Source organism: Sparus aurata, chromosome 6, assembly GCF_900880675.1.
Source record: "Sparus aurata chromosome 6, fSpaAur1.1, whole genome shotgun sequence".
Classification (NCBI taxonomy): domain Eukaryota; kingdom Metazoa; phylum Chordata; class Actinopteri; order Spariformes; family Sparidae; genus Sparus; species Sparus aurata.
The window spans coordinates 35805344-35877001 of NC_044192.1; the positions used below are offsets into that span (position 1 = coordinate 35805344).

General features: G+C 42.5%; 3 protein-coding genes across 12 annotated transcripts; 1 reads left to right on the forward strand and 2 right to left on the reverse strand.

The window, feature by feature from the left end:
- Positions 1-11202: 11202 nt before the first annotated feature.
- Positions 11203-14229, reverse strand: LOC115582630 (uncharacterized). Of its 2 annotated transcripts, XM_030418700.1 has the most exons (5): positions 13977-14229; positions 13713-13804; positions 12987-13181; positions 12638-12717; positions 11203-12535 (listed from the first exon to the last, which is right to left on the reverse strand). In XM_030418700.1, exons 1-5 carry the CDS (start codon positions 14008-14010, stop codon positions 12319-12321), a joined length of 618 nt encoding a protein of 205 aa, XP_030274560.1. In that variant the 5' UTR covers positions 14011-14229; the 3' UTR covers positions 11203-12318. The 2 variants fall into 2 exon arrangements, with proteins under 2 accessions (XP_030274560.1, XP_030274561.1); XM_030418701.1 differs by lacking the exon at positions 13713-13804 and having other exon boundaries at positions 13977-14226.
- A 1369-nt stretch (positions 14230-15598) lies between these two features.
- Positions 15599-59219, forward strand: LOC115582628 (uncharacterized). 5 transcript variants are annotated; one of them, XM_030418698.1, is made up of 4 exons: positions 15599-15768; positions 19943-20137; positions 21957-22030; positions 22163-22572. In XM_030418698.1, the coding sequence occupies exons 1-4, from the start codon at positions 15748-15750 to the stop codon at positions 22449-22451; spliced, it is 579 nt and encodes a 192-aa protein (XP_030274558.1). In that variant the 5' UTR covers positions 15599-15747; the 3' UTR covers positions 22452-22572. The 5 variants fall into 5 exon arrangements, 4 of the variants coding, with proteins under 4 accessions (XP_030274558.1, XP_030274559.1, XP_030274556.1 ...); XM_030418699.1 differs by having other exon boundaries at positions 21960-22030; XR_003984195.1 differs by lacking the exons at positions 21957-22030; positions 22163-22572 and adding an exon at positions 56031-57810.
- Positions 27821-36880, reverse strand: LOC115582625 (uncharacterized). 5 transcript variants are annotated; one of them, XM_030418692.1, is made up of 10 exons: positions 36718-36880; positions 35618-35720; positions 34731-35194; positions 34483-34614; positions 33989-34248; positions 33103-33296; positions 32906-33007; positions 30962-32756; positions 30788-30874; positions 27821-30664 (listed from the first exon to the last, which is right to left on the reverse strand). In XM_030418692.1, exons 5-8 carry the CDS (start codon positions 34047-34049, stop codon positions 31875-31877), a joined length of 1239 nt encoding a protein of 412 aa, XP_030274552.1. In that variant the 5' UTR covers positions 34050-34248; positions 34483-34614; positions 34731-35194; positions 35618-35720; positions 36718-36880; the 3' UTR covers positions 27821-30664; positions 30788-30874; positions 30962-31874. The 5 variants fall into 5 exon arrangements, with proteins under 5 accessions (XP_030274552.1, XP_030274553.1, XP_030274550.1 ...); XM_030418693.1 differs by having other exon boundaries at positions 33232-33296; positions 35618-36880; XM_030418690.1 differs by lacking the exons at positions 33989-34248; positions 34483-34614; positions 34731-35194; positions 35618-35720; positions 36718-36880 and having other exon boundaries at positions 30962-31033; positions 31402-32756; positions 33103-33415.
- Positions 59220-71658: the final 12439 nt, after the last annotated feature.

The window sequence follows — 71658 nt, forward strand, 5'->3', positions numbered from 1 at the left end:
GAATAGCACACAGACTCACACACATGAAAACTTTAAAATCTGATTGTAGACCAGTCAGTCTAAGCCATAGCACTACAAATACACCTGATGTGAGCTCAGCTCCCTTGTGCCAACTTTGGAAACGTGGAGGCAGAAAGAGGAAGAGGGAGAGTAAGAGCAGCAGCAGTACGAGGAAGAGGACGAAGAAGGGGAGCAGGCAACAGTGACACTGCATCACCACTCCATCCTTGGTTCCTACAACACAGCCCTCATTATTCTCTTTCTGGACACACTTCATGACACAGTAGTCCAGGACGGGCCAGAGCAGTCCCAGTTTGTTTTCTTCTGGGATAATGTGAGTTTCCATCAGGCTGCTATGGTCCGGGACTGGCTCATCAACCATAATAGATTTATTGCACTCAAGTTGCCACCAGACACCCCATTTTTTTAAAGATTTTTTCGAGGCAAAGACACCTTTATTTGATAGTGGATAGACAGGAAAGGGGAGAGAGGGGGTGTGACATGCAGTAAAGGTCCTCTGGCTGGATTCGAACCAGGGTCCACTGCGAACGTGGCATGCGCTCTAACCACTACCTACCTGCGCAGCCCATACACGCCATTTTTGAATCCAATTGAGGAGTTCTTTTCAGCATGGCGCTGGAAAGTTTCTGACTGTCAACCACATGCCCGCATGCCTCTTCTACAAGCCATGGGAGAGGCATTCAGCAACATTGAGGTGAGGTCCATACAGGGTTGGATACGACATGCAAGGCGATATTTCCCCAATTGCTTGGCAAGGGAGGACATTGCTTGTGATGTGGATGAGGTGATGTGGCCAAATGCCAACAGGAGACAGGATCCATAGCCTAAATGTCCTCCAATCATTCCCTATGTTATGTAGAAAATTCTAGTTGTGCCATGTCTTTGTGTTTGTCCGTTTTTTTTTTTATCTTTGCAAAAAAGTGAAAAAAAATTATAAATTCTGAAGCGTTTCCATTTTTTTTTCATGTGTCTAGATCAACTGTAGTGGATCAATCTTTCACAAAAATTTAATAAATAAATAAAAATTTGTATGAGACTTTTAAAGTCAAAAACCATCCAAAGAACTGAAAACAGAACTGTGTTTTGCATAAAGCATGTCTGTGTGTTGTTGCTACTAGGAGAGCGTCATTCAAAGGTGCATGTGTTCAATGTTTTGATGCTAAAAACTGTTTTGAAATGGGATTGTTAAGTTTTGTTTCAAGAGTTTTATTTTTCCGTATAAGTTAGGAGTTTATCTCCATGTGCTGTGTCTTACTCGGACTGTGTGTGAAGTTATGACACAGTGAGCAAGTCTGCAATATGTGTGTATCAGAATCAGAATCAGAATCAGAAATCCTTTAATGTCCCACAGGCGGGGAAATTTGTTTGGCACAGCATTGACAGAATATTACAAAAACAGAAACATATTATAAAAACAAAAAACAATGGCAAAAATAAGCAATAAAATAAAAAAGGAAGAAATCAAATAGACATATATACACATTTACATGATATAGTGCAAAATGAAAAGCATACATTTTTTTTATACGTAGATTTTAAATACAGATAATAAATATGGGTGTTAAGGAAATTGACCAGATAGTGCAAAAACAGAAGTGACCTTTGTGCAGACATACTGCACAGTGCAGAGATGAGGACAATAGGCTATAGGGAGCAGTGCTGGTTGTACAGTCTGACAGCAGCAGGAAGGAAGGACCTGCGATACCTCTCCTTCACACACTTGGGGTGTATCAGTCTGTTGCTGAAGGAGCTGCCCAGTGCTGAGATAGAGACCTGCAGGGGATGGGACTCCTGCACCAGCAGCGATGACAGCTTGTTCATCATCCTGCTCTCTCCCACCACCTGCACTGCATCCTCTCTTGCAATGCACCGAGGGAAAAATCTTCTTGCATGCCATCCAACCTTGACATTCCTCTGCACCTACTTCTCACTCGTCTGAAGGAGTGTCAAACAGATTCTTCAGTGATTTCATACTGATGTAGGTAGTTTCTAATAGTTAGGAACAAATGGTTTCTGTTTGGTTACCATAGCTAAAACAATGGAGTTTAGATTGCTTGAATGACATCTGTGTTAACTGTTTTCGAAAGGATGGCATTCAAATACCATGTCATGAACGAATATAGAGATTTTACACAGGTTTATACTGACGATGCTAAGAAACCTGAGACAGGAGTGACAGGGTATGGGGTAGCAATACCAGTAAAAAGAATTGGAATCAACAGAAGAACATCAATAAATTAGGCGTTTACACAGTGGAGATGTTGGCAGTATTGGTTGCACTACGGTGGGTGGAAAAAACAAAACAAGATAAGGTGCTGATATGCTCAGATTCAACCTCAACTCTAGCAAGTATAAGGTCATTCCATTCAAACAGCCGTCAAGATGTACTATACGAAGTCCTGCAGTCAGTCACAAGAATAGCAAATCAGGGAGGTCAGGTAAAATTTCTGTGGGTTCCAGCACATGTGAGGGGGAATGAGAGGGTGGATGAGTTGGCAAAGAGGGCTTTAAAGAAAGGAAATATAGAAATGTAAATTAATATCAGTAAAGTAGAGGTTAAATGTATAATCTGGGGGAAAAAAACAACTAAATGTGGCAAGAAAGGTGGGATAGAGAAGAGTAAGGGAGACATCTATATCAGATTCAGAAGAGTGTCAAAGTAAATAGGGTAGGTAGTGGAAACAGGAGAGAGGAAACTGTGTTAACAAGGTTGAGGTTGGGACATTGTGCACTAAACAAACCACTGAAAATGATAGGGAAACATCAAACAGGTCTGTGTGAGGGATGTCAGGAGGAGGAGTCAGTGGAGCATGTACTTCTACAGTGTAGGAAGTATAGGGCACAGAGAGAGATGATGAGGAATAATCTGAGGGAAATAGGGGTGCAAGAATTCACATTAAAAGGATTACTGAGTATGAGTGAGAGAGCACAGGTCCAGATACTGTTCTTAAGGGATACAGGGATTTTTCATAGGATATGATGGGTAAGCAGGTATTGTGTGTGTGTGTGTGTGTGTGTGTGTGTGTGTGTGTGTGTGTGCGTGTGTGTGCGGCTTTGAAGGGAATTAGACTGTACGCCTAAGTCTATTGTTTGATCCACACTCCGGAGCAGAAGGTGGCGGTAATGCGCCATTGGCCCGGTGCACAAGATGGCGTCTCTTAACTTCCGGGTTCTTCGGGGTGGGCATTACTGTTTCCGGTTGTAGTGGAGAAGCAGGAAGTACGATAGCCGATTGCAAAAATGAGTGTGTTTAAGATTAAGGAGAAGAGGGGGGCGTGCCAAGATGGCCGAGTGAGCACACGCTTTCACCGAGTTCTGCTAAATACGTTTTTACAACAGTAGAGTTTCAGCCATTTTTCTCTCTTTTTTTTCCGGGCAAACATCTTTTATTAAGAAAATCCAGCTCAACAGACACAGAAGAGACCACATGCCCTCCAAACGAGACAGAAATCGATCCACGGAACGCTTCAAAACAACATCGATTGAAGCTAATGCTAAAGGAGGTAGGAGAGTTTTGCCACTGGCAATATAGAGGACTTCGATGAGTTTCCTCCTCTCCCCGTGACCCCAAGCAAATCACCGGCTCCAAAAAAGACCATGTATGCACGCGAAAGCACCGAGCACGGTAACTCCAGTGACATCGTTACCTCTCTGTCTGCATTGATAAACGCAAGATCTGACAGCATTGAGAAGATGGTCAGTGATAATGCAATGAAAATAGAAGGTCTAAAAAAAACTATTGACTTTGCTTGTGCGGAAATCAAAGATATGAAAGTCAAAATATCTACCATTGAAAAACAAGCCTCCTGTGAGGAAAAGCGAGTAAATGTCTGTCAACAGAGGATCTCTGAATTGGAAAGATACTCCCGGCGGTGGAACCTGCGGCTGCATGGCGTGGGAGAGACGGAGAAGGAAGATGTGCGGAAAAAAGCCATTCAGATCTGTCAAGAAGTTTTGCCAGAACAAAAAGACAAGCTCGTTGACAACATCGATGTGGTGCACCGTCTCGGCAACAAACGACCAAACGACCCCAAACCAAGAGGAGTAATCATCCAGTTTTCATCGCGAATCCAGAGAGATGCAGTGTGGAAAGCTGCGAAGACATCCCGCTTCCTAAGGGACAACGGCCTCAGATTCGCCGAGGATCTCTCAAAAGAGGACAGAGAACGGAGGAATAAACTGTGGCCAATGATCGAGAAGGCTCGAAAGGAGGGGAAAGCAGCCCACTTTGCTGGAGGTCGTGCCTTCATCAATGGATCCGAAGTGAATCTCCCTCCCTAGGACTATCCTGTCAGTTATGGCTAAGTATTGTGATAGGCTGATCCCTTTGTTCTTCAATTTGAACACCCAAATGTCTGTAGTCTGAGTTTTACTTTTCATTTTAACACAGCTCAGAGGCAGCTCTTTCATTTTCCCTTTTAGCACATACTTTTTTTTTTTTTTTTAGGATGGCAGATCTGCTGTAAGTTAAATATGCTGTGTTTTTACTTTATTTTATTTTATTTATTTTGCTGGTCTTTTAGTAGGCCTTACCTAAACTCTACTCATATATTATGTTAATAATGCAGCACTCGGTTCCCCTTATGAGTGATCTACTCCAACTAAGTGAGTGGTTTTTCTTTGTATAACTTGTTCCTATTCTTTGATTAACTTTGTCTTTGTGTTTAGTTTCCCTTAATGCCAGGGGGTTAAGACAGAATTGCAAGCGTAAAGCCTTATTTTTGTTTACCAAGCAACTTAAAACAGACTTTAGTTTCTTTCAAGAATCCCACTCCACATCTGCTGACATAAATTTTTGGAGATCACAATGGGGCAGTGAGGTCTGGTTTTCACATGGCTCTGAGCGCTCTGCTGGAGTCACTACAGCTAAAAATGCCTTTAATGGAAATGTCCTACATTCAGATTGTGACCCATTGGGTCACTACATTCTTTTGGTAATTAGATCTTTTAATACTACCTTCATCACTGTTAATGTTTATGGTTATAATTCTAAATCTGAGAATGACAACTTACTTGACCTGATAGAAAACAGAATTCTTAATTGGCTTTCCAAATATCCCAACTCTCTTCTTATCCTTGGTGGGGATTTTAATATGACTTTTGATAATACAATTGACAGGTGGCCCCCAACTCAATCCTCTCCTCCTAATACAAGATTAAAAATGCTGATGGAGAAATTTGACATTACAGATGTATGGAGGAAGAAATTCCCAAATGAAAAGTCGTTCACATGGAGTAATAAAATGGGAATTAAACAATCCCGCATAGATTTCTGGCTAATATCTAACTCCATTAGTGAAAATAACATTACAGTTAATATCCTTACCACGCCCTTAACTGACCACAGAGCAATATATATTAATGTACAATTATTTACAACTGATTCTACCCGCAGATCCTCTTATTGGAAATTAAACAACTCTCTGCTTGAGAATAAACTGGTTATAAAAGAAATAAACAAATTCATTTGCCAGTTCTGGGATAAAGCTAACAAAGAGAATACTTATAATTCTAACTGGGAGCTATTTAAGTTTGAAGTATGCAAGTTCCTGAGAAGGTATGGAAGTAATATTGCCAAGTCTAGGAGAATTGAAGAAGAAGAATTAATCTCTAAAATTGCTTTGTATTATCAGAGATCTCCAGAGGATGTTTCACAGGAAGATAGGCTGATTTTGCTAGACCTTCAGGGTAAACTTGATGATATATATCGACGCAGGGCAGAAGGCGCCTTTGTGAGATCGAGAAAGAGATGGCTAGAGGAAGGTGAGCAAAACTCTGCTTATTTTTTTAAACTTGAAAAACATCGCTCCAAAATCAACTCTATCCACCAGTTGAATATTAATGGTGTCGTCTCTGAAAACATGAAACTAATTTCTGACTTCTGCAGTAACTTCTATGGTAATTTATATAGTTCTCAATATGATGAGGCAGTTGCAACTTCATACCTGACTTCTATAAAGGACTTGAAAATGATTGATTCAAATGATAAAGCTTACTGTGATGCCCCCTTTACTCTGAAGGAGGCTCTTGATTCTATTGATTCTCTTAAAAACAATAAATCCCCTGGCACAGACGGCCTAACTGCCGAATTTTACAAGTGCTTTTCAAATCAGTTAGCCCCATTTTTACTACAGGTATTTATAGAAAGTGTTGAAAACAATACACTCCCTCCAAGTCTCACTCAAGGTGTCATTACATTGATCCCTAAACCTAATAAAGATGTGCTCTTTATAGACAATTGGAGGCCTATCTGTCTACTTAATAATGACTATAAGATTTTTGCTATAATACTTGCTAAGAGACTTAAAGTAGTCCTTGATACAATTATTGACGAGACACAGACAGGTTTTATGAGAAATAGACACATCTCAAATAATATCAGACTCGTACTAGACATCCTTGATTACTCTGACCTGGTATCTGATGACAGCTTTATTCTCTTCCTGGACTTCTATAAGGCCTTTGATACAATAGAACATGAATTTATCTTTCACTCATTGGAAAAATTTGGATTTGGAGGCTACTTTTGTGAGGCTATTAAAACCTTGTATGCTCACAGCAATAGTTCAATTAAATTAAAACATGGCACAACCCCACGATTCGACCTCAAGCGAGGTATTCGACAGGGATGCCCAATTTTGCCCTATTTGTTTTTGCTCTGTACACAAATTCTTACAGCACATATTATTAATAGCAACATTAAAGGAATCAATATAGCTGGTAGGGATATTTTCATTAGTCAGCTGGCTGATGATACTACGCTTTTTTTAAAAGATGCCAGCCAGATACCTATTGCTCTCAACATTATTAATGAGTTTTCCAAGGCTTCTGGTTTATGCTTAAATATTAATAAATGTGAACTACTAGCTATTAAAAATTGTGATGTTTGCTCTATCTGCAACATAACAGTTAAAGTCGAAGTCAAATATTTAGGCCTTATAATCACCAAGAACCAAAAGACATGATCCACCCTGAACTTTACTTCAATTATTCAAAATACAAAAAAAAAAACTAAATCAATGGTTACAGAGGGACTTATCCTTAAAGGGTAGAGTCTTGATAACTAAAGCAGAGGGAATTTCTCGATTAACTTATGCCGCTATCGCATTACACTTAGACAATAAAATTAGTAAAGCTATTGACCAGATGCTTTTTAATTTCTTATGGAAAAATCGTACTCATTACATCAGAAAAAGTATCGTCATGAATTCTTATGAGTCTGGAGGGCTTAACTTTCTGGATTTTAAAACTTTAAATAATACTTTTAAAATTAATTGGGCAAAACATTTTTTAAAGAATCCCACCTCAATCTGGAATTTTATTCCCCACCATATTTTCTCTCGTTTTGGAGGCCTTCATTTTATTTTGTCTTGTAACTATAACGTAGAAAAACTCCCAGTTAAGCTATCTGTATTTCATAAACAGGTCCTCCTTGCTTGGACTCTCATCTATAAACACAACTTTTCACCCCACCGATATATTATTTGGAACAATAGAGATATCTTAGTTAAAAATAAATCCCTTTTTTTTTAAACCTGGTTTCAGAACCGAATCTGGCTGGTGAGTCAGCTGCTAAACGAGGAGGGAGTATTGCTGTCTTACAGAGACTTTTCGTCACGACATAACCCCCAAGTTACTCCTGAAGAATTTTCAGTTGTCACTAATGCTATTCCATCAGGAGTTTTAATGCTTTTTAAAAACAGTTGTACATCCTCATCTAGACATGTATCTATCCCATATGCAACTGACTCTCCAGAAGGAAATATATGTTTCTCACTGACTCAAAAGAATAATAATAAAAGGGTGCGCGCGTTGTTTCAAAAAGATATTTTTGCTACCCCTAATATTACTGTTTATTGGAATCGTTTCACAGATAATATTGATTGGAAAAAAACTTGGATGCTTCCTAACACGTTTTTAATCTCAAATAAGGTTAAGGAGGTTTCATATAAAATCATACATAAATATTATCCTGCTAATCATTACATGCAAAAATTTAAAAAGGACATAAATATTAACTGCTCTTTCTGCAATTTACATCCAGAAACAGTTGTTCATTTGTTCTGGCTTTGCTCTCACACAAAAAAACTGTGGGCAGACCTTAGCAAATTTATTATTGACTCTTTCTCCATTGATTTTATTTTACTTTGGGAAAATGTTGTTTTTGGTTTCCATTATTACCCAAAGAAAGAAGGGAAATGTTACTTTTTAATAAATTTGTTTTTATTTCTTGCAAAATTTCATATTCATAAAAGTACATTTTCTAAGAAAACTCCTTGCTTTTATGTTTTTCAAAAAGAAATGGAACTTTATTTTAAACTAATCACCAAATCAACAAATGGAAAGGCTATTAAAACCATAGACTTTTGTAATATGTACAACCTTGTTGTATAATGATCATTGTGTACCCCTGGCACATGTTCCTTATGTTCTTTGTATACTATTCCTGTGTACTATCTGTTCTTTTAAATAAAGATTTATATAAAAAAAAAAAAAAAAAAAAAAAAAAAAAGATTAAGGAGAAGAGACTTACTTATCAACGCCAAGAGAAGAACACGTCTTTACATTGTTGCGTGCCACGGTGTGCTAATTCATCCAGATACAACTCCGAAATTAGTTTTCATCGTTTTCCAGTCGATCCTGAGGTACGGGCTCAGTGGCTCATTAAGATCCGTAGGGACAACTTCAGTCCCACCCAAAATACTCGCCTCTGTAGTCGGCATTTCCCGGCTGGTGACTTTGCTGTGACAGCTGGGGGAGAGAGAAGAGAGAGAAGAAGAGTAAACAAAGGAGCTGTACCTTCCCTGTTTGCCTGGAACGATTACTCCATACCCCCACCGAGGCTTAATGTTTGGGACCGCCGGCCGCGATGCCGGTCCCCGGGCATAGCATCGTCTCAACCTCTCTCTGACTCCGACTCCGAGATGGAAGTGCAGGTGGCGAATGAGCATGATTACTGCGTCACTCCGATGACCTCAGTAATGTCAGATGAGTTGGCAAGCGAGAACGAAGCTCTAAAGAAAAAGGTACAGGTGCTACAAAACCAGCTTGAAACTTTACAGCTCCAGTCTCGTTTTGGGCTGCAACGCCTTGCAGGATCAGACGAAGACATTCGTTTTTACACAAGGTTGGTCATTGTTTTTTGGATTAACATTAAATTAACCTGTGTGTCTGTGAGGGAGGTAGGGAGTGTGTGTGTGTGTGTGTGTGTGTGTGTGTGACAGAGAGAGAGAGAGAGAGAGAGAGACTGTGTTTCTCAGTAATGCATAGTTAACAACCATAATCTAAAAAAGTCTAAAGTGATTATCATTTCAATATTAGATTTGCATCATACAAGCATTTCCAAGCCTTTTGGCGACTGGTGGAACCTGCTGTCAAAACTAAGATGGTGCGGATCACCAGTGCCCATGCTGCCTCTGCCAACAGCAATGAGCCAACTCAACTAAGAGCAACAGTAAGTTATGTAATTAGGGTCTCAAAAAACAAAAGAAATGAATGTCATGATTAACACTAGACAGGTTAGATTTAATTGGTCTCTGCTTTATTAAATATAAAGATAATGACTGAGCTAAGATCTGTTCTACATACTTTAGTGATTGCACATTTTGTAGGTTGTTTGTACAAAAGTCTGCTAATTAACCTATATTACAGCTATATATGTACTTATTTCACTGTTTTCAATGAGTTTCTTTACTTCATATATAAAGACAAATAGGGTGTTATTATTTACCTTTAATGTCTCGACTGCCAGAGCCTGCAGTGTTCATCAGATGTGTTGCTGTAGCTTCCTGTCAGCTGATTTACTTCAGCAACACCTCTGATGAGGACTGCAGGCTTTGGCAGTTGAGTCATGTAGGGTAAAAAATATCAACCTAATTGTCTTTTATATAAGAAGTCAATATAAGAAGTCAAGAACCTATAACTAGGGCTAATTTGTTATTTCTTTATTATTTGTTTATTTTCACATAAACTTGCACCCATAGATGAACTGCTTCTGTTCCTGATGCACCTGTCTGTGGGCCTGCCTCTCAGGGATCTTGCCAACCGTTTTGGTATTCACTGCACCACAGTCAGCAGAATCATTGCTACCTGGACACACTTTCTGTACCATCTACTTGGTTCCATCCGCCTGTGGCTAACAGCAGAAGTCGTCAAAGCTCACTTACCACCAGAGTTTTCATCATTCCCTGACACACAAGTGGTGCTTGACTGTACAGAAATCTTTTGCCAAACTCCCTCCTCTCTCCTTTTGCAGAATGAGGTGTTTTTAACATACAAGTCACACACCACATTCAAGGCCATGATTGGTATTGCTCCACATGGTCCCATCACCTTTGTGTCTGCGTTGTATGCAGGTTCTATGAGCGACAGGGAGATTTTCAAGCTGTCTGGCATTGCCAAACTCCTCACAGAAGACATGGCCATTATGGTAGACAAGGGCTTTCTTGTGGACACCCTTGTTCCCTGCAAGGTTTACCGACCTGTCTTTCTGTCAAGGAACACCCAAATGTGCAGGGAGGATGTTCAGCAGACGCAGTCTATTGCCCGCTTGAGAGTCCACGTTGAGCGGTGTATCCGAAGGGTTAAGGAGAACAAACTCTTTGATAAAGTCATACCGCTATCAGTGTGTGGAAGCATTGATCAGCTGTTCAGTGTGGCTTGCTTCCTGGTAAACTACCAGAATGGACCACTGGTGAAGGCATGGGCAGGTAAACGTTGATTGTGACTCATGGAAGTTACAATCTAAAACATGAGCATGCTGTGTACAGTTTAGTCTTTATCACTAAACAGATAACATTAACATGTCATCTCAGATCTACTTTACAATTTGTAGAATGTTTTGGGCTTGTTAACAATGCTGACATGTAAATATGACAGTCAACTGTATATAGTCAATTCTATATGTGTGTGTATAGATGGATAGATATACACATACATATATAGATCGATAGATTTCAAAGAGCTTGAAGACTGTTTGTACTGTAAAAATACTCTACTGCATGTATATATGCATATATATAGATTGATGGATGGATAGAGATAGATATATCTATATCTATCTCTCTCTCTATATATATATATATTTGTTTTGTTACTAATTACATTGTAAATTATCGTGAATTAATTCAAAGAGCTTGAGCTACTGGCTTATTCTGATAAAAAAGTCAAATACTACAACCATTCTGTCTTTCAAGTCTTTAATTACACAGAAGTAAATATATCAGGTGATGTTTAAAAAAAGAAAAATACCTCAGGCCACATGAAAGATTTACGGTTCATTTACAGACATGTCTTTGTTGGTCATTACTCATCACACACCATGAATTACAGAAAAAAATTACCAGTTATGGGACCAAAAACAATTCCTCTGGGTGGATGTGACAGGCTGTACCAAGGTGCCCGATACATCAAAATAACATTTACACTGCAGAAAAACATGCATGTACAACATAGAACAGGTAAGTGGAAGACACCTCAAAAGTCAGCCATTTCAATGTTGTATCAAGCTTTTTATTCTAGCATGACACAATAAAATGAAAACCCTGTAAAATGGTCTAAATGGCTCATATGATTTAAGACTGAGGGTTTAACTTACATATAACGTCTGTATATTTGAGAGGACACCAATGTGTTGAACGTAGAGCTAACTTATTGTGGGAACTGTTAGGGGCTAGAGTGTAAACTTTCACACATCAATTAGAGACAGGACAGCTGCTAACGTTAGCTTAAACTGTGAAAGTTTGACTTTAGATTTTCAAGCAACCTGCTATGTAAAAGTAGAAAAAGAAGTAATCTCCCTTCTCCCTAATGACTGCAGCAACCTCGGCATCTTTGTAGATCCTCTGGACTACCATGTCCTCTTCTGCAAATACTACAAAGTCACACCACTCCATTCCTGTAATGAGGAGCTGGCCTTGGACCTGCCAGTAACAGCTGTGCTGCTTTTTTAATTTCATGGTGTCGCTTTGCAGTCTCAAGTATGTACAGTCAACATAACTTTTGGCATTTGGGCAATTGATCTCCAGCAGGCCAAAGGGTGGATTTTCAGCTGGATCAAACACAACCCCATCAGGAGATGACCCTAACCAGGGAGCATCAGGGTGAATGACAAAGCCACAAGGCCAGTAACTGGTGCTCTTTGCGCGACAATACTCCCGAATGGCAACAGGCTCCAGTGCCAGGCCCCTCTTCATTGGTGCCGTTTGAGCCACACCCTTTTTAATTCGCTCAGCAAGGTGTTCTGCTGAGCTTTGACCACGGACATGGCATATCTCCCTGAAGCGGGAAGATGTGATCCTACTCCTCCTGGCTTACAGGCACTGGGTGCTGGTAGGAGATGGGACTGCCTTCCTGAACTTTCCCAAATGCTGAGTCAACCAGTGGGACATCAGCACTGATTCCCATGGTGGTGATGAGTGGTGCGATGTCCGCTGAAAAGTCCTCATAAACCTCAGCCACTTTAAGGACATCAGGATCAGGCAGTTCCCCCCTCACTGCTTTGTAAAGTGTGCTCCTGTGTGGAATCACATTTCATAATTCAAATAAGAAAGAATTATTTTATACTGAAAGACAATAACAGTTTTGTATAACAGGTTATAAAGCAAGACATAATTACCTTACACCATTAGCAACAGTCCTCTGCTTTGGCTTGGTAGACATCACCACCATGTCACTGACCCAGCTTGGCTTCACACCCTATTAATAATAACATTTATTGAAATAGTTGTTAAAAAAACTATTGGGTCTCCTTCATAGTTTGTCTGGTGTAGGGTGTGTTACTGACAGAGTATAAAAATATAAAGTTGGCTTTTTTTACAAAAAAAATCTTTGTAAAATAAGTTTGTAGGAAGAAAGACACTAAAATCAATTCATTTACACAATTCAGCTCTGACAAAAAAAAAATACTGTAAATTCAAATCCGCAAATCCTTGTTTAATGTGGTTTAATAGCACTCATAGACTTACCATAATTCTTGGCTTGTGCCAGCGTTGTTCCGTCTCTGTACAACTCAGGACTGGGGGAACAGCAGCAATGTTCAGCTGAGAGTAGTGTGCGGTCTGGTACAGCAGTGCAACATTATGGTTGCACAGTGCTGTTCCAGCCACACATGAACACTCTGCATCAGTCATCTGCACAGGGGAGGAGTCCTCAAGGACAATCTTGGGAAAAAAGCGTTATCATGTTAGAGTCATAAAGCAGATATTAACACATCAGCTTAAATATTACACAGAAAAAGAGAAATGAGAAACTTGATCAGATTGTTTTGAGTAACTGTGGTAGTAGGCTCATCAAATTATCAATAACATCACAAAAAGAGAGTAGTATATTTCTCTTTTGTTTTTGGAACATTGCAATGTAAGGAAATTAAAATAGGTAAGTCTGAGATGTCTATAATGTTAGCGTCTTAATTTACTCAAACCTACGTTCAAATATAGTTTGTTCAACAGTACTGAACAGCATGCAGATAAATGAAATTTAACATACAAAGAACAGCCACCACAACCAGTTTCTGGGGTTTTCGTGAAGGCTAAATATTTGAATGCTACCCTTACGAGACAGGTGCCTATCTTATCTTACCTACTTCAGCCGTTAATGTTATAGAGTTCCAGAACCTATCCTAGCCACTTCAAATCCCCAGAAAAGGTTGGAGCAGAACTGACGAACAACTGAACTATCTTCTATCTTCCTACTCTGAGGTTGTGAGGTTTCTCATGTTTCCTCATAGACCTGTGGCAGGTTGCTCGGACGCTCACTCTCCCTGTCCGTTGATCTTTATTTGATACTTGGGAAAATATCAAGTTATCATCAACAAACTTAAAACTGGGTCATAGTAGTCACATAGTTGTCAAAATAACCAACGTTAGATAGCACATTTAGCTGGTTAGCAAGCTAGCTAATCCTCAGTACTGTTTATGTTAGGTAACGTTAGCTATTAAGCTAGTAAATTAGCTTACCTTCGTAATTGTCAATGTACGTGGAAATGTACATTTCGAAGCCTTTCTCTCGCTTACTCCTTGGCGCTGATGTCGCAGCTTGAATGATGTGGTGAACATCGTTTATTGTTAGACTTGGAAGATCCTGGAGACAGCGCGTTTAGAAAGTCATATTTCTATATTCTCACACACTGGTCGGCGTTGGAAACCGGAAATGCATGTGCCCACCGTGCTCAAACCGGAAGTTGTAGATCGTCTCCCACGCAACTAGCCAATTAAGCTGGATGCCAGCCGCCGTAAAAGAAGAAGAAGAAGAAGAAGAAGAAGAAGAAGAAGAAGAAGAAGCAGCAGCAGCAGCCATAGACATATATACATAGACGCCTCATTGAGCGGGTTGGCCCGCTGCTGCGATACGTCAACGTCGCCGCCATATTGGAGGAGGCAGATCCGCCCCGTGAACTAATACGAGTCAATGGAGTGAACTTTATAAAGCTCCTTCTACAAAGTGCTATAAGTTAATGTGTCTCATTTACACATTCACACACATACGGATATATTCAGGAAACAGAGAGGAACCAAAAACAACGTCTGTAACGTTCTCTGAGGATTATAAATGTTAGCTAATCCTCATATGTTCAGTATACAGGTCGGCACCAAACCATTTTATAATGTTTTTATGAGTGTTTACAGCTGCTAATGTATGTTACGCTGTTACTGTGATGATACGTGACAGTTAAATATTTAATCTGTCCACAATAACCACATCCTGACATGCAAATGTGGCATCTGTGTGAATCAAAAACACCGTCATTTTATAAATACAGTGATTTTTGATTAATAATATCATGGCGACAAAAATAAAGTCTGCAAATCAAGATGAGAAACTGCAACAGCAGTGAAGAGATACACACCATGACAAATATGGTATAAAATAACATTTCATGGTAAAAAAAAAAGTGAAGTATCAGCAGGCTACTATTATAAATATGCACCATATATAGTTTTCAACATTATTATTAGTGAAATCATAGTAGTAGTATTTTCTGCATATTCTTGACTTTGAATGGGAGCAGCTGTAACGCTTGAATTTCCCATCGGGGATCAATAAAGTATTTCTGATTCTGATTCGTATATTATGCAGTCAGTTGTCCATATAAAGTTAAATTAGATTAACCAAGTTGACAGTATGGCGGACAGATGTCTCATTTGCATGTCAGGATGTGGTTATTATGGACAGATTGAATATTTAACTGTCATGTATCATCACAGTAACAGCGTTACATACATTAGCAGCTGTAAACACTCATAAAAACATTATAAAATGGTTTGGTGCCGACCTGTATACTGAACATATGAGGATTAGCTAACATTTATAATCCTCAGAGAACGTTACAGACGTTGTTTTTGGTTCCTCTCTGTTTCCTGAATATATCCGTATGTGTGTGAATGTGTAAATGAGACACATTAATTTATAGCACTTTGTAGAAGGAGCTTTATAAAGTTCACTCCATTGACTCGTATTAGTTCACGGGGCGGATCTGCCTCCTCCAATATGGCGGCGACGTCGACGTACGGTCCAGCGCTCAATGAGGCGTCTATGTATGTATGTCTATGGCAGCAGCCGCCGCCGCCGCCGCCGCAGAAGAAGAAGAAGAAGAAGAAGAAGAAGAAGAAGAAGAAGAAGAAGAAGAAGAAGAAGAAGAAGGAGAAGGAGAAGAAGGAAAAGGAGAAGGAGCTCTCTCCTCGCATCCGGGAGTAGTGACGTTGATTGTTAAATGGTTACCTTTAAGCCATGACTGAGCTCGAGAAGCAGGTGAGTGGCGCGTTATTAATCAATTATTATCTTAATGTTCATGTAGAAAAGTTAGTGACAGAAATAAGGACGAGACAACCCGCTGAATTTAAGCATATTACTAAGCGGAGGAAAGGAAACTAACCAGGATTCCCCCAGTAGCGGCGAGCGAAGAGGGAAGAGCCCAGCAGGAATGTTTTCTACAGAGAAATCCTTAACAAAGAGGCATATCTGAGGACAGCTACGTCTTTTCCGGTGTAAATTTAATCCATGTTCTAACCAGTGTTGGGGAGTAACGAATTACATGTAACGACGTTACGTGATTTAATTACAAAATTTACTTAATTGTAATCCGTTACATTACTGGGAGAAAATATGTAATTAAATTACAGTTGCTTTTGGAAATTTCAATGATTACAACTTAAGTTACATTTGAAAAATCCTATCCCTGTTCTACAAAGGTGGCTCTCTTTTAACCCGGCTAGATCACCATGGTAACTTATGCTTAGCTCATAACCTGGTCCCGACCAGGTTCTGTTCAGACTTTCAGCTTAAAATCGGCTATTAAAGCGCCGCTGTTTCACTATTTAACTCATTTACAGCTGGCGTCACCTTTACTTTGAAAGTCCAGTGGAGCTGGATCAGAACGGAGCATTTGTAGGGAGGGAGAGATCGCGCTGATCCGTTGCTGTTTGCTTTCTCGCGTCTCCGCCTACAAATGTTCAGCTGAGGGAATACGTTGCTCAGCTGTTGATCCGACTCGCATCGAGGTCATTTATTAGGCTATAGCCTATTTACTTTTATATACAGTCAGTCACCACTGAAAGAAGTTGTGCGCTCGCAGCAGGACAGATTATTTAACTTAATGTGGCCCTGAATAAATTCATTGTTTCGCCTGTTATGTGTTGCCCAAACGCAGTAAATCTTGAGTAGGTCTCCTCTGTTTTCTCACATTTAAAAAGGTCTTTGTACTGAGACAACATGAGATTTGCTTGTAGCTACAGCACCTAAAAAAAACCCACTGTAACCTATTTTGATACGCTCACCCAGCCTCGCTTTCAATAAAACACACACTGGCATTTTATAATTGCCATCAGTGAAATATATGAAAACAATATAAAACACAGTTTAAAACAACAGTTGTTGTTGCTCTAAAACTTCATATTTAAAAGCAGCTCAATGTAGAGCTGTCAGAAATTAAAATCAGCCTCCTCTTGTCATATTTGCAGCAACACTGTTGCTTCAGGTTGTGATCAGGCTTTTTTTGTATCCTCATACTCTCTCCATTAAAACAACCTGCTCCTCTTAGCTGACATCAGCCCGTTGTTGCTCCAGTTAGTGAGGAAGTGAGCCTCCTTTGCAGTACAGGCCTAAGGTCAGACTCATAATATATGGTTCAACCTTTGAACTGAAAGGTTTATCACACTATAGGTCTTAAAATGTCAAAATGGTTAGCAGTTGAGAGATTTCATTCAAAATTAAGAAAAGTAATCAAAATGTAATCAAATGTAATTAGTTACATTACTTTGAGAAAGTAATTGAAATAGTTACACTACTATTACATTTTCAACAGGGTAACTTGTAATTGTAACCAACTACCCCCCCCGAGGGATAAAGTCTACAGAGCGCTAGCTCACGTAGCTTTAGCATGTTCAGAAACGACCGCACGACAACATTACACTGCAGTAAATGGATCCAACTATTAACCGCCACCAAAAAGCCACAAATAATGCTCAGAACAGCACCAAACTTAAGCAACAGTACAAAAAGGGTCTCAGCACATAGTCTGGGGCATCTAACCTCCGTAGAGTTGCCACCCGTCCAGTGGCGTATCCAGGATATTTTTACTGGGGTGGCCAAGATGGGACACAATGCTAGTTTGGGGTGGCCATGGCATAGCGTAGTTTCATGCCATGTACACAGCCGACCGCGGTTTAGATTTAAAGAACAGATTGTCTATGTTTAAGTATGGGGTTTGCTGTGTATTAGCAAATAAATAGCATACATTTTGGGCAAAATTGGACCATCCTTTTTAAATTAAATCATGTAGTACACAACAACTTCAAGTAACTGTTCATGAATGACACATCTGGCATACTTGCCAACATTGGGTTGTGAAAAATAGGAAGATTTTTTTCATCGGTGTATCGGCCCAAGTAATAAGGTCCCTTCACCAGGTGTGCATTTTATTTGTCATAATTTCTTGCCTTGTAATTTAAACCACACATGTCCAAAATTCTTAGAACACAGTGTTTCCCCTAATTTTTTTTATAGCACACATGGCCCTTTACTGGATCAGTTTAACACCACTGTGTTAGACCATGGATTAAATTTACACTGGAATATCCCTTTAACATGGTCCCATGCTAATCCAAAACACCGGGTCTTCTCTGTTTGGGTTACTGTTTGATTAAACCTCAGGGAGAGTTGCTCTTCCTGTGAACATGTCTCTAATAAACCTTTATTACAAACACTTGCTCGCCTAACCCATACATCACATAAAGGAACTATGGAACCCTTTTAAATACAGATATGATTTTCAAAAAGCATATGGTCTTTCTCAGTTAAAACCTTCTATATTGAAGTAAAATGAAATAACATGCCTGAATGATGGAAAATAACTTGGTCTATCTTAGATTTTGAGCAGATGAAGAGGAGGACACTTTTCATAAATGTTGGTATTGTCCAGTTGTTGCATATTTTGGGCAGCAAGCATAAATCGATTATATTTTTGGTGCGTAGAGGCCTAGGTCACAAGCTGTCCTGGACACCTTCTGTGTCCAAAAGGTGTCTTTGCTTATGCTGAGAGACTATGCCATCAGTCAAACAAGGGTTTGTCTGGTGTAGTGCATTGGTTATCATGCGACAGGCAGCTTTTTCCCTTAATTACTCTTAGTTCGAGTCCTACGTTTTCTTTGATTTTTTTCTCTGTTTCGTTTAACTGGTTGCATAGTTCTATGTGAAGAATGTTTACTGAAATTGACAGCAAAGACACGTGCATTTCATAAAGATTATGTTTATTTGTGTTATAAACCATCACAGTACAGACACGGTGAACAGACACTGCAGTCACAAGTTGATTTGGCCTCCTCCTGCGTCCAAGAGGTGGCTGTGTGTCTGCTGTGACTCAGGTGTTAACTGTTAAACTTAGTCTGACTGACAATTTAGCAGTGAACTGCCTGTCTGTCTTTCAGTGGATGGTGTGTACTGACTGTCGGGCATGGTTTTCTTTTGTCCCTTTTATTTAAAAGCAAAACAGAAACTCATGTGAGAAGTAACTCAAGATCTTCAGGGTGTCAGATATTTTGCCTTTGTTCTGTTTAATGGTTGAAAATGATTGTATTCTGTTTAAATTAACTCAATGTCCCAACTGTTGAGAATCAGAGTTCTGTTCATGATGCGACCCATGATCTTCGTTTTACGACTGAAGGTGAATTTTCAAAACCTGTAGTTCTCTAAAGTGACACTAGTAAAGTCTGATCCGGTCTCTTGTGATTTGTGTAAATCAGTAGGGAGAGCTGTTTTTCAGGTTCTGGCCATTTATTCATAGGACGGTCTGTGCAGCCAGCTGAGCGTCCGCAAAGCCCCTCGGACCAAGGTAAAGACCTGGACCCAGGTCTTTTGCTCTTCTCCTCTAATGACTCGTGAACTAATGACCTCTTCAGAACCTGAATCAGACTCATTGTTGACCAGCTGATTCACAGAAACTGAAGAGAACTAGAGAAGGCAAGTTCTGAAGAACTTGCAGTCGTAAATGCTCCATGTTGACCAGCTGAAGCCAAATGCAGATTGCTGGCTGTGAAAACTTACTGTAATGTCCAGAATATCTAAAAACTCTGATATAATGTAGGATTTCAGTGTAGGATCTTGTCGGAGACCTTCTCCCAGATCAGCGGCAAATAATCGATGTCGTCACCAACTGTAGCTTGATGACAAGGTCGACTGGTAGAGCTGCCGCTAGCATCGCTAGCATTAGCATTAGGTGAAGCAGGCGACCCAATGGTTTTAGGCTTCTTTTGTGGCATTTTGTTGCGATAAATCAACTAACCACATCCTACTGTGTTAGCAACGTTCCCCAGGCAGGTGAAATTAAGTATGAAACTAGTACGTCTACTCAGTGTGATGCTCACCAACACCTCCCATTGATGAGGTCATTTTAACCACCAACCTCTTCTTCATGTGTGGAATTGAACAGCAGGTCAGCAGATGGAGGCCGACCGTCATCAGCAGCTCTGACTTGAAGAGGAGGAGGAGGGAGGAGAACCAGGAGGAAGGAGGAGCAGACATGAGGGAGGAGAACCATGAGGAAGGAGGAGCAGACAATAAGGAGGAGAACCAGGAGGAAGGAGGAGCAGACAAGAGGGAGGAGCAGCACTGCTCTTCATCTGAGGTGAGTCTTCATCAAGGTCATTGAAGAGGAAGAAGCTGCATGTTTCGCCACGCCTGTAGACACACGCTTGAACACAGGAACTCACGTGTCCAAAAGGTGTCTGTGCTTATTTTGAGAGGCTATGCTGTCAGTCAAGCAGTAGTGGATTGGTTATCATTAAGGATGCACCGAATATTCGGCCACCGGAAATACTTTTATCACAGAAAAGCACGGCCGAAACAGAAAGTTGTGATGACGCAAACAAAAACTGCGGCCAGCACACGCTTGTCTGGATATGCGCCAACATGTCTGTGGTGTGGACGTACTTCAATATATCTGCGAAAGACCCACGGATAGCGATTTGCAAAAGGTGTAATGCTGAAATTTTAGGAGGGGGTGCATCTGCAAAGAGTTTCTCCACGTCGGGTTTAATTTATCACCTGAAATCCAAACATCCTGATTGCCATTCTGAATATGAGAAGAATTTGGCACAGAAAAGGAAAATCAATGCTAGCATGCCGACTCTGTCTGACGTGTGTTTACCTGAGCTGTTTAATGTTGTTGCAGCTCACGTCCATGAGCTTATAGCATCAGATATTTCAGCAATCAGTTTCATAACTGACATATGGAGCTCAGACATCAGCCTCACCAGTATGCTCAGTCTAACCGCACAATGGATCGACACAGATTTCAAGCTGCAAAAGATTCTTCTCCATTGACAAGAGTTTAGAGGGTCACATACAGAAGCAGCCATTTCTGATGCATTCGCCAATATGTTTGACACCTGGCATATCGACCCATCTAAAGTGCATGCCATAGTCAGTGACAATGCAAGAAATATGGCAAAAGCAATAGAAGAAAGCCAGCTGAAAGGAATACGGTGCATGGCCCACAAACTACATCTGGCTGTGAATGAGGGAGTGTTGTTGCAACACCGCGTAGAAGACGTATCGACTATAGGCAGAATAATTGTTGGCCACTTTAACATTCTCAGCTGGCCTATTACCGCTTACTGTCTATGCAAGATCAGTTTGGAGCACCAATAAAACGGTTCCAACAAGACGTGAGTACAAGGTGGAACAGCACTTATTACATGCTGGAAAGCTTCTTTGCGCAAAAGCGAGTCTTGGCTGCATACAACGCAGATCACAAGCTCCCAGCGACATTCACTTAAAACCAGTTGGTCTTGATAGTAGGGCTGGGTATCACCAGGTACCTCGCGATACGATACTATCACGATATTTTGCCCACGATAACGATAATATCATGATACAGCAATTCTGCGATAATCGATATATTGCAAAAAATTTCATCCGCGATACATCACGATATCTGTGTCACTGAAGAAATTCAGAATTTATTGACTGCACTGAATCCATTTCACAGGAATTACAAAACATTGTCAATCAATTTCACATAAATGACAGCCAAGTGTCTCTTCTTAACACACACACTGACTACAACTATCATTAAATATCTATATGTGTGGGTTTCAGAGCTACTTAAACCATTTTTTAAATTTTATTTGGTTGTATACCTAAGTTTGAAAAAAAGATAAAGCTGTCCTCCGAAGAGGGGTGGTGGTGGGCAAAAAAAAAAAAAATTTTTTTTTTTTTTCCATTTTTAAATATTGATATTTGGCACCAGTGTATCGATAACGTACCTCAAGACGAAATATCGCGATATATCATAGTATCGATATTTTGGCACACCCCTACTTGATAGAGAACATTCTCTCTTTTCTAGCCCCCTTTGAGCAGCTAACTAAAGCTCTTCTGATGCATCTGTAGCTGATGTTATTCCTTTAATTGCAGCACTAAAGTGTCTTCTCTTTCTGCAGCAGATGAGGGGCATGCACCCTCGTTTTTCTCATATGTTCAGTGAGATCCTGCAAGAGAGTGCACCAAATAATATGTAGGCTATTCAGTTCTGACTTACTATATATGCAACTGTCAGATGATTTTATTTTTCTGCTAGACATTTTTTATTTTATTTGTTAACATGTTTATTTATGCAGTGGCCCTATTTATCTTTCTCAAATGTCAGGCAGAGGTCAAGCTCAACCACTCAACAGTTAGATGGTTATCTGTCTGTAGTCCCCATCCCCAGAAGTGATAACCCTCTTGCCTACTGGAGAAATAACAAAGGCTGTTTTCCTGACCTGGCAAAGATGGCACGCAAGGACTTGTCTGCTCCGTGCACAAGCACTGACAGTGAGAGACTGTTCAGTGCTGCAACTCATATTCTCGATGAGAAGAGGAACAGACTTCACTGCGATAAAGCAGAGAAGCTACTCTTCATCAAGAAAAAACTGCCACTTTACTTTAAGAAGTAGAATAGGCTTGTGTCTAGTGTTTAAATATTTGTTTTCCACTTTGCACATCTGCAATTATTGGTGCGTTTGTTGTTGTTAAAAGCCTATGTTTAACATATGGGCTATGGCAATCCTTTGTTTTGATTTGATTGTGTCTCAAGTACCCTGCGGAGGAAACTCATTTTGGCCGCTTGTATCCGGGATCTTATTCTTTCGGTCATGACCCAAAGTTCATGGCCATAGGTGAGGGTCGGAACGTAGATTGACTGGTAAATCGAGAGCTTCACCTTTCGGCTCAGCTCTCTCTTCACCACGACAGACCGATACAATGACCGCATTACTGCGGCCGCTGCACCGATCCGCCTGTCAATCTCACGCTCCATCCTTCCCTCACTCGTGAACAAGACCCCAAGATACTTAAACTCCTCCACTTGAGGCAGGAACTCTCCTCCCACCTGGAGGGAGCAAGCCACCTTTTTCCAGTCGAGAACCATGGCCTCGGATTTGGAGGTGCTGATTCTCATCCCAGCCGCTTCACACTCGGCTGCAAAACGCCCCAGGACATGCTGGAGGTCCTGGCTCGAAGGAGCCAACAAGACCACATCATCCGCGAAAAGCAGAGATGAGATCCAGTCGTTTTGATCTAAAGTAAAGAGTTGCGTGCATAAGCCTCTCGTTTACAACTCACAACACAAGCGCCACCCGCTTATTGCATCTCGCGCAAGCGCAGACTCAATATTTTTACCCACCTCCACTGTCAGATGTGTGCAGGTGATTGTAACATAACTTCCGATGTATGCTGTCTGATTGACTGGTGTGTCTGTACCTGCCAGAGTCTTCAAATGGCTGAACGTTCGACTGAGGGATCCTGTCAGGGTCCTTTTTCAGAAGGTTTTGATACAGAGTTCCGATGCTTCTCAATGTAATTTTACGTGGGGATCCAGCAGTCGTTAGCGCAGTGATCCCTGAACTTTGTTCACCGTCTCTCATGATCCTAAGCACCGAATGATACTGAGTTGCACGCGGCACCCAGAGAACAGCGGGGAGTTGGAGCAGAGAAGGGGCGAGGAAAGGGGACAGGGGAGATGGGAGAAAATGGGGGAGGGGGGCAGAGAAGAGAGAATCAAGGAGAATCAATTTGAAGCCTCCGGCAGGTACAGACACACCAGTCAATCAGACAGAGAAACCATCTGTTCCTAACTATTAGAAACTACCTACATCAGTATGAAATCACTAAAGCACCTGTTTGACAGTCCTTCACACAAATCTTCAATGAGCAATCAGTCTGCAGGCCTTACAGTTTTTCTCGATTGTTTACACACATTTTTTGAAAGCATGCCTCATGCCCTCAGAACTCTACACACAAAACAAAAAACACACACACAACAGTCAAAACCCCTCAATTCTCCTGCAAAATGAAACTTTACACTCAAAAATATGTTATTTCTTCTCAAATGGTATTTTGTTTTCAAATGACACACACACAAACCATCATATGACTAGACATTTATAAGAACCAGTTGAACAGTGATGTGCTCAATGTTAAACACTATGATGAATGGAAAAAATTTTGACTTCGGCCTTTTTTGTTCAGTTACACTTACTACAGTCAGTACATACATAAGTGTGTTGTAAAATATTTGAGAATATATACTCAAATACTCAATATATACTTATACTCAGTACACACAAATACACGGTAACAGATTTGTTTAATTTTTCCCACAAAAACAATGTACACAGTGTTCATCCCAACCAACATAAAGTTGGACATACAACAATATACGGTCTACATACAAAATAACAGAAGAATTTACTGTACACAGTTACAGTAAAAAAAAAAAAACTGTGCAGCATGCTCTCCTCTGTTTCTCATCCACATCACAAGCCATGTTTTCACTGGCCAAACAGCGAGAGAAACATCATCTAGCATGGTGAATCCAGCCATGAAAAGCACCAACTGCTACATATCCACATGCATCTTCCATAGCTTGGAGAAGGGGTATATGCATTTGTGGATTTCGGTCATACACTTTACATCGTCAGGCAGAAAAAAAATTCTCAATAGGATTGAGGAATGAAGAATATGGAGGGAAGTAAACAACTAAAAAGCGTGGATGTGCAGTGAACCAGTCACGACCCAGAGCAGCCCAGTGGAAACTTACATTGTCCCAAATGACAACATACCTGAGCTGATCTGGTGGAATGAGTGTTGTGTACGGTGTCCAGGTGTTTGCCCATGTGATGAGTCAGTATGCATAGTAGGGCAATTAACTTTAGAATTTTGAATGACAGAGTGTTCCTTGTGAAAACAAGAGATTTTCTTTATGAAAACTGTGCCAAATGCAGAGAATTGTGTGTAGTGTTTTGAAAAAAGTGTGTTTTAGAATTGCAATTTGAGTGTAAAGCATGAATTGTGCTTGTAGTTTAGCAGAATTGGTTCAGGGGGTTGGTGCATGAGTTACATGTTGTGGTCATTGTGTCTCAAGTACCAATTTTTGTGTGTAAACAATTGAGAAAAACTGTAAAAGGTGCAGTGTCTGTGTTGTTCTTTGCCAACATGGATGGAAGAGTTCTAAAGTAGATGAGAGTGAGAAATAGGTGCACAGGAATGTCAAGTTTGGATAAGGCATGCAAGAAGATTTTTCCCTTGGTGCATTGCAAGAGAAATACTGTCTTTGTGCCACTCTCAGTAATACATCCATGGATACTTCCAGATCCTATTGTAGATCTCACATTGCTTGACAAAAAGAACAAAGATAAGTAATTCATTTTACACCAACAAGTAATAAAGACATATATAGAAAATAACTATTACAGTTGTGTTCAAATTTACACAGATGCTTCAAAGAACTCAGCCTCAGTGAAAAAAGGATGAAAAGGTAAAACATTTTAAGGTGAAGGAGCTCAAATAGTTCAGAAAAGGATGATAAGGTAAAAAGATGTAGAGTAAGAGGGTTGGAAGAGGTTAAAAAGGTGAAAAGAATATGAAAATCTGTAGATTAAGAGGGCTGGGAGAGGTTAAAAAGGTGAATAAAGGATGACAAGCAGTAGAGTAAGAGGCCTGGAAGAGGTTAAAAGGTGAAAATATATGAACACCTGTAGAGTAAGAGGGCTGGAAGAAGTTAAAAAGGTGAAAAGAATATGAAAATCTGTAGATTAAGAGGCCTGGAAGAGGTTAAAAGGTGAAAACATATGAACACCTGTAGAGTAAGAGGGCTGGAAGAGGTTAAAAAGGTGAAAAAAGGATGAAAAGGTAAAAAAGTTTAAGGGTGAAAGAGCTCAAATAGGTGAGAAAAGGATGAAAAGGTAAAAAGATGTAGAGTAAGAGGGCTGGGAGAGGTTAAAAAGGTGAAAACATATGAAAAGCTGTAGAATAAGAGGGCTGGAAGAGGTTAAAAAGGTGAAAACATATGAAAAGCTGTAGAATAAGAGGGCTGGAAGAGGTTAAAAAGGTGGATAAAGGATGAGAAGCAGTAGAGCAAGAGGCCTGGAAGAGGTTAAAAGGTGAAAACATATGAACAGCTGTAGAGTAAGCGGGCGGAATGAGCTTAAAAATGTGAAAAAAAGACTAAAAAGGCCAAAAAGTAAGAGGGCAGAAAGAGGTTAAAAAGGTGAAAAAAGGCTGACAGGTGAGAAGTTAAAGGCAGAAAGAGGTTAAAATGGCTGCAAACATGCTGCAGCAGGAGCAGAAACAAAGACGAAAATGTCCCCATAAGGAATGAATGGGAAAATGCCTGCCAAACTCCTGCGATTCTTGAGAAAACTGTTATAGTTATCGCCAAAACATGCTATATGTTGAGTAACAGGAGACATTGCAGAACGCACTCATGCCATTTTTATTTCTGTAGAGTGCATAATGAGGGCACAGGAGCGAGAGACAAAACATGTACCGTCTGCGATCCTCCAGAAATTTTAACTCAAAATTAACATTGCGGCTTATGGGGAACATTCAGGAGTGCTTGTCGCTCTCAGGCTAAATCCCAAACCGTAAGTCCTACAGCTGAAATGAGACCATCAGCTGAAACCCAACAAGATTTCCTACATTTATATGCCTATATTGTCTATGTCAAGTACAAGATGTGGGATCCAAATCAAGCTGAAGCAAAAAAAAATCCAGTTTTCGGAGCTGCTCCTCACTCTGGGGTGCGGCAGTTGATGATGTCACGCACTCTAGCTCACGCAATACACACCCATTATAAACTCAGAAGACGGGCATAAAATCCTTAAAACTAAAACTGTGACCATTTCAAAACCGTACAAGATTTTTAAAAACTGAATACAAGGTCAATAGTTCAAGGTTTTGTGATTCATTTAAAGTTTGAATGGTGTCTCTCGCTCAACGTATGAGTAACAAGAAGAGGTTGAAAGTCGATGAGTTTTGAAGAGGATTTGAAGCTTTTCCCATCTGCTGCAATGTTAAATTTTTTTTGGAAAAAGCTGAATAGCTGAAAAAGTTGAAAAGTTGAAAAGAAGGAGGTTGAAAGAGCTGAACAAGCTGAACATTTGAATGTTTGAATTGTTTGAATAGCTGAACGTATGCTGAAGCTATAGCAGAATGAAATTTGAAAAAATCCCCATAAGGATGAATGGGGAAAATTTTGCATTAAAAGCTGAATATTTCCAAAAGTATAATAGTAAGAAAATCCAAAAGTAATAGCCATCATGTCCTTAAAGAGCTGAACATTTTGATATTTGAATGGTTTGAATCGGTCAAAGTTTGAAGGAGTTGAAAAGTGCCAAAAAACGTACGGAAGAATAATAATAAACTCCAGAAGAACAATAGTGTGAATGCTAGAAACATTTGCATTTCCTACGAAAATACAGTGTGAATGCTGAAGACTGAAGCGAAATCTGCTGAACGTACTGCCGAAAATGCATAAAACTATAAGGTTGAATGGTCGGGAATTTGCAGAAAAAGCAGAATTTTCTAATAGCTGGTAAGGCAGAAAGGCAAGAGGTTTAATGGGCTAACAAAGTTCAACATTTTGATAGCTGAACAGTTTTTCTAGCTGAATATGAAGTTGAATTTTAAAGGAGTTGAAAAGGCAGAAGTTGAATATCTAAAAAGGCTAAAAAGCTGTAGAGTAAGAGGGCTGAAAGAGCTTAAAAAGGTGAATAAAGGCTGAAAAGGCTAAAAAGCTGTAGACAAAGAGGGATGAAAGAGCTTGAAGAGGTGAAAAAAGGTTGAAAAGGAGAAAAGTTAAAGGCAGAAAAAGCTTAAAATGGCTGCACACATGGTGGAACAGGAGCAGAGCCAAAGACTAAAATGTCCCCATTAGAATGAATGGGAAAATGCCTCCCAAACCCCTGTGATTTTTGAAAAAAACTGTAACAGTTATCACCAAAATATTTATATATTACAAAGTTGGAATGGTGTCTGTATCTCAAAAGAAAGATGAATATTTTAAAAAGCTGAAAGGCAGAAAAGCTTAGGAGGGCTAAAAGAGTTCATAAAGTTAAACATTTTCATTGCTGAACATGGAAGCAGAATGTTTAAAGGAATTGGAAAGGCAGAAAGGTGAATATTTTCAAAAGCTTAAAGGGCAGAAAAGCTTAAGGGGGCTAAAAGAGTGGAAAAAGTTGGACATTTTAATTGCTGAACATGAAGTTGAATGTTTGAAGGAGCTGAAGATATAGAAAAATGAATTTCTGAAAAGGCTAAAAAGCTGTAGAGTAAGAGGGCGGAAAGCAGGGGCGTAGCCAGACACTTTTTACCGGGACACATGCCCCGGTAAACATATGCTGTGCCCCCCTGTAAAATTCCAGATTAAATTTCACATTGAGTCTATTTTTCATCACAGACATATTATGATCACAGAATGGAGTAGTTGACAACTCCTGTGACAGGTGAAAGCAGGAGAAGATGCAGGTGGACAGTCAAGTCAGAGAGAGGAAGTGGAGGAGAGAGACAGACGAGAGAGAGGGAAAAGACATGAGGGACCATCACTTCATCACACTGAGGGAACAGATTCCATAGAAACAGATATATCTGTTGAGGAGGACACTGGTCAGACGCGAGACTATTCAGATTCATAGTGCAATTGTCTGTTTGGCACTAATATGATGAGGATGTGTTTGTGTGTGTGTGTGTGTGTGTGTGTGTGTGTGTGCACTTGTGTAACTCTATAACAGGGGACCTCCGGATCGTAACACACACACGGCTAACGGGACATTTTTCAGGTCCCCTCTTGCACATGCCTTCAATCATGCTAGAATCATGCCTAAAGCCTGCTGGTAAATTTTTTTCATATTTACCACGAGGGGACCTGGAGTCGTGTGAGTGTTTAAATCCATACTTAACACTCTCCTGGCAGACTGGAGCAGGAATTGTAAGGATTAACTCACACACGTCGTACTTAATACTCATGCATATGAATGGCCTGCAGCCCCAGAGGGTCGTTCAGACTGCAGAGGGGACTGGAGAAACCAGTCTCTTACAACATGCAACAAAATAGAGAAAGCAACTACACTGCATTAAAATTAAAGGGTACCCACAGAGCAGAACAATAATATTGATTTTCACAATAAAAAAAAAAAGGAAGAAACTGGAAAACCAGAATAAAATTATTTTGTTTTCTTTTTTGGTACAAGAAAACAGTAACATCAACAATTATGAGAAGGAATTTGTAAAAAAAAGGCTAAATAGGTTTGTTATTAAGCTTATTATCAAAAAAGATTGAGGTTCAGCTTTTGTGGATGTCTTAAGTTTTAAGCAAAAAACTATTGAAATAAATAGCCACCAAAAAGGCAGGAGAGTATCAAGTAATTTAGAGGAAAAATAACTGGGATAAATTTAAAATGATTAATTTGAATACTTGAATACAAAATACTGTCACATTAAGTTCTATATTTTTGTTTAGCAAATGTAGAATGTATATTTGAGGGTGGCCATGCCGAGCAGTATCATAATGGGATTGATAAATGTGAATGCACATAACAATACTGCATCAGGGTTCTCACTGATACTGTCTAATAGGTCTTTATATGTTGCTTTTTGTCAGAAAAGCTGTAAAAGAGTTAAGTTTGTCAACTGTGTTGCATTAGTCCCTTTCTCTGCCTGTACAAAATGGCACAAGTCCCCTGTTGGATGGTATTGAATGACACTTATCCTGTGGCTGTCTGTTTTTCTGTATATTTCTACAGTGTTTTCAGTGCCCAACAATGTTCATATTATACAATGTTCAGATAATTATAACTACAGATAACAAAAAACACAAAGACAATACAGAGCTGTGTTAAGCCAAAGTTTATTTAAAGTGCTTTTAAATCCACACACACTCCTAAACTGAGAGTTTCTCTCTTGCTTTTGCTGTACTCCTAACGATGGAAATGGCTTTCCACATGATAAACTACAGAGACAGATTATCATGTGGAAAATCTCATAAACTCACTATAAGAGCTCCCCCCGCGGTAGTACAGTCTTTCCACCCTCAGTGATGAGTTATTTTCGGTGTGGAGCAAAGTTCAAGTATATCAATGTTTATATAAACAACTGGAGTTAATAAATAAGTCTAGATATAAAAAAAACAAAACAATCATTTCAATGTTATGACAGAGTGCTATTTAAATGACTACAGATGTTATTGCTATTAAATGTTATGATGCACTGATGCTCTGTTCACATGACAAAACAATATTTTGACCCTCACACTGATGCCACATTCACCAGAAAAACAATGTTTTGACCCTCACACTGACGCTCCGTTTACATGAAAAACCAATGTTATGACCCTTACACTGATGCTCCGTTCACATGAAAAACCAATGTTATGACCCTTACACTGATGCTCCGTAATGCGAGCTCCCAGTATTCAGGCACATAAAACTGATTATTCGGGATGCGAGCTCCCAGTATTCAGGCACATAAGACTGATAATTCAGAATGTGAGCTCCCAGTATTCAAGCACATAACAGTGATAATCCAGAATGCGAGCTCCCAGTATTCAGGCACATAACACTGATAATCCAGTATGCGAGCTCTCAAGATACTGGTGCCCAGTGTTAATGATCTTAATACTGTTGGTTCAACTTTCGCTTGATAGCTGTTATTTTGTTGTGCACAAAGTATTTCACTGCCTTCCAGTCTCTCCCGTTATCCCTTAGAGTCTGGTGTTCTTTTAGGAATCGCTGACATTCCTCTTTTCCTGGGGTCTTCATTTCCATCAGGTAGCCTTTGAAGTAGCGTTCGATAAGTTTTCTTTCCATCGTTGACCAATGCCTTCTGGATTTCCCTGAAAATAAATGAAGAAATAATGTGAATAAATGGATGAATGAAAATGACCACCATCAATTATCGTCAACGAAAGTCATTATGTTTCATAAAGATAATCTTTCAAATCAATGGAATAACGTACCGCTTTGACTTGATGGTGATTTCTCAACTTCCCCTGATGACCTTCTAGAGGTAGCAGCCTCTTCAGAGCCTCCATGCGCTGAGTTTCCTGAAACCATGAATAATTGAAAGTCACGCTGCGTTTAGTAAACAGATTTTTCTTTACCTGGGTACTACATGTTGTGCATAACCTTACCTTTTTGACTTGAGGTGGCTGTCTGCTCAGGCAGGACATCTTCTGCATCTGTGTCGCTGTCCTCCTCTTCAGCTGCAACAAAATATTTAAAGCTTATATTACACAGTACAAGTTGTTTTTTTTTCTAAGTATACTGTCTTTGATTTCTTTAACAAAACAATAAAAAACAGATGTTCTTAATATCCTTTATATTGATGTTTGGAATGATGTCTTGCAGGGACTTTCCTTTAAATTCTCCCAGTCCACTTTGTAGAGCAAGATCCATAATTTAGGTGGGCAAAAATGTAGGGATTGCTTGGGGAAATCCCAACTGCTTCCCTGTTTTTTATCAGGAGGTCAACTGACATTTTAATATTGTTTGGGAAGAGCACAGGTACCTTGCGGCCCCTCTTCCCTCGTATTTCTACCCTGGTGAGTATCTTGCATAAGGATCTTTCTACCTTTGACAGGCTGGCCAGAATTTCATCTTGCATACTCCCTTTGTTTCTCTGCATGTATGTTTTGACCTCCATCCTCGAAACTTCTCCTGCACGACGACGATTAAACAGAATCAGCTGTGTCAGAGTGACCTGAGCTAGCTAACCCCATGCAGTTTTTGTTTGATGGTGAATCAGATCGTTTTTGTGGAGCTCTTCTTGCTTGTTCAGGTGAACTTGGAGCATTGTAATGTCTTTTGCCTGAGGCAGTGTTTGGGGTTGGTTCCATTTTTTTCTGCTCCAGGGTTTTCATTGCACTGAATGACACATGTGTCGACCATTCCATCGTAATCAGTTTTTGAAATTCCTCTGCTCTTGTCTTTAAGTCATTATCCTGTTGACGCAGAGCTTGTCCTTGTAAAATCGATGTCACAGTCACAAGGGAATATCGCAATTTAAGTGCAGTTGAAGGAACTGAAAACCGGCGTGTTCAATCATCAAACCCAGTCATTTTCTTTCTCAAGTACTGTGTTAAACTTTACTGGGCTGATCAAGTCCTTCAAAAAGACAATGTCTTCATCAATCTGTCTTGCTGCCACAAGAAGTCTTGCGAGTTCCCTCATCTTGTTTCCAATGTCTGACCATTGTCTCACATTTTCTCCATTTTTGGAGAACATTCTCTCTCCTAGTGAAAGAATCAGAGTGTCAGATTTCACCACTTGGGTTACTGTGTCATATGCCATCTGCTCAAGGACTTTTTTAAATCCACTGGAAACTGAAGCATCCATGGGCAACATCAGGGAACAGGATGTCTGGAGTCGTCTGTTCACTGGACCATCCTCTTTCACTTGCAGTTTGCACCGCTTTAGGTGTCTCCAGAGGTCTGTTTTGAGGTACATAGCAAAGCAAAACTTGCAAGGCAGGTAGTCTGTTGCTGTTGATTTACAGGTTGCTTGCCTTTTAGGTACAATTTGTCCTTTCCCAGATTCCATGACTGAATAGTTGTGGTTGTAGTTTCCAAGGTTCCTCATTTTGCTCAAAAGAAGATTGCGCATGGCTGAACCTTGCCTGTGTGCAAGTGCCTTTGCCACTTCAGGTTTATCCTGATGCTTCTGTTTTAGATGTCTTGTAATTTTTGCATATGGCCGCTGACAGTACAGGCAGACATTTTTCTTGTCATAGATCTGCTGATGTTGACTGTTTGACGAAGTTTTCACTTGGATACTATTTTGTTGAAGGTCATGGGTATTTTGATCCATCGGCATTGGGGTTTTTGAAGGTGGTCCTCGAATTATTTCCTTTTCTGCTGTTTCCTCTTCAGCTTGTTGTTTATCGTCATCTGACATTTCATGGGAAAGGGGAAGTTGTTGCTCCGTGTCCTAAAGTAAAGAAACATGAGTTACTTTTACATTTGCCTATAATACAAAATATAATAATATATGAAATTCATAACAGCACTTTGTTTCTGCATACAATTATCTTATACATTTTACCCATTTGTGTTCATGTAATTAAAAGCCCTAATTACCATTTCACACACAAGTAATTCATCTGTTGGGGTGGAAGAAGTGTCTGCTTCTGCTTGTCGTTCCTGCTCTTTATTCGTCATTTCCAACCGCTGCTCTGTGATCTGAAATGAAAGAAATTCATAGCCACACATCATTTTCATACATTTATTATATCTAATTTTTAGGAATTTGTTTCACAATTCTCTTCCTTCCTTACTATTTCACGCACAGATAATTCCTCTTCAGTGTCAGAAGACTTTTCTGCTTCTGCTTGTTGTTCCTGTTCCTCTTTATCTGACATTTCCAGGGACAGGGTAAACTTCTCAGTGGTCATGTATGTACTCACTTCATTTATATTCACGCTGCCGGTGTTGGTTGTGGTTCCCCTGTAACCGGACTGTTGTGTGAAACCTGTAAATACATTAAAATAGGATTCATTGTTTCCACTGGAGTGTTCTAAGGATAACATTTTTCTTATGAACAGAATCATACACACACATGGGTCATGCCATACCAGCTCACCTTGGCCATCCCAGTTCACGTCATGAAAGTTCTTGAAAAACACATGTTAAAATGTATCTTAAATTCAGTGGACCTCTTAAAATACTATAGCTGCAATCCAAATAATTTTTAAGTAATGATTTTTTTAGGTTTGGCCCACTCCGCTAAATTTGAGCATTTTTGTGATTCTTGTATGTGTATTCTATATATATTTATTTATATTTATTACATAGTTTGAATACAAACTGGAGAACAACAATACCAGGGACATGTGGAGTGGGATGAGAGAGATAAATGGCTTCCAGAGGAGAGGAGGAGGAGCACCTCCCCCAGCCCCCCTGCTGCTCCTCTGAGCGACACCTCCAGGACAAAACCCACACAGCTCCCACAGTCCCACACCAACCCCCGCAGTAGACACCATATCCCTCGTCACTAACCCTCAACCCTCTGCTGGCAGCCACCACAAAACCTGTCACACCCCCCACCCCTTCATGACATGAACAAGGAGGGGTTCTGAATTCTCAGTGAGCTGGCATGGAAGGAACCTCAAATAAAGAATATAGAATATTTAAGGTGAAGAGAGTGTTAGTCTTGGCACTTACATGTGAAAACCTGAAGGCATTCCCCAATGGTTGGACGTTTTTCAAATGAGCTATTCAGCATTCTGGTAATAATATCCTTCAGGCTCCTCCATTTTTCTTCAAAATGAAGAGTGAAGTTGCCTGTTTTGACATTTTGAGCCAGCCGAAGTGGATCACTGGAGTAGGGTCTTCTGGTTTGATAGGGATGTTGCCCATCAGTCTGTAATATTGTAGTATATATATAGTCTGTAGTATATGTAATGCACCAAGCACCCCGCTACCTAAAATGTAATGGGAGAAATTGAAATAATGTCAACTAGGAGTCACCAAAATCGCTCTTCACATTAAACTACTTGCATTTACCTAGTCAAACTGTAGAGAATGAGAATGACTAAGCAGGACAACTTGAAATGGTATATTTATATTATTACATTTGAGAAATCCAATCTTAGTGGTCATGGATCAAAATAGCATCATTAATTACATTTAAATGAACATTTTCAAGCTCAGCTCACTTGGATATCTGATTCCTTCTTTGTATGTGCATTGTGGGCCTCCAACATCCTCGTAACTGGACCAAGTGGCCTGTGCAAGATCCTTTATTCTGCTTGCTCCACAGTCTGTGAGATACAGTTTGTTGTTGACGTCTGTGGAAGAGCAAAAATACTCCTTATTCATATGCCCATTAAAGGTCATCTACGAAATCACAACCAAACATGACCAAAATGCATAATACAGGTTAATTTCATCTATAAACTTTTACCAAACAAAATATTTTCAGGCTTCAGGTGTCTGTGCAAAATCCCGTTGGAGTGGAGTTCCTCAAGCCCCAGCAATAACTCCTGGCAAATTTCTTGTCTTCGCTTCTTGGTAAGGTTTTGTCTCTCAGGAAGATTCTTCTTTTCAATCAGTTCACCTAGGTTGTATTCACAGAGAGGGGAGACAAAATAGGCAAAGTAAGCATCTTCCAACACAGAAATGGGTTGCAACATGTTCCACTTGTAAATTTTTTGAACACAGAAAATGAGCCATCTCCAATTCTTTTTTGGACATGTGTTTGGGAACTCGTTTCACTGCCACAGGGCGGTTGTGCAGGAGTCCTGGGAATATTTCTGCAGCATTGCATCCATTTGCAATCTTCATTTTGGGGTTGAAAACGACATCATCAATTTTCATCACGTCAGACATTGAGTGAAGATTTTCCAATGAAGTCCTCCATCGAGATTCCTTGAAAATACAGAAAACCCAATAAGATTATGGCAATATGAGGGTGAAACAATACACAATATATCTAGAAAAATGACTAAAGAGTATCTTCAGTGAATAGTTGAAGTATTGAAGAAGAAGAGATTGGTTACTGTGAGGTCTATAATCCATTTTCTTTCTTTGTTATTGCTCACGTCAGGGACAGTCAATTAAGATACCTTACAATTTTTCTCACACTTAATGAATATTTTATACTGCACAATGTAATTGGCAAGCTGAAGTTTCGGGTTTTCGAAAATGAGCTTAAAAAGAATTTCAACCAGTTTCTAATCGAATCATATCCACAATATTGCTATGGATGAGAGTCCTTACAACTTAGTGAAATGACGAAATTGTGTGTGTCAAAGAAGCAAAATGTGTAAATAGAAATAGATATATACATACATGCCACAGACAGTTAGGGTCTCCATAGTCATAGTCATCTTTGCCAGCAGCAATGAAGTGCAAGGCTTCCTTTTCAGGTTGGACCCTTCTGGATGTCATTTTTCTGTGGAGTAATTAAGATGATATTATACATGATGCGTTGTCTTCACCAATAACAAGTATATTTAAATTGGCTGCTTTATGTAATTTGATGACAAGCATGAAAGCCATAGTGACTTCATGAAAGCAGTAGTAGCTTTGCTACTGCCAAAATTATAATGTTCAGTGGAGTTGAAGTCAGGCAACAATTGACAATGACAGTCAGGACTTCATTGGTCTTTAAGTACTTTAAGTACACTTACTATGGCTAGAATAAAGGTTTATAATAGGGCAGTACATCCAACTCTAAAACACTAGACAGAAACTAAATCAGTTTCCAAAACACAGCCAGGCAGAGCTAAAGGGACCTCACCATCAGAAGATCAATATACCAATTAGCGGGACCTTGCAAAACCATAAAGCTGTGGTGCTTGTTAATTTAAATGAATGTTACCATTCAGCAACAGCTATTGAAATGAAAACATGTGGCCAAGTTTCCACAGGGTGTCTTGAATGATCAGGACAAATTTTGATCCAATCCAGGAAAGGGGGAGGAGCGGCTGAGGCAAATGAACATTAAGCAAACAAGTTCAACCAGTTTTTCACCAGGTTTGATTCCAGCTCCCCCACCCCCAGCAGCCCCCCTACTACTCACTGAAGCAACCAATCCAGGAACCCACAAGGATTTCATCATATAAACAAAGAATCACTAAATGCGTAATTTTGGTCTGGGGCCTAAAGAATTCATTAATCAAAAAAGCATTTGGAGACAGCTCTAGGATTTTGCAAGGTCTCATGAATTCTACATATGTTTCAACATGATTATTTTCATGAAAATCCATGAAATGAAGTCATAATGAAATTTATACAATTACATTTAACAGAAATGCTAAAATGGAGGTATTTTGACTAGTGGAGAAAAAAAACCTTTGACTCTACTGCATCTACTCTAAAGCATATTGATAGTAACAGGCTCAACAGATTCATCCATTCAAGGGTATATGTAAAAATGTTGAACTTACCTATCACTTTAGCGGTGAAGCTGGTAGAAGGCAAAAATAGAAGAATGTTCGAAGAGAAAGAAGAATTTCTCAAAGTCTGTAGTCGTCGTCCAAAAATACCACAGTGTTAAACACTGACAAAAAGTACCAAAGGCTGGAAAACTTTCTGTGAAAAAAGCCCAGAATATATACAGAATCCTGAGCAGATATCTGGACAGGGATTGGTTCCCTTGGTTAGGGGATGTAAATGTGTGCTGACACAGAGATGCAAATGACTCTGACCAGACATCTGGACAGGGATTGGTTCCCTTGGTTAGGACTACGATGCAAATATTCACCTTTGTTATCGAATCAAGGTCTTGTAAGTTCAAGTGGACCCCAAGCATCTTTTGTCCAACTCTCAACTTGAAGTCACATGTCACTCTCTTAGATTAAGTGAATTGTCTTACAGTGTATCTCCTACTATGAGAGGGAAAAAATATATGAAATGACACATGATTATGAAGTAGATTGTGAGGTAATTCCCTGTTTTTGTTCAGAAAAGGGCACAATGTTTTAATGGCTGACAGTTGATACACTGGGAGGGATCTCTAAACTTTTTGAGGATCTTCCATTGTCTACAAGTAGAAATACTGGCAAGGAATGTCAAATCAAGATTAATAAGATTATCAGAGAACAAGGGATAATTTAGCTCATGTAACCAGTGGAATTCTGGAGTGAGAGAGCAGCTGAAGCAAGAAGAAAAGATGATGACTCTTCAGGACAGAGGCCCGTTCCTCACTGCAGCGGCCCAGGTCAAAGTCAGACCTCTGGCCCTTTGTTGCATGACATTTAGTGCCCAGTCTCACTTCTTCCAAGCAAAGAGGGGATTTGAATCAATCTGTACCATCCAACTGGGGATCATCTTCTCTGTTTTAAGGCAGGAACACACTGGCCCCAACGTTGGATGTTTGGGGAGACTTAGACAAGTTGTGGAACAAATCTGTTCAGTGCTTTCAGCTGTGTTAGAAGCTTTTGGCTTTTTACAGTGTATCTCCTACTATGAGAGGGAAAAAACATATGAAATAACACATGATTATGAAGTAGATTGTGAGGTAATTCCCTGTTTTTGTTCAGAAAAGGGCACAATGTTTTAATGGCTGACAGTTAATACACTGGGAGGGATCACTGAACCTTTTGAGGATCTTCCATTGTCTACAAGTAGAAATACTGGCAAGGAATGTCAAATCAAGATTAATAAGATTATCAGAGAACAAGGGATAATTTAGCTCATGTAACCAGTGGAATTCTGGAGTGAGAGAGCAGCTGAAGCAAGAAGAAAAGATGATGACTCCCCAGGACAGAGGCCCGTTCCTCACTGCAGCGGCCCAGGTCGAAGTCAGACCTCTGGCCCTTTGTTGCATGACATTTAGGGCCCAGTCCCACTTCTTCCAAGCAAAGAGGGGATTTGAATCAATCTGTACCATCCAACTGGGGATCATCTTCTCTGTTTTAAGGCAGGAACACACTGGCCCCAACCTGGGATGTTTGGGGAGACCAAGACAAGTTCTGGAACAAATCTGTTCAGTGCTTTCAGCTGTGTTAGAAGCTAGGAATGGCCGTCTGGTCCATTTTTTTTAGAAAAGCAGTCCTTCCCACTGTCTTCCTGTACAGGTGATTATTTGTACTCTACACCTGTCTGCCGTTGATATGGACCTGCAGTCTCTTTGTCTCATATAAAGGGCCATATAGCTCTCATTTGACATCTGAATGAAGGCCGAGTGGTGTTGTCTGTGGAATGTGCTACATTTACATTTCTATGAGGTGAACACTTAAAGGTCTAGGAAGAGATGCTTCTCTTCTCCACTTGAACTTACATGACCTTGTTTTGATAACAAAGGTGACCATATTAATGTCCTCATTCTGTATTGTACGTATGCACTGTATTTATTTTATTTTATTTATTGTGTTGCTGTTTTTATGTTAACTGCACATCTGTGAACACGTCAAAGACACATTTCCACTGCTTTTTGCAGGGGACAATAAAGTTTTTCTGATTCTGACTCTGATTCTGATCCCTGTCCAGATGTCCGGTCAGAATAATTTGCATGACTGTGTCAGCACACATTTACATCCCCTAACCAAGGGAACCAATCCCTGTCCAGATGTCTGGTCAGAATAATTTGCATGACTGTGTCAGCACATATTTACATCCCCTAACCTAAGGAACCAATCACTGTCCAGGTATCTGCTCTGGATTCTCTTAATAGTCTGTGTTCTTCACAGTAGTTGTGGTATTTGGTGCCTACTGGAAGTGTTTCTCATCGCAGTTTTTGAGACAGCAAAACTTTCCAACAAGATGAGGTAAGTTACATATGACCAATGCTTTTTCTCTTCATAAGAAATATTTATATGTTTAGTATATCCATACTAATTAAATATGCAAAGTTACACTTTCTAATGTGTACAATTCAAAATATTTGTTGTCTTTAATATCATGAACTCCTAGTCTCTGTCAGTAGTTCGCTTTGTTCATCCAAAACAACAAGAAGTCCATAAATTCCCACTCCAAGAGAAAGGTATGTAAACACACATTATATTTTTTGAGTATGTCTTGTTGTGGAATGCCAGAATCCCGAGAGAGGTTTTTAAGTTTTAGTTAAGGTTGTAGCTAGTGTACTATAGAACAAACAAATGGTTACTGTGTTAATTTGAAAACATTATTTGCTGTAAATTACTATCCAGTATAAAGTAGTGTAATTAAGTGTAATGAACTTGGGCTTTGAACAAATAACTTATGTCATTATAATAGATGATCATGTTAAGAGAGAAGGAGCAATAGAGAACAGATGTTTTCAGTAAAAAAAAATAGCAATATCTGATTTTCTTATTTATGTGGTACTTTTCTCTTCTATCAGCAGGATGCAGAGTATGGATTGTGGGTGACAGTTATGTCCGACGTGGTGAACAGCGAGCACTGGAGAGCATGGGGACCAATCTTGGTGTGTCTGCCCATGTCCAGTGGTTTGGCAAGGGAGGCATGTGTTGGCATGACCTCCTTCCCTTCTTCCACCAGTGCCTTAATAGAAGAACTGCACCAGATGTGCTGGTGATTCACTGTGGGGGCAATGACCTTGGACGTGTCAAAAGTGTGCTGCTTCTCGATGCAATGAAGGCTAACCTGCATGACCTCCACAAACAGTTTCCCAAGATGAAGATTATTCTGTCTTCCATCAACCAGAGGCGCCACTGGCGGTATGCCCCCCCAGGGAAAATGGAAAAAGTGCATAAGTTTGTGAACAGCGTGATGGCTACCTTTATGCTGTGTGTTAATGGGAGTATAGTTCATCACCTAAACATACTGTTTGACAAGCTTGGGCTATATTTACGTGACAATGTTCATTTGTCCCCGAAGGGAAATGATATATTCTTAAGTGACATTGTGAAGGTCCTTCAAGACCATGTCCTGTAAAGGTGATGCTGGATTTAGTGCTTTGACCACAATTTTAGATGCCAAATAAAAGGAAACACTGTTGTATCCTATGCCTAGCTGACATTGTGGCATTGTGCTTCACGTTACATTTTTCCAAGTGTATTTTACAATGAACAAATGTAATTGGGGAAAGAGGATTGGCATTGATGATGATGTCTTGTCAACTTTGGATATTTTGAAAAATAAAATGTGTTTTCCTTTATAAGAGCTCATGCAGTTTTTATTGTTACATTCAACACAACCTGCAATCAAAAAAACACCAAGACTGGTGATATCTGGTCTATGTCTAATAATTCAGCATCACAAGACTGGAATGTAGACTTTGTATAAAGTGGTAGGCACACTTCAAATGTTGGATTAATAATCAATGATTAAGTTAAAGCAAAAAAAAAACCTTTTTAAAGGTCCTTACAACTTTAAAGGTCCCATATTATGGTCATTTCTGCATCTTGACATGGTTCCTTGATGTCTAAATGGAATGTTAGTAACATGCTTTGGTCGAAAAAAGCTGAAGGATTGAGCACAGCAGAGTTCTTGAAACACCAGTTTCACAGCACTGCTCCAGTTGGCCGGTTTCAGTGCCTTTCCCTTTAAATGCTAATGTGCTACTGCATGCGCCGCCCACAGTGCTGCCCACCTCTTCCAGCCCGCGGAAGAAGCTTTTAGTCACATATATACTATTCATTTATCGCAAAAGTGTTATGATGAAAAGTACATAACTGCTTCCTCTATCTTACATTGCTTATAGTTTATTATCTTCTACTTAACATGAAAATTACATATCAAACACTGAAAACACAGAACAGTTAGGAAAGATGTTTTATTATAGAAACATTTGTAAACATGTGTTGACATGAATGAAATAATAACAAGAAGGAGAAAATAAATCAGAAGTGAAACTGTTTATAAACTTTATATATACTTTATATATATATATTAACAATATGAAAATAATAACAAAGAAAGTATCTAGTTGCCATGGGTGTAAACATTCAGTGCTGACTTTATATTGAATTGTGTTCAGCCAATATAGCCTACAGAAGCTTTGTAAGCTGGTGCTGGGGCTCTCTGGGGTGGAGAGTGAGAGTTGTGCTGCTTCTCTGCATGGTCCGAGAGGTCTTCAGGGATTATTAGTTTCAGCACCTCGTTCACATATGGGGCAGGGTCCTGGAAAACCTTCTTGAGATCAGGTCCCACAGTGTATCACCACAGTCTGCAGTGCAATAAACAAATGTATGTTTACAGGAAAACTGCAGTAGAACCAAAATGCCTTGTGCTGCAGTGTTTTAAAGTTTTTCTTATTTCTCCTAATTACTTCTTATTTATACATTCTCCTTATTATTTATTTTGAAAACCATCTTGTGTGTCCATGTTTATTTTAATTTGAGAGGTTCAAATAAAAGACTGTAAAACTGTAAAAAGGGAATGTATCCTCTGTCTTCACTGGTTTGGCTCTGCACTCTCCCTTCCTGGACTTTGGAAAGCTCAGTTTGAAAAGAGGATCTCCTGATGATGTGGTGGCTTGTCCTCTATCAGCCTTCTCATTGTAATGCAGTGCAGCCAGGTAGAGTCTTGAACAGTAAAAAGACAAATAAAACATGAAAACAATTACAAGAAATGGGCAAATGTTCTCTACAAGTAATCACAGTTTAATTAACCTGCACAGCATTCCCAGATATGGATAGGATAACACATGACAGCACTGTTACAGTATAGTTCAAGCACTAAAAGCTGCAACGCGTTACGCTACTCTAATCTTTTTTTAAATTAATATTTCCAAATCAGTAATCAGATTAAAGTTATTTATTCAAGTCACTACAATTATTTTTGTCATTTTCCTTAGTAAAAATGTGTATTTCTGCTTTCTTCTTGCGTCTTGGGGAGTGATGTCACGTACGTTTCAAGTCACGTTTTAACCATGAGGATAACTCAAGGGGCGTTCAGACCGAACGCGATAGACGCGAATGGAGCGGCAACTCTACATCAATGTAAATGGCGCGATGACACGCGATTCAGGCGTCTGGAGCGGCGCAAATGAAGCGTCTGGAGCGACGCGAATAAAGTTGAAAATATCCAACTTTTCAGGCGGCATCGCGCCGCGACATCGAATCAGCGACGAGTTCAAGCCGACGACGTAACTTCACGTACAGTTGTTTACGGTCGCTCAGAGCAACGAGGGAGGAGAAGCTAATTGTAGCTGTGTGTGGGCACCTGGTGCTGTACGAAACCGCAACTCACCTCAGCTGAGATGGAGCACCTGTAGTTGGTGTCCAGGCGGGAGATCCTGGCACCGACCCGAGCTAACAGGTCCTCGAACTGGGCTCCAGTCAGCCTGAGGTACCGCTGGAACCGGTCGTCATCCAGACGGAGGTCCTGGGGGAGACAGTAAAATTCCCCCAGCTCCGTATGTCTCCGGAGGACTTCATGAATCCAGACACGACGGCGGGTGGTTTTCCGGCGTTTCTGGGACTTGTACAGCAGGTACAGTGCAGCAACGGTGGTGATATCAGTCATGATAGATGTGGAAAGAGAGCGGGTTGAGAAATATCGGTTCAAAAATGAGCGGGCAAGCGCAAATGATGCGAATGACGCGAATGAAGCGAATAGTCCAAAATGATCAAGCGGCGTGAATGAAGCGAATAGTCCAAAATGATCAAGCGGCGTGAATGAAGCGCCTGAAGCGATTGTATTCGCGTCTGTCGCGTTCGGTCTGAACGCCCCATCACGTGTACACCACGCAGCAACACAAAAATGGAGGGGGGAGAGAGATGCGTGTTTTCTAGCTGGAAATATAGTAATTATTTGAGTTATTTAAAACAAAAAGCACATATGCCTGATCAAGGGCCCGGTCCGACCGGGCTCGGGCAGAGAATCTAAACACCATGTAGCAGTCAACAGTACACTTGTTTTGCCCTGGCCTATGCCAACATATTCCAGCTTAGAAAAAATGTTCATATGCATTATTCACAAAATCATGAAAACTGTTCTCAATGGCAAAACACACAGTACATCACACACGAGTTCACCCTAACCTACAGAAACACACAGCAAATAATTTGTATACTTACATGTCCCTCATCTGTTGGTATTCCTCGCAAAGTTGGAACAGCCCTTCCTTTGATTACAAGTCTGCCGACGAAAGTGGTTCGCACATACCAACAGTTTTTTGCCAACTTCAGCTGGGACATTGCCCTCAAAAATATTCCATACATGCTGCTCTTCTGTCCTCTGCAGCTGGGAGATGGTGGAATGTTTTAGAAAACTATGTGATCTGTGCCTCATCTTAATAGGATAGTTATTTCTCTTCCAGATATTCCTGCAATTCAAGATTTCGTCCGCATTTGGTGTATAGTCTAGAGCACGTAAACAAAAGTAGCATTTTATTAAGAGGTCCCCACTTGTACTGGTAGGACTGACAGAAACATCACTAATACACAGTGATAGATGAATAAAAACAAGATCTATCAATGCTCCTGTTTTTAAGATAGTAATATTGATGCTTTAGGAGTGAGGCAGGTCAGTTCTTGAGAGAAAAAAAGAGAAAGTCAACCCTATTGGGAACAGAACTACGTAATCTACGCAAACTTAAATACGTAATACGCTACGTAAATGTAGCCTTTTAACTGCCAAACAATGTAGGTGTGACATTCAGACAGACCGTTTTTTTGGCTTTTCAGTGTTTTTGGTGACTTGTGCGTGTGTGTGTTTGTATTTGAGCGCATGGGTGAAAAATAGACTGTGCCATTGTTTGTTTTCTGACACTCCATTGTGTCTTATTCCTCCATGTTGTCTCCAGTTTAGATCATGTGCGCAACCAGGCACAACTAAACATAACTATATAGTTTACTGGTTGTCTGACAGGATGGAGAGAGAATGCACTTTCCTTCACCTTCGGGAGAGGCGTAACCCAACGTAATCTAAAAGGAGTTTGCAGGAAAGGCATGCTGCTGCAAAAGGTATCAGCGCAGCAGCAGCAGCTGCCCGATGAGTCCGCCGGCGGCAGCAGCTACAGATCATGGAACATAACGAAACACATCACAAGCACAGTTAGAGACACAGAATTGAAAAAAGAAAAGTTTAATGATAAAGAAGAGCTACAAATCAGCGAAAGAGTAACATGTCAGCAACTCTTTGGACTTCAGTGTTATATGTCCCACTGCTCTGAGTGGACAACAAGCCAAGAGTAATCCTCGCCCCTCCATCACCACTTCAGTGTTACACGATGGAGATCAGAAGATGGTTGAACAGCAGGATAGTCGACACTAAATGTTACAGTTGATTTTGTAGAATGTACTGCGTCTCCGGAACTACGGCTTGTTGCATCAGGCCACCCAAGCAACCTCTGCAACCTCAGGTGTCAGCCAGACCCCCCCACCAGGGCCATGCCCCCTACCCAAAGCCCAAGGAGGAAGAGGCAGAGGCAGAGAAATTTTTTGCCTCTCTGTGATTACGATTAGTGTTTTTGTTGTTGTGTGTACTGTATATTGTGTACTCCGTAACGCGTTACTCTAATCTGACCACTTTTTTCAGTAACAAGTAATCTATATTATTAGACGTGTTTATATTTCCAAACCAGTAATCATATTAAAGTTACGTATTCAAATCACTAAGCGTTACTATTATTTTTGTCATTGTCCTTGGTAAAAATTTGTATTTTTGCTTTCTTCTTGCATCTCGGGGAGTGATGCCACGTACGCGACAAGTCACATTTTCAGCATGAGGACAACTCACGTGTCATACCACGCAGTGACACAAACACAAACAACAAAGGAGGGAGGAGATAGATGCACGTTTTCTAGCTGGAGGTACAGTCATTACTTTGAGCTTGTGACAGCTAAAGATACGAATATGAAGGTTTGTTGTAAACTCTGTGCTGGCGACAAATTACTATCAAGCTTCAGCAACACTGACCGTGACAACAGGAAAATGACTGTCATAGGGCCGTTTTTTTGTACTCATGGTGTAGACACTTTATTATAAAACAAACTTATTTACAGTTTTTCAGTAGTGAGCTTGTGTGGAGGGAGGCTGAATCTTCATTTTCACCCTCCTCTTCGTCCATGTCTTGTACTCTTCCAGGATGCACTTCACCTTGAATGAAAAAAAGTGACGGGCTTCACCTTAAATGAAAATAAAATATACAGAGATTAGGAATCTGCACAGATTCGTTTGACATTTCCTCTCCGGAAAACTGACAAGGAGTACAGGGAGAACAAAGACTAAATACAGAGAAGAACTGAAGAAGAGACTAACAGCGCAACAGCGAAACATAAGACATAGGTACAAATATGAGGCTGTGAGGCTGAACAACCATGTCTGTCTTGCCTGCAGCTGCTGCCTCCTCTGATTTTGAATTGATAGATTAATCAATTAATCAACAACCAGCTCTGATGAAGTGGGTTTCAGGAAAAGGGAGAGAGAATCTCTGCAGTGTCATGGCTCACCTTAAGTGCTTTAGAAAAAAAAGTCAGAACAGATGAATTCATTAATTGACACTTCAGAGGAAAACCAAAACCATATGCTGACTTGGCTTAACTAGCTTGCTAGCTGGCTAGATAGCAGGAACACATTTCAGTCATCAGCTTGACTGTGGCTTGACTTGTATAAAAACTACAAAACATTACTTACTCTGAGGAATCCTGTAGTTTTCAGAAATTTAAGAAAATAAGCTCCTTCCGCTGTCGTACTCAGCCGTAATATCTCAATAGGGTTGGTAGGTCCGTCGGCATTTCCCTCCGTAACGTACCGACGTCTACTCGCCATCCAAACTTCCCATTTCTGTGCGTGTTTTCCACGTTTCCAGCTGTTTGTCAATTCTTAGCTTTGCCTCTGTTTTTCTGCCTTCTCCATCGGGTTCTTTCCCCTTGCTAAGGTTACAATTGTAATAATAAATAATTCAGCTGCTGCAGATGTACATGTAAGAGACGGCTGACATTCCAGTCACTCTGCTGTTGTGTTATCACTGAGCTGTCATCTGAGTGCTGCGCAGCTTGGGTTTTGGGTTAGGGTAGGGGACTCTGTACCCTCTCCTGAAGCTTTTTTTTCCTCTTGACTGTAGGAAAGCATGAGGTTTATTGGGAGGGAAAACATGAGGAATATGACACACTTTTCAGCAAACCAAAATGGTGACATGTAGCCAACAGCTGCGCGTATTCCACAATCTACAATAGCTCAATGCCTCTTATGTTCCACATGGCAACCATCCTGCAGAGAGACAAGACTGTAAGTGAAAAAACTTCCCTTCCAACAGCAAATAAGCCAGTCTCATGTGATTTTATAAAGCATGTACGAAACTGGCACCTGCTTCCCACATATACATTCTACTATACACTACCCTCCATTTCCGGCTGGACTCACCTGACATGTCCCCTGGTTCAAACACATCTCCATTGGCACGAGGCATCTTAGACCTTGTGTTCGTGCTATCAATGACAACAATAAAGTTGGTTTCACAAAGAAAATATGCATTCCTTCTGTTTAAAAATGGTTGCACAAATCCATGGGTTAGGGGGAGGCGACTGAGCTTTCCCCATCCCAACCTTACCAGCCGAGGCGTGAAATCCCTGGCACTTCTGAACGTTCTTTCTCCCCCTCCTCATCTTCCATCTCCTCTACTGTCCCACTATCCACTGTCATATCTTCCATCCATCGTCACCTCCACACAGGTGGTTCTCTTAGTGCCAGCCAATGGCCAACAGGCGACTGCCAAGTACTAGGCCTATATATGCATGTTGTGTTTCCACAAAAGCACTAGCTTCACCTCAAGCTGACTCCCACCTTTTGTTAGGCTGGTTTCTCTGATGGTGTAGCCCTCTCTTAGTCGCACAGACAACACACTTCGTTACTCGTCATCTCCTCCTGTCCTCCTTTGTCCTCCTCTGTCACTACACTGTGTGTCTCTTCTATCTGAAGCTCATCTGCCACATCAAGTTCTTCTGGCATGTATATGACCTCTCCACTCTCCCTCTCTGAATATAATAACAAAGCAATCACATTTTAACTTATCTCATTTATTCTTACTCTTAAACTCTTAGGCATTCCATTTAGATCTTACATATACTGACAGAATTCCACTGGATGCGCTTGCGTTGCGGAACGACTGTTCTGCGTGTCCGTTCCGTGCTCCGCCTTCCATCAACACCCACTGGTTGCGTTTGCGGTGTGCAGTGGTGAGGCTCTGCCGGACAGAGGGAATGGCGAGGACCCAGGAGATCTTTCAAATTCACGCATAATCGTGCAATATAACAGGAGGTCTATAAAGACAACCACAAAAGTATTTCCATCCAGAGGAGTAGTAGGAAATAAAAAGGATGCGACGGGTCACACGGTGTGATTTTTTGTTCATGGTGTCAACGGGGTGAAATGATGTCTGAAAACATCTGACCTGTTGACTTCAGGCCTGCCTCTACCCATTATGATGTTTTCAAGGTGTAATGCAGGGAAATATGATCCTTCATAAACACATATTTTGAAAATAAAGCTCTGCTCTAACCCAGCGCAGCTGCAGCTGGTGGAAACACACACAGTGACTAGAATTATAAAATAAAATAAATATTTAAAGTGTTATAATCATGAGTAAATAAACTGTGACTCCATACTTTACCTATGAAAAGCTTACAGGTATTTTGTTTATTTATATACTGACACTAAACATGTGAGTGTTAGCTAAACCTGCCCAACTCCTGATGTCCATTGTAATGGACATCAGACTTTGAAAAAGTCCTATAAATTAATGATGATGTTTAAAATAACTTCAAATATTATCACTTGTAACAGTTAAAATTACACTGACAGCAATTTTTTTATCCAGCATGAACCAAAATGTATATTTTGGATTGAAAATGGGCACTTACTCTTCCCTCTCTGCAGTTGTTTCGCCATGCTTGTCTTGTCTGGTGTCTGTCACTCTCTCTGAGCATGCTCAAAGCCATGACATGATTGTGATTGGATAATCTGAATCCAATCAGTACGAGCATTGCTGACATCATTCAATTACAGAGTATTTATTGGTTTAAAGACAGAAATATGTCATGACCATTCCAATGGACACAGGGTCCAAAGGAGTTAATTCCCCAAGTGTTTGTCTCCTTCCACTATTGTGTTGTTGTAGTTACTGTCTTGAAAAAAAATCACCACGACAGTCAGCCCTCCTGACGAGACTACAGTGAACTTTCCCCAGAAAACAGAATCCCTCACCGCAGGTGAAAGAGTCAGACAGCGTCCTGTTTACTGATGCTGATTATGTAATTATGTAATTATATAATTTAGAGCGAATAACGTAACTTTGTCACTTTCCAGGATGTTTGGTGGGTCAACATCTTAATCACTACACATTATAGCTGCATTGATATGATTAAAACAGTCAGAGGGTACATTAACAGGAGGACACTAGAGGAAAAAACACACATAGATCTCAACGTCATCATGATCTGTATCATCATGCCTCATCTGCAGCGCTGGCTTTCTGTGTGAATTACACACTGGTTCTTCTTTACACTGGTGCTGCTTGGTTCTGTGTGAACAAACAATGGCAGAGAATTGGCAAACCGCCACTGTGGCGATAATGCAGCGACTCTGTGTGAAAAAGCCTAGTGCTTGAACATGAAAACAACAATCTCACTACAGATCATCTTTATTTTAACTTCATCTAGGTTGTTCCTTTTTTAAATTCTTAAATTAACATTGTTTTTTTTCGCCTTCCCTGTACTCCTTCACTTTCATAGAGACTGAAGCTTTAACCTGGGAAATCTACTAAAGTTGAGCTTAATGTATTGTTATAAAAGAAAACAATATATGAAGACACAATTCAGTTGAGTTTGAAACACTCCATGTTGGAGTGTGAGTGTCGCTCCATGCTATCCAAGAGGGAACTTGTGCTGTAATATACTAGCTAACAGGGGACTCCTGGGGATGTTTCAGTAGCCCCATCCTCACGGCCCTTTGAGTGCAGGAATCCTGCACCAATTCTCTGCATCCTACTCTGTGTGAAAGTCTCAGATGCGGTGAGGGGTGAAATTCTGCTGCGCTCTTTTGGATTCAAATGTGAAAAAGGCTTGTGCTTAAGCATGAAAACAATGATCTCACTGCTGATGATCTTCATTTTAGCGTAATCCAGGTTGTTCCTTTTTTAAAATTTTAAATTAACATTGCTTTTTTTCCGCATTCACTTTTGTTTAACTTAATGTATTGTTATAAAAGAAAGCAATATTTGAAGACACAATTAAGTTGAGTTTTTTAACTTCTGTTCATCCATGTTGGAGTGTGAGTGTTGCTCCATGCTTTTCAAGAGGGAACTTGTGCTGTAATATACTAGCTAACAGGAGACTTCTGGGGATGTTTATAATAGATCCATTCTTAGCAATTAATTAAGTAACAAGTAATCTATATTAATAGACGTGTTAATATTTCCAAACCAGTAATCATATTAAAGTTACGTATTCAAATCACTAAGACAATCACAAGTTGACCTGTCCACCTTCTGCGTCAAAAAGGTGTCTGTGCTTATGCTAACAGGCTATGCTGTCATTCAAAGTGTCGTTAGTCTGGTATAGTGGATTGGTTATCACGCGTTAGGTTGCTTTTTTTCCCTCATTGGGTCTAAGTTCGAGTCCCATGTTTTCGTTGATTTTTTCTCTGTTTTGTTTAAAAGGGTTCCATAGTTCTTCTGTGTGAAGAATGTTTGCTCAAATAGAGAGCAAAGATGAGTACTGCATTTCATAAAGGTTATGCTTATTTGTGTTATAAACCATCACCGTACAGACACAGTGAACAGACACTGCGGTCACAAGTTGATCTGGCCTCCTCCTGCGACTCAGTGGTGTCTGCGTGTCCGCTGTGAGGAGTAAAATTAAAGTAAAATAAAATTGTAGCTATGGCAACCACAGACGCATTAGGCTCACGGTCGCCACTTAACATAGACGCGTGTTAATCCGAAACACCGGTCAACCCAGCTGCCAGTTAATTTGAAATTCCACATCAGAACTTCCTGGAATTACCTGTGTGACTCGCTGAGATCGAGTACTATCAGTCTGAAGTGACATGAGCCTGTGGAAACAGTGAGTTTCCTCTTAATGTGGATCTGAATGTGAGGGAAATATTGAAAATATTTGACTATTAAGTGGGCTTTTATTTTGAAATTCCTCATCAGAAATTCCAGCTATTGTGTTTAATTTTAAGTTGGACTAAGTATACACACAGATGAAATATCATTGCCCCCATCTTCTAAGGCTTCAGTGTGATCAGAATTAGGATGGTAAAATTAGTTAAGTAAATAATCAATGAATCAACCATAAATGCTAAATTTATTAACTAATCCACTGAATGAATGAATTCATGTGAACTTGTAAAGTGTGTTCATAGGTCGGTGCTTTTATTTTGAGTTCCGTTCTTGGGCTGCATTACCGTATCAGGGTTTCCCTTACATGTAATTAACTGTGGCACACTGCCACGGTAAAATAAAAGCCGCCACACCGTAAAAATTCAGGCATAAATAAATCCAGTGTTAGAGAAAGGAAATATATTTTACCGTCGTCTTCCACTGCAGTCTTTGACGTTAACTAGCATGTTGGATATTTAGCTTGATAATTAAGAGGATTAGAGGATTAAAATGGTCACTCAGAGCAGAGTCCTGCAGGGGTCACTGCATCCGACCCGTTTTCCGACAATAGCACAAATTACATTCTGTACCCGAGCCGACCCTCAATAAATTAATACCGACGTCTGAAGGAAAATTGGACAGACGCAATTTTTAAAAGTGAAAGTAAGACAGGGGAAGGGGGATGGGAGTTCAGGGAGGGCGCAAGCACGCATGAATGAGCTCATATGAAATATAAAAGCTTATCATTTGTGTCGCTAATGACTGATGATAAGTGACGCCTTGAAAATGGCAATCAAAACCCGACCCGCCTCTCCAGGCGTCTGACCCGATCCGCATCTGTGTCCAACACAGTACATTTTTTTTCACCCGTGCAGGACTCGGCTTGACTCGACTTGGATAACTCCTCTCTTGCAACAAATAATAAAAATAGTATTTCATTACAATATTAGAGTTCATGATGGCTGTGTGAGAGCATTATAACCAGAGAAAAAAATGAAATTCCCAAAGAAGCCTTTGACATAAGTATGAATATTACAGTATCATGACCCAAACTGCCGCCCGCCCCCCAGGGCTCCAGCCTGTGACCAAGTGGTGGCATTTTGCGACCAAAATTTGAGACAGTGCGAAATTTTACATTTAGTGCGACCACTGAATTTGCCTGTGTTTTTTTTGTATTTATATATTTTTTTACAGCGGTAGTGGAAGTGAACCAAAACGAATCAGAGAATCTGGATTCTGGAATGACAGGTGACAGGTGGCATGTTAGATGGGCAGGGACTGGCACTGTAAGTGGCTAATGTGTGGATGGGGAGGGTCTGAAAGTTGTTCCGAGTGCAGAAGGAGAAGGTTTCACTTCCAGCGAGCAATGGTGAAATGAACTCCACAATCCCACCAGATAGGTGTCCGCTGTGTGGCGGAGCTGAGCTGGTTTTTCACTTTAGATAATGTCTTAACTTCACCAGGTCCGCGGCGCTGTGGGTCTGCTTCGGAGGGCCCCGGCAGTCCGGAGCTGATGCGCAGGACTTCTATTTAGGTGGATGCTGGAGCACGACGCAGCAATTTAGCTGAATTAAGCACCTAGCAGACATGAAGTCATGCACTTAAACAACAATATAACAGCCGGTTACTTTTCAAAATAAAACACTCCGTGTTGACACCAGCACAAAAAAAGGAGACAAACACAAGCACTTCAACTAATCCTTCGGTCAGGAACACTTCGTGTTATTGTTTTTATCACACATCAGGGCTCCAGAGTCCACCGTCGCCCACCTCCCGAGGCGACGGACCGGACGCATCGGCACGTCCAAAACTGGACCTAGGGTAAATAATGTCCGCCACGCTTTTTTGCGAACATTGCCGTCACGTTTGCTTTGTGTCTGGTGCAGGAAGACACGGTAAAAATGGGCTTTTGTCACGAAAGTGTCCAAGCAGCAAGTTTGGTTGTTGAGGAACAGGAAGTTGTGGGAGGGACCTAGGCGGATGATTGACATCAATATTGAGAGTTGAGAGATTTGTGACATTTAGCATGTTTGGAGTGTGTAGTTAGTGTGTTATGTAGTGTTTGGTGTAGTGTGTTTAGTCTGTTGTGGAGTCGGTTTTTTGTTTAATGAGTCAGAATAATAAGGAGAAGCTGAATGTGGAGCAGGCAGTCCAGCTATTTATTCAGCTGGAAGGAGCTCAGGCAGACCTGAGCATTGCCTGCATTTAAATGTAAATAGTTACAAATAACTTTGTACATTTTTTAAATGTATGCACAAATTTAGCAAACAACAATTTATATTTGCATTATAAGTAAAGAAAATGGTTTGTTAAACATATTTGTGGTTTTCACAGTAAAAAAATCTAACTTTTTCTACTCGGATTTTATGTTTTTTTGTGTGATTTTAGGTCTATTGTGTTAATACAGTATGTCAAAATTAAAAAAAGAACTGTACAGTCACACATGTGAGGTTGTGCTGAAAATAATGACACTAAGTACATATCTTTTAAGGTGAAATATAATGGAAAATATCGGATTTCACAACAAACCTAAATATCCCTGACGTCTCACCTTCAAACACAGCCTCATTTGGCCATCCATGAAAAAGCTGCTTAACCTCCCACTTTTTTATAGGAGTACACTTTTCTTACGGGCAATGCACTAGTAATAATAATTTGTGGAAAAGGGGCATAATATGTCTACTTTAACCATTAGCACTTTTTATTTTGAAATGTTTTACTTTACTTGAAATGTTTGATCGAAATAGTCAATTTCAGTTCAGTGAAGCACTTTAAGCACAAGCACTGTTTTATTTGGGAATGTTTTATTGTGCTTAATGTTTTATTTTGCAATTTCAGCTCGGTGAAGCACTTGAAACACCTTATTTTTCTTTTGTCAATGTCCTTCAAATAAAGACAAGGATTTCTCAATATCTTATTCTTGTTTGGAAATCATTCACGTTATATTAAAATTATGGAACCAGAAAGGTCTCCTTATGGCATTAAAATCCGAGTGCACCTAAATTTTGTGCCAGTGCCAATTTTGCAGTCGATACTGTGTGTGGAACGTGAAATCTGCAGGTCATGCTGGCACTATACACTTAAAACATAACACAGTGGTCAAACAGGGGGGAGAGATCGATTGATTTATTTAACTTGCTCATCCGCCGCTCCTCACAGGCTCCCGTAGTTCATAGTGGGCTCGGCCCCCGCATTGACTTTCCACAGAGAAACAAACACTGCTGGTCCGCTGCACAGTTTGTTCACAGGCTGCTGTGACTAAAGACAGCAAACCGACACATTTATCTGAGCCTTTCAAACAGACGCTTGTATCCAGGGCTGTAAACTAACTTTTTGGCTCACCTGCCAAGGGGACTGGTAGATGAAAGAATCTACCGGCCAAGTAAATTTTTTACCGGCCAAATAATAAATTGCCTCTTTTTGTTCCATATACATCTGTTTCAGTACTTTTCACGGAGATAACAGTATTATATACCAATACATGCTTAGAAAAGAGGCCAAAGTGTTATTTAGAAATAGACTTAGACTTTAGACTTTTATTTTATCCCACAACGGGGAAATTTACTTGTCACAATAGCAAGGTGGACAGACATACAGACATACAATAGGTAGGCTACAATACTAAAGAAATATTTAAAAAGATTTGAATAAGAGAGAAAAAATAAAGTAAATAAATTAAATTAAAATAGAAATAAAATATAGAACGGACAATACGTTATGTGCATACAGGAAGCGAAATATGCATATACACATAGATAACGTGTCGAAAATAAATACAGTGTTTAAACAGACTCAGTGTATTTGTCTAAATATATACAAAAAACAGATTATTGTGGTATTATTGCACAGGATAATTACTTGAACAGTGCAAAACTTTGAAAAAGGAAACACTCATTAATTAACTATCAGGCACTGTAATAGACTTGTCAATGGCGACTTTACCAGTGTAAATAACATTTACACTGGATTTGATAGACCCATGGTTTTACACGTTTTATGACGTGACAACTGTTCTCATATTAAGCCACTTGATTATGATACTGAAACCTAACTGAAGGAAGTCGTTTAGAAATTATGCGCAACTTACAACTTCCCTCAACTCATGAGTTAGAGGTATCGTCATTGCTGTGCTCGAATCACAGTCACTGTGCCAAACTTTTAAAGAGCGGTGACGCGCACGCTATGTTGCCTCTGAGGGGAACTATTTTCTACAGCGTTGACGTCGGTGGAGCTACTTCAGTGCGACACACAACAAATAGCTGGTTTAGCACTAACGTTTGCTGCCGTCATAATTTATGACTTTACAGCTACAACAATGTTTTGCTATATCATGCATAATTTATTGCAAGAGCACGACCATCAGGACAAACATTTACCCGCCCCATGGCATGTATCCCTCCAAAATTAAGTCGCCAGGGGAATATTTTAGTCGCATTTGGCGAGTGGCGACCGCCAGTTTACAGCCTTGCATGTATCAGGGTGGGACACTTTGGGACATTTAATCATTGTATCCCATATGAGAAGAAAGGGTCCCGGTGGACAGCTGTTACGGATGCGATCATGTTGCATATCGTTAAAGATAGGCCTATAGGAAATGGTGTCCGACCGATAGGAATTTTTTGGCCCAATAATGATGGCCGATATTAGAGGGGGTGCAATCACCGATAGCCGATATGCAACCGATATAGTGAGTTTTTGAGCTGGAATGAAAACAGGCCTTGGATTGTGCATAGATTTTGCACCGATATGATTATGCAATAGTACAGTGACAGTAGTACAGACAGATGCTTTCTTAAACCAATGTCTTTATTCAAGAACATTTAACAGACTTTTTTTAAATGACATTTAACATTTGAACTTGTTCAGTCAAGCTGAGAAAAAGTGCAGATTGGCACACAAACAAAAATAATGTAGCAGAACTTTCAATAAATTAATAAACAGATCGGCTGACTGGTCAGGTGGTCGGGAGGTTTCGTGGTGTAGAGTGGGGGAAGGACTTCACTGAAATGTGAGCTGAGTCAAAGTCTCTGGCTGAGCTCAGCGCACCCCACTGGACAAAATATATCAGTACACCAGCGCATGCTTTGGTTATTGTCACACTTTTTTTTTCTATCGGCACGACATTTCACCGACTGATAGAAATTGGGCTGTTCTATCGGGCCCCGATATATCGGTGGCCGATAATCAGTTGGTCACTGAAAGGAAATAAACACCCTTAATTTGAAAATGAGTATAGTGGCGCTGAGCTAGCGGTATAGCGGCACAGCGCCGTTATTCAACAGTCTGGAGAGAACCCTGAATGAACTCCACCGTCAATCAGTGCACTGATGAAGACTAATTAATATTGAAGTTTAACACGGCCATTTTCATTATCTGTCTATCCATCTATCTATCTATCTATCTATCTATCTATGTGTGTGTGTCAATATAATTGATTTACAATGTGCGCCCCTAAATTTTTGGATTGCGCTCCTAAAATGTTCAGTTAGGGGCCACTGTGCTCCTAGTAAAAAAAGTTAGTCTGGAGTCCTGCTCCCCATCACTCTTCATGTCTCAAAAGATGGTATCTGTGGATAAACAGCACATTTCCTTTGTGTTATTCAGGGACTAAGATTACTGAAAATGTATCACTATTGTCCATTTTCAGGGACACTTACAAACCTTAGATATAAATTCAAAACAAATGAAAGACAATCACAGCGTGCACCTGTTGGATCATGTGTAGAATAACCTCATTAAGTCTCTCTGTTTTCTGTTTATCATCAGATTTTCAAGAAACTTTCTGGAGTGGGAAAAGGCACTGCAGAATGGTGCATCAACATGTCCAATAAACTTGTTCAGATCCTCATGGCTGTAATCAAATGTGAGGGCAAATGCGGCCAATGGCTGAAGGCCTCATGGAGTGGTACAGAAGAGCTGGAGAGGCACCTCCTGAACTGAGATACGTGGACCACGGCTGCTGTCGCGTTCACGGTGTGTCACACCTTGAGCAGCTGTTCAGTGAGTTGGCCGACAGTGGACTTGACATCTTCCACTGGATTCAGAGATTTGATGCAGCTGTCAGAACAGATCACCACCCCAAGTACACGCTCTTTAAGTCTGCGATCTCTGCTGCAGTGTTCTCATATAATACGGGCAACATGGCGTCTTCCAGGAAAAGGTGGCTACCATTCACCAGCAACTCCTGGCATCTGCCACCACCCTACCACATACACCTCAGACACAGATAGCTGATCCTCCCTCTGTTCGCCTACCCCAGTGCTCTCTCTCCTCCTTCTCTCCTGTGGACTCTATTTCTGTAGCTAATTTAGTCTCCCAGGCAAAAGCCTCCACCTGCTCTCTGGACCCCATGCCAACAACTCTGTTGAAGTCTTCACTGCCTGCCCTATGCCCCCTCATAATGGAAATTATCAACTCATCCCTCAAATCTGGCATTGTACCATCCACCTTCAAAACAGCTTCAGTTACCCCCGTCCTCAAGAAACCAGGTCTTGACCCAGATGACTTACATAACTACCGGCCAATCTCCAACCTTCCTTTCCTTAGCAAAATCCTGGAAAGAGCAGTTGCTGCCCAACTCCAGCAGCACATGTCCACCCATGAGCTCTATGAACCCCTTCAGTCTGGCTTCAGGGCACGCCATAGCACAGAAACAGCCCTCATCAATATCACCAACGACCTCCTCATCGCTGCAGATTCTGGCCACATCAGTATTCTGATCCTCCTTTCTGCAGCCTTCGACACAATCTCCCACAACATTCTCCTCACCTGCCTATCTGACTAACTTGGTCTCACCGGTACAGCACTCTCCTGGTTCCAGTCCTATTTAACAAACAGGAAACAGTTTGTCACCATTGGAGACTCCAGTTCCACCCCAGCTCCAGTCAACCAGGGCATGCCTCAAGGCTCTGTGCTTGGACCCCTCCTCTTCACTATCTACATGCTCCCACTTGGTCAGATAATTTACAAACATGGTCTCAACTTCCATTCTTATGCTGATGATACTCAATTATATCTCTGCACCAAACCATCCACCCAGCTACCCCCACAGTCACTTGTCAACTGCCTACATGATTTAAAACTCTGGATGACATCAAATTTACTCAAATTAAACACCAATAAAACAGAGCTCATGGTTGTGGCCTCCAAGGCGCTGCTCCAGAAGGTTGGAGATCTTCTCCTGGACGTGGACGGCTGCACTATCTCCCCATCCACGGAAGTCCGCAACCTGGGTGTCATCCTTGATTCCACACTATCTTTCCAATCACACATAAAATCCATTACAAAATCAGCTTTTTACCACCTCAAAAACATCTCCAGACTCCGGCCCTCTCTCTCTGAACCTGTGGCTGAGACCCTCATCCATGCCTTCATCACCTCCCGCCTGGACTACTGCAATGGAGTCCTGTCCGGGCTCCCTTCCAAAACACTGGATAGGCTCCAGTATGTGCAGAACTCTGCTGCCAGGGTCCTCACCCTCACACCTGCTCTCCATCCCTCACACCAAACTACAAACCTTTGGTGACAGAGCCTTCTGTGTTACAGCCCCCACTCTCTGGAACACTCTCCCAGCTGAAATCCGCAAACAGACTTCTCTGGAGACTTTCAAAAGAGACTTAAAAACCCATCTTTTTAATAAGGCCTATCAGATCTAGATCCAGCCAAATCAATCAACTTTTTTTGTTTATCCATTTATTCTTTGTTTTGTTTGTTCCATTTTGTTAAGTGTCCTTGGGTACCCTGAAGGGCGCTATAAAAATTAAATGTATTATTATTATTATTTTCACATGTGCAGAATGCCATCAACATCCTACAGGGACTGGCTGGGATGGATGAAAACCAGGTCCATCTGTTCGAGGATGCAGCAGCCATTAACCATGACTGGAAGAACCAGCAGAAACACCTGGACTGCCTTCAGGATCCACCAGGGAAAGACAAGCACATCACCCGTAATGGTATGTGCCTGCCACATTACAGTAAAGTGAGAGGAATCAACACCCTGGAGGGATTCCACTCCTTCCTGCCTAGCATGATACCAGGGCCCCACTGTGCCGCAGTCCCCTTCGAGGTGTATCTGCTCAGTGGAATTGCATGCCGGAAATCTGACAGGGAGTCAGGCGGCTTCAAAGGCCAGAAAGGGAGGAAGCACATGGTGTACGTGTCTCCTCTGATAGACCGCCTCAACCAGAGCTGCCAGGACTTGTTTGGCGAAGTTGAGGAGGCTAACTACCAGCCTCCTGTGCCTGCTCAGGATGAGCAGATTGGTTTGTAATATCTGTTCTCTCAGTAGTCAGAACCATTAAGCGGTCCAGACCATTACACTTAGACCAGAGAGACCCTTCAAGCAGCGGAGGATGAAGGTGATGAGGTCTGTTTGGCCGTAGTAAAGGTGATCCGGGTGAGTCCGGTGGAAAAAAAATAAAATAAATACATTTCACACCCTCAACATCGCAGCTGTTCCCCAGCTGCAGGTATCTGCAAGATCAACTTTCTAAAAGACAAAGAAAGCAGAGCTCTGTGGCACTGGACGTCAGAGTGCAGTGAGACTGTACACCTGTGTACTATGTGGCCAATCCACTCAAGGACACAAAAAATACAGAAAAAAAAATGTACTGTGAAAAATTGAAATCATCCACCTCCAAAGAACTTCTTTGAGCCCAGCGTTAAGATTGTCATAATGGAGGCCGTAACATATTGGTTTTGTTGCCCTTCACCGTGACCTGAAGGTGTAGATCTTGTAGTTGTGATAATATTGTCCACCAGGGTGGGAATAGGTCAACTGTACCAATCAGGTGACGGTTGAGGAACTGGGCGGAGCTTCTGACCTGAATCAATGAGACAGACAACCACCACTCGGGTAGACGTAAACATGTGACATGACGTGAAGCACGAAGTTGGGCAGTGAACAGTGACAACAAATTTGTCCTCAAAATAAAGTCTTTACATTTCACACCATGGGAGTTTAGAACTGATTTTTTAGCGGGGGGCTTTTATTTTGAAAAGAGCGACCGACAACAAGTGGACAATGTAGACAGCTACAGAGACCGAGGAGACACTAGCATCTCCCGGATCTCAGTGGCTGTCCAGTTGCTCATCTTGACGTCCGCCAATAAAGTGATGGACTGACTGCTGTGATCAGCTGTTTCTTGGTTTTAAAACTCCCTGGCTCTGGGTCGCACAACATTACTTCCAGATTAGAGACAAATAAAAGACAAACGGTGTCTTGCTTGCCTCCAGCCCCCATAGTACCAGGGGTTTCTGGTGCTGTCTGTACCCAGGATGGGTGCACTCTGACTGGGGTAGTGACCTCCCCAGGCAGGGGGGTCCATGCATGGTTCTTTACCCAGGATAAGAGCACTGCTGGTGGGGTAGGTGACTCCAAAGCCCCCCGCCCATCCATCCCTAGTTCTGAACCCAACCATCCCACCTTATGTACCCAGGATGAGAGCACTCTGGCTGGGGTAGTGACCTCCACAGGCAGGGGGGGGTCCATGCATGGTTCTTTACCCAGGAAGGGAGCACTGTGGTTGGGGTAAGAACCTCCAGAGACATGGGGGGCACCTCCATGGTTAAGTACCCAGGTTCAGAGCACTGCTGGTGGGGTAGGTGCCTCCATAAGTCCGCCCTCAACATCCATGCTCCAGCCTACCTCCAGAGACAGGGGGTGCATCCATGGGTCTGTCCCCAGGATGAGAGCACTGCTGGTGGGGTAGGTACCTCCAGAATCCCCCGCCCATCCATCCCTGGTTCTAAACCCAACCATCCCACCTTCTGTACCCAGGATCAGAGCACTGTGAGTGGGGTAGGGACCTGCAGAGTGTCCCCCCTGGTGCCCCTGGTAGTCCCAAAGTACCGTGAGTACGGGGAAAATTACCGTGGTCATGGTAAAAACTGTCCTGGGGGGGTTTTCCAGGCGACCTTTCGCACGAAATCAGAAACCCAGTTTTTGAAAACACTGACCTCCAGAGTCCTGTAAGGGGAGATTCCAACTGTGGTATCCGAATTTGCGGCACTATTTTCGGGGAACATATGAGGGTCGGCCCCCTTCTCCACACCCACTTCCAGGGTGGTTACTATTCCCTTACCCCCTTGGATGTGATGATATCTCATGGGGGTAAAGGGAGAGTAGAAGTTGGGAGGGCGAGTACCAGGGGCATGGGTGTGGGGGATGCCGGGGCAATGTGAGCCCCGGTCTTGGGGCATGGGTCTGGGGCCATGGGTGTTGGGGATGCCGGGGCAATGGGAGCCCCAGCCTTGGGGCATGGCCTGCGTTTGGAAGGACCTGGTGCATGGAGCCCCCAGACCCAGCATAGTGAAGGGAAGCCCGGGTTCACCAGTCAGTAAAATGTCCCTTCATTGTGGAGGTCCACACCCCTCCAGAGTGTCCCCTTAGAACTTGGTCCAGTCCTATAAGGGGAGATTCCAAATTTAGTATCCGACTTTGGGCCATTATTTTCGGGCAATCCATGGAGATCTGCCCCCCCCTCTCCAGAACCACTTCCAGGGTGGCAACTTTCCCCTGCCCCTATGAGTATACTGATATCTCACGGGGGCAAAGGGAGAGTCAAAGGTGGGGGGGGCGAATACCAGGGGCAGGGGTCTGGGTGGGGCTGCAAAGGAAGGGTTGGGCTTCCAAATTCCCCGCAGGGAAGTGAGGGGTCTGGGGCATGAGCATGGGGCATGGGACTGGTGGGGGAACCCCGGGGTGGATCCCCACCCCGGGGAGCCCGAAGCTGGATCCCCAGCGACGGGCTTCTTTTTTGGGGAAAGGATGCCTCTTGGGTGAAACTGGAGCATCTGGTGCGTTGGAGGACGGCTGTTTTCCCCCCCTCCTCCTCCGCCGTCCTCCTGTCCACCACTGGAGTGATGGTGGGGATGGGGCTGACCCCCTTCCCCTTTGGGGTAGCCTTCTTCCTCCACTGTGTTGGTAGTGGAGATCCAGCTTCAAAAACCCACCAAGTGTGAAAATGGAGTACCAGGGGTATGAACTTGAAAATGGAGTACCAGGGGCACGAACCTCCAGGCGGTGCGGACTAGGGGTGTAGTCCCGGGGGGGGTGCTTAAGTGTGGGTACACATGTCCGGCTGGTGGGCCTGGTCCTGGAGGTCCTGGAGGTCCACCCCGGGCAGGCTGGCTGGTGTATCCGGGATGGGTGCACTCTGGGTCGGATGTGGTCTTCCAGATTCCCCCCTAGACCTCTGGTTCTCCAGCTGCCCCGAAATATTTCTAAGTGTGGAAATGGAGTACCAGGGGTACGAACTTGAAAATGGAGTACCAGGGGCACGAACCTCCAGGCGGTGCGGACTAGGGGTGTAGTCCCGGGGGGGTGCTTAAGTGTGGGTACACATGTCCGGCTGGTGGGCCTGGTCCTGGAGGTCCTGGAGGTCCACCCCGGGCAGGCTGGCTGGTGTATCCGGGATGGGTGCACTCTGGGTCGGATGTGGTCTTCCAGATTCCCCCCTAGACCTCTGGTTCTCCAGCTGCCCCGAAATATTTCTAAGTGTGGAAATGGAGTACCAGGGGTACGAACTTGAAAATGGAGTACCAGGGGCACGAACCTCCTGGCGGTGCGGACTAGGGGCTTTAACCCAGGAGGTGTGCTTAAGAGTGGGTACGCAGGTCCGGCTGGTGGGCCTGGTCCTGGAGGTCCTGGAGGTCCACCCCAGGCAAGCTGGCTGGTGTATCCGGGATGGGTGCACTCTGGGTCGGATGTGGTCTTCCAGATTCCCCCCTGGACCTCTGGTTCTCCAGCCACCCCGAAATATTTCTAAGTGTGGACTGGTGGTAGATGGAAAGAGGGGTGCCTGGCTGGTACTGTGGCCAGGATGGGTGCACTCTGACTGGGGTATGGAGGTCCACATTGACCCCCCTGGATCTCTGGTTCTAGACCCAACCTGAGTGCACTCTAAGTGGGGTATGGAGGTGGATGGAGAGGGGGGTACTTGGCTGGTTCCCTCCCCAGGTTGAGTGCACTCTAAGTGGGGTGTGGAGGTGGATGGAGAGGGGGGTACTTGGCTGGTTGTCTACCCAGGTTGAGTGCACTCTAAGTGGGGTATGGAGGTGGATGGAGAGGGGGGTACTTGGCTGGTTGTCTACCCAGGTTGAGTGCACTCTAAGTGGGGTATGGAGGTGGATGGAGAGGGGGGTACTTGGCTGGTTGTCTACCCAGGTTGAGTGCACTCTAAGTGGGGTATGGAGGTGGATGGAGAGGGGGTACTTGGCTGGTTGTCTACCCAGGTTGAGTGCACTCTAAGTGGGGTATGGAGGTGGATGGAGAGGGGGTACTTGGCTGGTTGTCTACCCAGGTTGAGTGCACTCTAAGTGGGGTATGGAGGTGGATGGAGAGGGGGGTACTTGGCTGGTTCCCTCCCCAGGTTGGCTGCACTCTAAGTGGGGTATGGAGGTAGATGGAGAGGGGGGTACTTGGCTGGTTCCCTCCCCAGGTTGGCTGCACTCTGAGTGGGGTATGGAGGTCCATGGAGAGGGGGGTACTTGGCTGGTTCCCTCCCCAGGTTGAGTGCACTCTAAGTGGGGTATGGAGGTCCATGGAAATGGGGGTGCTTGGCTGGTTCTTTACCCAGGACCAGAGCACTCTGAGTGGGGTATGGAGGTCCAGAGACAGGGGGTGGTCTTTCCCTGCCTCTTTACCCAGGATTAGAGCACTGAAAGTCGGGTAGGGACCTCCAGTGACCCCCTGAGGCCATGGTCCATCCACTTCCAGATTTCCATCTTCACCAGGGGGCCGCCGTGGCCAAGTTTGGAGGCCGATTTGAGGCACTTGTTGTGGGGCTAGAGTGACCAATCTAGCACCCCCACCATCAGGGGCATGGGGGCTTTCAGCCACAAGTGGTCCCAGGTCTCTAGGCCATTGGATTCCCTCTGTGACCTTTCCACTTCCAGGTTTCCATCTACACCAGGGGGCCGCCATAGCTAACTTTGGAAGCCGATTTGAGGCACTTGTTGTGGGGCTAGAGTGACCAATCTAGCACCCCCACCATCAGGGGAATGGGGGCTTCCAGTCCCAAGTGGTCCCAGGTCTCTAGCCCTCTGGGTTCCCTCCGTGACCTTGGAAATGTCACTCCACACGGCCTTCCATAAGCTAGCATTGGGCCTCTGTGACCTCCAACTTTGACCCGCTGTAACTGAGGGATGCTGGGGGCCACAGACATGGTTCAAAGAGGTCCTGGAAGCTCTGAGGCCTACAACATACGTCGAAGTCAGCCCTGTAGCACCTTGTTAAGTGTGGATGCGTGGGTGTGATAGGGAGTTGGAAGGTATGTACTTACCCGGGATTGGTGCACCGTGTGCCGGCTATGGACCTCCAGAGCCATGGGGGTCCTTGGCTGGTCCTGTACCCGGGACGAGAGCACTGTATGTGGGGTATGGGACCTCCAGAGTACCCCCCCGACATCCATGCTCCAGCCATAGGCTGGAGCCCCCAACACAACCCTCCAGGCTCCAGCCGAAGGCTGGAGCCCCATGCCCAGCATCTCTGGTGCTGTACCCAGGATCAGAGCACTTAGCCTGGGATGGGGACCTCCAGAGGGCCCCCCAAAGATCCAGGATCCGGGCCCTGAATGGCTGATTCTGTACCCAGGATCAGTGCACTTTGGCTGGGTATGGACTTCCAGAATCCAGCAGCACTTTTAGGGCTAGGGAGAAAAATCCCCATTTTCATATAAATGGTATGATGGCTCCATCTAGTGGCCGCTTCCAGGTATCACAGATCGGAATGTGGAATGACGTACTTCCAGATTCCATCTCCCATATTAGTAGATGGGAACACGAGTTGGAATTATGGAATCCATCCAGATTGCATAAGCATTGAATGGCCAATCCCTAACCCCCTGAATATAATGATATCTCATGGGGGTAAAGGGAGAGTAGAAGGTGGGAGGGCGAGTACCAGGAGCATGGGTGTGGTGGAGGTGGGCATAGGTCTGGGGCCATGGGTCTGGGGGATGCCGGGGCAATGGGAGCCCCGGTCTTGGGTCTTGGGGCATGGGTCTGGGGGTATGGGTCTGGGGAATGCCGGGGCAATGGGAGCCCCGGTCTTGGGTCTTGGGGCATGGGTCTGGGGGATGCCGGGGCGATGGAAGCCCCGGCCTTGGGGCATGGGTTTGGAGCCCCCAGACCCGAAATGTGAAGGGCACCCCGGGTACACCAGTCAGTATACTGTCCCTTCATTGGAGCAATTCTCCTCTTCCGTTTTGCGGTCTCTACCCGTGCGTTTAGATGGAGCTGGTGCATGGATCCCCCAGACCCAGCAAAGTGAAGGGCACCCTGGGTACACTAGACAATGTCCAGTCCCCTCTTTGGAGGAATTCTCCTCTTCTGTCTTCCGGTCTCTACCGTGGGCAGAGTCCCTCCACCGCTGTATAAGTAGTGGTGGTAAAAACACTAAGTGTGAAAATGCTGTACCAGGGGCATGGAGCTCCTGGAGGTCCACCCCCTCAAGGCTGGAGGGTCTACCCAGGATGGGTGCACTGTGAGTGGGGTAGGGACCTCCAGAGTGTCTCCCTGGAACTTTGTGTCCCTGGTAGTCCCAAAGTACCGTGAGTACGGGGAAAATTATCGTGGTCACGGTAAACACTGTCCTGGGGGGGTTTTCCAGGCGACCCTTCGCAGGAAATCAGAAACCCAGTTTTTGAAAACACGGACCTCCAGATCCCTATAAGGGGAGATTCCAACTTTGGTATCCGACTTTGGGCCACTATTTTCGGGCAACCCATGGGGGTCAGCCCCCCTCTCTCATCGGGGCAAAGGGCGAGTCAAAGGTGGGACAGCGAATACCAGGGGCATGGGCCTGGTGGTGGCCTGGGTGGGGCTGTAAAGGAAGGGGGGGGGGACATCCATATTCCCCGCAGGGAAGTGAGGGGTCTGGGCATAGGGCATGGGGTTGGTGGGGGAACCCCGGGGTGGATCCCCCACCCCGGGGAGCCCGAAGCTGGATCCCCAGCGACGGGCTTCTTTTTGGGGGAAAGGGAGCCTCGTGGGTGAAGCTGGTCCATCTGGTGCCTTGGAGGACGGCTGTTCTCCTCCTTCTTTCGGTCCCTGCCTGGCAGGGAGCCACCTTTGTTGGGCACCACTGGAGTGATGGTGGTGATGGGTCTGGAGCCCATTTCAAACTGGAAGGTGAAGGGGACCATGGGAAAATCCCCTTCCCCTTTGGGGAAAACTTCCTCAGTTTTTCCTTCTCTGCCCAGACAGTTAAAAAAACCGGTGGTGGCCTGGGTGGGGCTGTAAAGGAAGGAGGGGGGACATCCATATTCCCTGCAGGGAAGTGAGGGGCATGGGGCTGGTGGGGGAACCCCGGGGTGGGGTATCCACCCCGGGGAGCCCGAAGCTGAATCCCCAGCGACGGGCTTCTTTTTGGGGGAAGGGGCTGGTGGGGGAGCCCGAAGCTGGATCCCCAGCGACGGGCTTCTTTTTGGGGGAAAGGGGGCCTCGTGGGTGAAGCTGGTCCATCTGGTGCCTTGGAGGACGGCTGTTCTCCTCTTTCTTGCGGTCCCTGCCTGGCAGGGAGCCACCTTTGTTGGGCACCACTGGAGAGATAGTGGTGATCGGTCTGGACCATGGGAACAACCCCTTCCCCTATGGGGAAGACTTCCTCAGTTTTCCCTTATCTGCCCAGACGGTTCAAAAAAACGGTGGTGGCCTGGGTGGGGCTGTAAAGGAAGGGGGGGGGGGGGGGGGGGTGGGACATCCATATTCCCCGCAGGGAAGTGAGAGGGCATGGGGTTGGTGGGGGAACCCCGGGGTGGATCCCCCACCCCGGGGAGCCCGAAGCTGGATCCCCAGCGACGGGCTTCTTTTTGGGGGAAAGGGGGCCTCGTGGGTGAAGCTGGTCCATCTGGAGCCTTGGAGGACAGCTGTTCTCCTCTTCAGTTTTTCGGTCCCAGGGAGCCACCTTTGTGGGGCACCAATGGAGAGATAGTGGGGATTGGTCCACCCCGGGGAGCCCGAAGCTGGATCCCCAGCGACGGGCTTCTTTTTGGGGGAAGGGGCTGGTGGGGGATCCCCGGGGTGGATTCTGGATCTGTCAGAATATTCTGACAGATTTTTAAAACAATTTGTGGGCCGCAGCTTTGTGTGGCCAAGCCTGGGGGAAGCTGAAACGTCTGTCCCAGCCACTCCACTGGACAGCTTGACAGCTTGCTAGCTAACGTTAGCTTCTGAGGATCCCCTACCCCGGGGAGCCCGAAGCTGGATCCCCAGCGACGGGCTTCTTTTTGGGGGAAAGGGGGTCTGGTAGGTGAAGATGGGCTATAAGGAGCTTTGGAGGACAGCTGTTATCCCTCTCTGTGTTGCGGTCTCTGCCTGGCAGAGAGCCACCTTTGTGGGGCACCACTGTAGTGATAGTGGTGATGGGCCTGGAGCCCATTTCACCATGGAAAGTGAAGGGCACCATGTGTACAACCTGCTTCCCCTTTGGGGGAGCCTTCTTCTGTTTTCCGGAACTAACTAACTAAATTAACTATATACAACGTAACTATTTACAAATATACAAAAAATGATGACATATGCCACCTCAAAGGAGAACGTTGGCTGTGTTTATCTTAGGGCTGCAGCTATTGATTCTTTTTGTAATCGATTAATCTAGCACTTTATCGATCGATTAATCGAGTAATTGGATAACTTTTTTTTTTTTTTTGCATTTTTAAACAACCAAAATAAATAATGCATAACGAAAATGATGTGGCTGTAAAATGATCAAGCATTTCTCAAAAAACAGAGGTATTCATTCCAACTCCAACATTTGGCTCCAAAACTAAGCCCATTTATTAAGTGCCAGTGCCAATACCGGTAATTAAACAACAATACAGTTAAATCAACTTACTGTAAAACATGTATAACATGTCAAACTGTGAATACAAACTTAAATAGTAAAGGCCATTTGGCCTTGGTTTTGTTTTCTTCATACAACATTACAAAAAGAGGATTGCACCTTCTGCAAATTACCCACCTGAGAACAAAGAATGAACATAAAATATCAAGCCAAACAGGTACACAATGTGTACAATTTATAAAAAATAAAACAATTATAAATAAATAAAATGTAAAAACGTAATTCATGATCATATCAGTATAAAGTGATGTTTATTTTTGCTCTTCTTCGGCGGCTGTTTCAGTGAGTTTTGGGCGCAGAGTCATGAGATGTATACCGTTGAAATTTGTAGAGTCCCAGCTTTCATATGACATGCTGTAACATTATGTAGCATTAGCATGAAGTAGCGTAATCGCTAACGCCGTTTTTTCGGACATGCGCCATTAGCGTGTTTTTTCTACGTGCTCCTTTAGTTGCTTGGTGTCGGAATTGAGTTTCGATTAGGTGAAAATGATTATCATGAGCGTTTAGCCGAGCGTCTTCCCGTTAAGTTGGTGTGCTGCATTAATATGTTGCTACATGGTTAGCATGCTCTTATAGGGTGTATAATGCAACATGCACAGCTCGGGTTGAAGAGGTTAAAAACATCAAAGCTAAACATCATATCTAGTCAAACCACATCACGACATTGCTACAAATACAGAGCTAAATTGTGCCAGCCAGCTAAATTCAACATATATGACGCGCTGGTGTGCTTCCTGAACAACGGTCCGTGTGGAACAATCAGATCCCTGCACGTATAGTGCGCGTCATAGGAATTTAACGAGGCTTCGAGGCAGAGTTTTTGCCTCGAGGAATTTTTAAAATCGAGTTAATCGAGCTCAGTCCTCGAGTGGTTAAGGTCAGTGAACTCAATTCCATATTTTGCCCAATAAGGATTAATGGGAGTTGGAATGTGGAATCAAAATTCGAAGTGGCCTTTGTGCGCGTTTCCGAAGAGCTACAATCCCCAAATGTTGTGTGTGGGTGCCTTTGGGGCTGCTGATGGGCCTCCAAGTGGTCCCACGTCTATGAGCAACTTCCAGTGTTTTGTGAAAAAAACATTCTCCAGAAGATGTCACTGGATTTCTTTACATGCCAACGTGGCGGATGGTCTCGTCAAATCTACCTGCATTTTGCGCTTGGTGGATGCTAATTTCAGACCCTGTTAAGATTTTTTACTTTTTTACTTAAAGTCCGTGTAAACCAAAATCAGCCATTTTCTTCTAAACACATTAAACGGGTCATAAATGTGTTTACTTAAAACATGTAATAGCCATTCAGCCATGTAGAATTTAATTTTGGAGCTAGGCTCACAAACAGTTTTTCAACATTTCTGTGTTCAGGATTTAATGGGCGGGTCAGAAATCATGCAAATCATGGCTGCGTTACGTAACGCGGCCATATGATTTGCATAAACCCCGCCCTGCTGCGGAAGTGGTATAAATACGTTCAGCGCGTCAGCTTCAGCGGTTCTCCCACTCACTCTCCAGTCTCGGATAGCATTGCTTACAATAGTTTGCAGCTAGCTAACCAGTCAACCAGTCAGCTAACCAGCCATGTCTCCTCCACATCGCTCTGCATCTTTCCTGGATGCCACTGTGTGCAGGGTGACAGCGCTGTTATCTTATTTAAGTTTCCTTCGGATGACAACGTAAGGAAACAGGGGAGTCCATTGACGCTGGTCAACTCCGTCCCCGGCTTGCATCCTCTCCTCCGCCGACAAGGAGATGTGGCCGCTGCTGACCGCCGCTGACACTCTCCGTCCCGCTGACGGCGGGTCCCACCGGCATAATGTGGCCGCCACCGCAGCCGACCCACTCCGTCCCGCTGACGGCGGGTCCCGCCGGGATGATGTGGCCGCCGCGCCGCAGCCGGCCCTCTCTGTCCCGCTGACGGCGGGTCCCACCGGCGGTATGTGGAGGTAGTATCAGGGTCGCATTATTGGTGAGCCGTCCCAGTGTGAACGGATAATCCGGAGGCGCGGAGCGAGGGCCTGTGGGTCTGACAGTCTGATAACTGCACAGGTCCTTCACTTAACTAAATACAGAGAAATGTCCCACAAAGCAACGTTACATGACCGAACAAAAGTAACGTAGTAACTCTAACTGTCTTTAGCAACTTATATGAGGAAAACAAATACCACAGCTGTATGTGGAGAAGCGTCTGTCCTCCTGTCCGTCCCCTCCCTGTCCTCCCGACTCTTCCTCACATTTCTGCTCACAAAACAGTGTCTATCACGCTTGTCACAAGAGTGTTTAACTCACCGACTGTTTGACGAAAATAAATCACCGCCAGCCCTCCTGACCGAGACTTCAGGAAACTGTCCCCCAGAAAACAGCCTCCGTCCCCGCGAGTGACAGAGTCATACAGCGTCCTGTTTACTGATGGTGATTATGTATTATTATGTAATTTAGCGCGAAAAACTTCACTCCGTCAATTTCCAGGATGTTTAGTGGGTCAGGATCTCAATCACTACACGTTATAACAGCATCTATATGATTATAAACTGCCCGCGGGTTTAGATACACAAGGGGAACACCTGGGGAACACCTGGGGAGACATCGACGTCATTAACATGACGTGTAGCCCCCGCCGCATGGGCGTGGTTCCAGCGCCTCTAACTGACACGCCCACAGCGTTTCACAGCAGAAAGAAGTGCTTGTTTTTCCATGATTTTGAGATCTAATTTTATATACTTAACAATTTTTTTAATCTTTCAAATTTGGCTCAGTGGTCAATGATACATGTTTCTTTGGTGTGACAAACTCATAAACAATTTTTTTGCCGCTTTACACGGACTTTAAGGTGTTATTGAAAGAAATGATGGCATTTAACCCTTTGGGGTCTGGGGTATAATTGGCCGTTTTTGACTATTTTTGATTTTACCATAATATATCACCTTAAAAACTATTTACCTTGCCTTGTTTGGTGTCATTATTTTCACTACAACCTTACAAGTGTGACTGTACAGTTATTTTTTTCATTTTGACATACTGTACACAATGGACTAAAAATCAGAGTAAGAAAAAAACCACAAATATGCTCATCGAACCATTTTAATTACATATAATGCAAATATGAATTGTGTTTGCAAAATTTGTCCATAAGTTTTTGAAATTTACAAAGTTATATGTAATTATTTACATTTAAATGCAGGCAATGCCTGAGGTCTGCCTGAGCTCCTCCAGCTCAATTAAGAGATGCACTGCCTGCTCCACTTCATTGTTTTGACTCATTTAACAAAAAACAACTTAACTAAAAACACTACACAAAACACTACACTAACTATACACTCTAAACACGCTGTCGATGTCACAAATCTCTCAACTCTCAAAATTTGTAATCTCTGTTGCTGCCTCTTTCTGCCCCGTCCCTTCCAAATCTTTCCCCCACGCTCAGCAACCAAATCATGTGATTTGCCATGTAATTTTGTGATTGGCTGGTGTGGTGCCTTTTTCCACCAATAGGAACGTGTTTTTTTTGCTTGCACTTCGTGCCTGTGGACACATTCGTTAGGAAAGCCTGATCTCTACCATCTCTACCTGTATCAAATGCGCAGCAAAAGTGATGGCAACGTTAGCGAAAAAGCGTGGCGTACATAATATATCATAAATCCAATTTTACTTGGCCTATCAACATGATTTAAAAACAGGTATATAGTTGGAAGGTTGCTCGAACACATAAAGCCAGAACAGAAACTCACAGAGGCTCCATCTCGCTGCTACGTCATCTTGGCCATGTGATTTGGAAGCAGGCACCTCAGAGGGTTAAAATGATGTTACAATTATGCAAAAACACTTTACTTGAAACATTTATGTTTTCCTTATTTTCTAATTTTTTGTGTATAAATTTGTTAAAACTGGATTGAAATTCAGAGACTCCTAATGTCATAGTTCATTTTGTGTTATTTTTTGATATCATGGTTCTTTGTTTGTATTTTGATTTCCGTGCCCGCTTGTGTCTCTTGTCCTTTAATGCCCTGTTTACACCAAGGGAAGACGCAGATATTTCCCTGCAGTTTGTTGTAGTGTCACTTCGTATGTCTCTAGTCTCTGTGTTTTTGGTTTTCGCATTTTTGATTTGAACTTTTGTTTGCACTTTGTTTAGCTGTTTTGTCCTTGGTTTCCACTTTGCTTTTTGTTCCCTTTTTGTGGTTGGTTGTATCTGGCTCCCTTTTTTGTAATTCAGCTTCTTGAATAAAGCTTGTTTTTGTTCTCCCCAACCCTGCCTCCTGTGAGTAACTGCGTTTGGGTCCACCTCCTATTTCCCTCAACCTTATGACACCTAATTGACTAACTGTAAGTAATTTGACGTAGCCTGTACAGAGTGAGCCACTGCAGATGCATAACACACAGAGGACTACATAATATTTAACTTTATGATGATGTCAGCACCATTCTACATTTATGTTTTTGCTCATTTCTGGTTCACGTGTAGGACCACAATTTCTCTCCCTGAGAAAAAACCATTGCAGTTCTAAAGAAAACGATGCAGTCTGGTGACAGCTTGGACAGTACATCACTC

Bases quoted from the DNA above. Each gene is read 5' to 3' on its own strand.
- LOC115582630 (XM_030418700.1), bottom strand. From the start codon at position 14,010: ATGTACATTTCCACGTACATTGACAATTACGAAG. The intron at 13,182-13,712 runs GTAGGAAGATAG...TTTTTTCCCAAG, and splicing joins AGAAACCTCACAACCTCAGA to ATTGTCCTTGAGGACTCCTC. The intron at 12,718-12,986 runs GTAAGTCTATGA...TATTATTAATAG, and splicing joins GGCACAAGCCAAGAATTATG to GGTGTGAAGCCAAGCTGGGT.
- LOC115582628 (XM_030418696.1), top strand. From the start codon at position 15,748: ATGACTGAGCTCGAGAAGCAG. The intron at 15,769-19,942 runs GTGAGTGGCGCG...GGAATTGAACAG, and splicing joins TGACTGAGCTCGAGAAGCAG to CAGGTCAGCAGATGGAGGCC. The intron at 20,138-58,059 runs GTGAGTCTTCAT...TCACATGTGCAG, and splicing joins AGCACTGCTCTTCATCTGAG to AATGCCATCAACATCCTACA.
- LOC115582625 (XM_030418690.1), bottom strand. From the start codon at position 33,375: ATGATTCTGTTCATAAGAAAAATGTTATCCTTAGAACACTCCAGTGGA. The intron at 33,008-33,102 runs GTAAGGAAGGAA...CTTTCATTTCAG, and splicing joins AATTATCTGTGCGTGAAATA to ATCACAGAGCAGCGGTTGGA. The intron at 32,757-32,905 runs GTAATTAGGGCT...TCTTTACTTTAG, and splicing joins AATTACTTGTGTGTGAAATG to GACACGGAGCAACAACTTCC.